Consider the following 71,714-nt stretch of genomic DNA (forward strand, 5'->3'; position numbering starts at 1 on the left):
ATGATAAGGTAATGATTCGTCGGTGGGGTATTATTAGCTTAAGTGCATGTTTAAATTCAACATGGTATATTATTTTGTAAATCCCTGGGCCGAATGTCTCGTACCGCCTTTTTTATTGTAATGGAAATTTTTAAATGCGTAATGGATGACTCTGTGAATAGCAGGACTAACCAAGGCTATGCCAGTCCCCGGCCGAGACCAAGGTTCTTGCGCTGGTGGTCCTCAGGAGCTCTGTCAGCAGGTGGGAATACCCACGTGCTCTCAGTATATCTGCTTCGATTTGATTGATTAGTTTTGTGAGTAACCTTGTGAACTGTGAAGTAATACGTCAGAAGAAGCAGAGTGGTGCAGCGGAAGCGTGGTTGGCCCATAATCCAGGGCTCAATGGATCGAAACCATTCTGTGCTACAAACATCAGTTCTTTTTGGTAGAAGCAAACTACCCCACTTCCAAGTGTTACCATTGCTGTGAAAATTTGTTCTTGAAAATTAGTAATTCGGTAAAACTTCTCTTTTCTCATTTTCTCCTGAGGGATTCCTACTGATCAAAAATCAGATCGGAAATCTGACCTGATCGCATCATTTTCACAAGATCGGAATTTGATAAAAAACGCATTGTTTTTTTGAAATGCCTTGATATTCTCATGAAGGCGGAAGTGATACCGCGAAACATGTCAGGTAAGGCCTAAAATTCATTGTGAAAAAGGAACAGAAAATAGTCAAATAGGAAAATTCATTTTTATTTCATTACATTTAGTCCATTTTTCTTTTTGTCATCTATTTCAAATATTAACAACAAGTGATTAATTGCATTCTATTTTCATACACTTTGAGAGCATGTTCTCAACAAAAAGAAAATGCATTACCAGTTAAAAAAACAACTGAACAAGACAGGTAAAAAAAGTGAAAACAATGGAAAATTACATCTAAATATGAGAAAAGAAATTCCTGTCCTTAGGAATAAAACATTGGCAACAAACTGAGCAAAAAAGTTGCTCTCTTACTGAATGTTTGAAAAGGTCTTTGCGCTGTGTGGGTTTGTTGTGTGATGCTTTAAGTTTTCCTTCCAAATGAATGTTTGACTACAGAGTGGCCAAGAAGAGGAGTTTCAAATTCTATACGAGAGGAAACTTAGAAGCGTACTTGTCATTAAGGTGACTTGATGACTGGGCTGTCTCGCACTGTCTTTGCCAAATATCTGGATAAAACATGATTGTGCTGAATGGAGGTAGGTGTGTACGCGAGCACGGATCCTCCTGTCTAGAATTTGGGGGACGCAGTCCACGCGAGACTTCCAAATATGTCGATAACTGCTGTTTGCTCGATTTTTGAATGTATTTTTTTTCTGAGGAAAAAATAAATAAAAACGAAAAACAAACAAGAAAAAAATAATTCAAAAACATAATGCCAAAAATACATTTTGAAAAACAAAGAAAAACACCCTCAGACAATAAATTAATTTGAAAAATGAAGAAAAAAATACTTCAAAAAAACAACACCACACCAAAGATGAATTAATTTGAAAAACGGCCAGGACTTTATTTTATTTTCAAGGTGAGTGCGATCAGCTTCCGTAAACCTGAACCCCATTAGAAAGAAATTAATTCAACATCACCTTTTATTTTGTCTCATGAAGGTCCCCTAACATAATGAAACAAAACATGAACAGCTCAGTGAAACGAACATGGATGTAATCTTAAACTTCCTTTAGTACACAACAGACAAACTGTTAGGGTTGCTTGGTTTTGTTTTGCTTTTTCCCACCTGGTTTCCTGTCTGAGTGATTGCCCATTGTGTTCAGCTGTCGTGTCTCCGCCCCTGGTGTATCCTTCGTCCCTCTTGTGTTTCCCAGGTGTTCCGAATTGTCTCGTCAACCCATGCCAGTCTATTTAAACCCCACTGACTGCTTTGTCATTGTTGGATCGTCTGCTGATTACCATGCCATGTTTCCACATTTTCCTCGATCCAACATGGCGTGCCTCGCTCCTAGCTTTCCCGTGTCTCCCCTCGTCAGATTTGGTTTTGTTATTCGACGCCAAGTCTTTTGTTAGTCTATTGCCTACAGTTTAAGTTATTAAAGTTTCGATTGAGTACTACTTCCTTCTCCTTGCCTGCTTCCCTGCATTTTGGTCCAAAAGACGTAACACAAACAGAGCATATGACAATACCTATACAGTAGATTATTTCTATTTTGTGAGAACGGTGTCTCACAGCCATTGTAAGTGTCTTTTGGCTTATTTAAAATTCTGCTGCAATGCTGTGAAGAAGGGTAAGAGCAGCTCAAGAAAGCCCTGGATGTAACTCTTGGCATTCCCAGGGAAAGCCAATAATACCATGCATCTCTCCATGCTGGAAGGTAACTGAATGACAAGATGGCAAAACATTTGCTCAGGAATCAAGTCCAGTTTGCTTACATGTCACCTTCAGCTTTTGATGAATGCATCGAGTCGCAAGGCGATCTGCTCCTGCAGTATTCCTTCAAGGTCTGGGATTCAAGAATAGCCTTGAGCATGGGCAAAAATGGACAAATCTTCCTCTTGAAGTCCATGATGGTGTGCAAGGTGGTCAAGAATGCCTAGAGAACGAGTACATTTACAAAAAAAAACTCAATGTGTCATCCTTAACCCACTTTGTACCGATGCAATGTTCTCCATCAAAATGTTCATTATGCCATTTCTTCTATAGATGGCAGACATCAAGCTGACTGAGCACCTTAAAAGAGACCCCCACATGTTTGCTTTTTTAGTGGCCCACCTTTCCTGGAGGTGGAGCAACATTGTTCTGAAGGTTAGTGTCATTGTTAAGAATAAAAGTTTAGCAAGAATTATGGTCAACATTTTCATTAAAAAAGCACTGATTAAAAAGTGCTCGTTTTCCAAATTGTCTTAACGTTTTAAACGTCGTCCTTGTCAATAGGCTTCCACCATTGGGACCAAGTTGTAATGAATCGGCTATATGCCAAAGCTGATCCAGGACCACACCACTGACCTGAGGGGGGCAGTCAAGGAGACAAATACCAAGACGGCCAAGCTCCACAAGACGCCAAGGTAGGAAGCAGGAAAACTTCCTACAATTCAAGAGGCATCTTGATTCAGGACAAGTGACAAAAAGAATTGCTTTTTTTAATGAATAATAATCCAAATATGTGATTGCCATCCTCAGTCACTGTCATTTTCATTTGACTAAGTACCTTTTAAAAAGTCTTTTTCAATGTCATTGTAGTATTTACTGAAATGAACAGTTGAATTATAAAGACTGCATTTGACATGCACCGGATTGGAAGTCATGTGAAAAGTGCAAAAGCAACATTACACAAGCCCATGTCTGTTGGAGTAAAGGAACAAATTGTGTCCGGCAGGTCAGCGAGAACCATTGGGTCCATGTGGCTGTCCATTGTTTCTCAACCATGGTGTCTTCCAACAGTGGATGCTCCAAAATGGAGCATGGTTTAACTTTTTCAGATTGGACACAATAAACATCAAGAGACGGAGAATAAAACAAAGATTGAGTGATGATGGGCTTCCAATCCTTAGCCAACATGTATTCTCATACAAAGAGCCCAAAGACTTTAGCTGAGGGAGGAGATATCATCATGGAAACATGTGGATGAGATGGTGACATGGTGGGATCTGATAAGGTTATCCTTAGGTATTTCCAAATTCACAATAAAAGAGGCATCTGAAGTCACATCTTTGTTTAATTCTTGCAAGAAGAGAATACATCCATCCGCGCTCCCGGTCAGGATAATTCTAACAACTCGAGGTCTTTCTCGCTAATTTATTCATAAGATTTTAACGCCATGCCCCACAGAAGTCTAAACATATTTAGAGTCTCATAACAATTTATCACAGTTCTCAAAGCAACTGTAGGTCTGTCGAATCTTCCCAAGAGCGCTTGTTGTGAACCCTCTTCATGCCCAAGGCCATTCCCAGTCCTCTTGATGTGAACCACAGTCCTTACTTTTGCAAGAGATGCATTAAAATGCCTTTTGTATTAATGTCAATAACTCTTCGTTGCAAGCACATATAATATAATAATATTGATACACATCTATAATAATGATAAACCTAACATTCCCCCCTATTATTATGTGTACGCAATCCCATAATCATTTTTTATTTATGACAAATACAAATACACTTGGGAAGTCCGTAGTCTCGATCTTTACCAGAATTCACCTTACTTGCATATCTGGCCTGAAAAAGGAAGAACAAAATCATTCTCATTCAACTCATTTTCATAATTTGCATCATCCTGGACATCAATGTTATCACCAGTAGGCTGTCTAATAAGCAGATACAATCCTTGTAATTCGGAATTTGTTAGAGCTACTGTATAAACCCTAAGTCGGACTAGCAAAAATGGCGGTGCACACGGATGCAGCGGCTTTTTGCTCTCCAGTTTGGTGTTTTCTTTTCTCAATCCTATCGTTATTTACCAACATCTGCGAGGCAAACTTTTCCTACAGTCGCCACGACTTAATTGCTATCGGGAGGAGATGCGATATATCCGATGTCACAACGAACTACCAACGAACCTACGATATCCCCAAGGGCATCTCGAGACCTCCGGGATCTCCGTGGATAGTCAGCCCACTCAAAGCACGTCGAAGGAGGCGAAGGCGGCGGAGAGAAAATGTTGGAATAATGATTCAAACCTTTTAAATCATTATTAGTAATATTTAATTAAAATAGGAAAACATCTTTCAACATAACTGCTTACAACTTGCAAGGAGGTGCCTTGTGACGTCGTCTCAGTCCACAAGGCATTCTGAATTGCAGTAACTGAATCATTGTATTTAATTGCGACACTCGAAAAACATGTTTATGTAATCAGTACAATAACACCCTAGATGGCGAGAATTGCCGAAGTGAGCATAAAAGTTGAACAAGGCACCCAAACAATGGCGTGAGGAATTGCATAATATTTTCATTATAAGGTAAACAAAGTAGTTTAAGAGTTCTTGTAGATCCTGGAACTTGTATCTGGGGAAAGGGTTGAGGCGTATCTTCCAGTAATAAGTCCTCGGAGCAAGGACTCAGTGAATTGTTAAGTCTCTAGCTGGAGCCAGCTGTCCTGGAGAGTGACCTTGGAGTAAGCGTTTGTCTTCGTTGAAAACACATTAATTCTAACTCTAACATAAAAGCGATCAACAATATATATATATATATATATATATATATATATATATATATATATATATATATATATATATATATATATATATATATATATATATATATATATATATATATATTGATTAATATAGTAAGCATGTATATTATAAGGCTTTATATTCCTAAATAAGCATTGCAAACACATTTATAATAATGATTACTCCAACAGAAAGGAAGCAAAAGCGCGGTTGTCGGGCGGGCCTTGCTGCTAAGCTAAGTCAACAACCACACCGAGCACCGCTTCCGAGTATCTTTTTGACCAATACCAGATCCATCACCCACAAAATGGATGAGTTGGAACTTCGAATTGCTACCAACAGCTTTGATAAGAACTGTAACATTATTCTCATCACGGAAACGTGGCTACACCCGCAAATCCCTGACGCTGCGGTATCGCTAGCTAGCCGAACGCTTTTTCGGAACGATCGTTCAAAGGAACTAACAAGCAAAAGCATAGGAGGAGGACTTTGCTTGTTCATACATAATGAATTTTGTGGTGACAGTAGAATCATTGACACTCACTGTTCCCCGGACTTAGAGCTACTGGCAGTACGATGTAGGCCCTACTATCTACCGAGAGAGCTAACGGTCGTCATAGTAACAGCGATCTCAATTCCTCCTGATGGTAACGTCAACACGGCATTAAACCTCCTGCTAATGGCTGTAAACAAACAACAGCTTGACCACCCCGATGGAGTCTTTATTGTTGCTGGTGACTTCAACAGAGCATGTTTAAAGACTGTTCTACCTAAGTTTATCCAATACGTAAAATGTCACACGAGGGGAGACAAAAATCTTGACCATGTTTATTCTAACATCAAACATGCTTACAAAGCCACTTCCCTCCCTCACCTAGCTGGATCAGATCACCTCTGTCTAGCCCTCACCCCAGCATACACTCCATTCCGGAGGCTAACAAGGCCACAAATAAAGACAATAAAAACTTGGTCCGGGGACGCCCTTTCTCAGCTGCAGGACTGTTTTTTCCGCACCAACTGGGAACTCTTTGAACACAACAACCTCCAGGACTATACGGACGCTGTACTTTCCTATATCAAAAACTGCATGGACGACGTCACTATAAATAAACAATGCCGTAACATCGCTTTCAGATCAGGGGACAAGATGAAATATAGAGCTGCCAGAGCTGAGCTGAAAAGAGGAATTAAAAAGGCCAAGGCAGAATATACTAAGAAAATTGAGGAGCACTTCAAAGAAAATAACCCAAAGAAGATGTGGCAGGGAATACGACATATTACCAACTACAATAACAATAATGTCTGTTAACGCAGATGCCTCACTAGCGGAGAAATTGAACCGTTTCTTTGCCCGCTTTGAGACTGATAAATCAGACCCAGTCTCAACACCCCCACCACCACCCTGCAGCAATACACTGACGTTCCGGGAACAGGAAGTGAGACTGGAAATACGGTCTGTGAATACCAGGAAGGCTGCTGGCCCTGATGGAGTACCTGGGAAGGTGCTCAAAGCCTGTGCTGACCAGCTGGCTGGAGTCTTCACAAAAATCTTCAATTGTTCCCTGCAACAATCCATCATTCCATCCTGCCTGAAATCTGCCACCATTATCCCTGTCCCCAAAAAGCCAACCATTGACAGGATGAATGATTATAGGCCTGTTGCTCTCACGCCTGTGATCATGAAGTGCATTGAAAAGTTGATAGCCCGCCATATCAGGAATACAATCTCTCCCTCAGTTGACCCTCACCAGTTTGCAGGTCCACTGAGGATGCTATCACCATTGCTCTACATACAGCATTGAGCCACCTGGAACACCATGGGAATTACGTGAGGACGCTTTTCATTGACTATAGCTCAGCCTTCAACACCATGAAACCGGACATTCCGACTGACAAACTCTCCCACCTTGGACTATCCTCCTCCATCTGCTGTTGGATAAAGAACTTCCTAACCAACCGACCACAAACTGTTAAACTTGGTCCCCACCTTTCTTCCTCCATTACACTGAGCACTGGCTCCCCTCAAGGCTGTGTACCGAGTCCTCTTCTGTACTCCCTGTACACTTATGACTGTACACCAACCCACCAGTCTATCTACATCATCAAATTTGCTGATGACACCACTGTGGTCGGACTCATCTCAGAAGGGAATGAGGCAGCCTATAGAGACGAGGTCAACAAACTGTCTTCGTGGTGCTCGATAAACAACCTCACACTGAACAACCCAAAAACTAAAGAAATAATCCTGGACTTCCGCAAACAGAGCACAGATCTGGCCCCACTCCTCATAAATGGAGTTCGTGTAGACAGGGTCCAGTCCTTTAAATTCCTGGGGGTCCACGTCACGGACAAGCTCTCCTGGTCCACAAACACCACAGCAGTAGTGAAGAAGGCCCAGAAACGACTCCATTTCCTGAGGGTAATCAGGAGGAACAACTTGGACACTAAGCTTCTGGTAACTTTCTATAAAGCCACTGTGGAGAGCATCCTGGCATACGGCATCACAGTGTGTTACGCTGGAAGCACGGCAGCAGACAAAAAGGTCATGCAGAGTGATTAACACTGCCCAGAGGATCGTCAGCTGCTCTCTGCCCTCACTGGAAGATATTGCCAGCCCTCGTTACCTCAGCAGAGCCGGGAACATTGTTGGGGACTTGGACCACCCTGGTCACAACCTGTTCCAGCCCTCGTTACCTCAGCAGAGCCGGCAACATTGTTGGGGACCCGGACCACCCTGGTCACAACCTGTTCCAGCTGCTTCCCTCTGGCTACCGGTCTCACAAAGCACGGACAAAGAGGCTTAAGGACAGCTTCTTTCCCACAGCCATCAGGACTCTGAATTTGCAGTAGCACGACACACAATCCCCTCTGTGTAACAACTTCGGGGTGAGGAAACATGAAGGACGTTGGGCGGTGATCTGCCTCCTGCTGGCTGACTGAAGGTAAGTAAGCAGACAGTGGGAGGTAAGTGATCCATTTTATTCTTTGTTGGCATCGGTGAGGCAAACCTTTTCGCAGTCGCAGGGAGTTGGTTGCGCTTGGGAGGTGATGCGATGTATCCATCACGGCAGAGTGCCAGCAAGTCTGAAACTATCACTTGGTTGGGCTCTTGCCTGGGAAAAGCGCACTTTATGGAGAAGCACTTTCAATTTCGTCATACGCAGCTGGGTATGATGACAATTAGGCTTTTGTCTAGTCAATGATGATGATAAGCCTAAGTCTGATTTTATTTTTATTTATTTTAGCTTCCTTTCATTGCTTTTCCCCCTGGTTGCACTGCTTCCAGATGTGTGTTTTCATATTGAAGCATTTAACCAATCCCATTTCAGCCATTATTTGTTGCCAGATCAGACCTGCCTCAAAGCCTTCACAATCAGTTCTTGCGGGCTCTGCTGCATTAAACTAGACTGTTGCTTTTAACCAATCAGATTTCGAGTTGGCAACCCCACAATGATTTTTCATAGGCGTTAGCATTTTGCTGGCTGGAATACTTCATTGGTTTCACCAACTATGATTGGCTAGTAGGCGGGCCAAAGCAGTACCCGAGGCAGCTGAGATCGCAAACTCCACCCACAATGGCCGAGAGAAGCAAAAACAAATGGATTCTGTTTGCTCACAAAGCTATTTTCCAGACGGACTTTTCCAGAAAAAAAATGGACATCATTAAGAAAGGGCGGTCAACTCCGAAGCTAGCAAGCCTGTTACAGCCGGGAAAATGGTGTGTGCGGCACTTTCAGCGCGCTAACTTAGCTCCACAAGCAACTAGTATATTATTGTGTTGATTTAAAGCTATTTTCAAAACGGACTATGCCGGAAATATGACAGGACAGGCTCGACTTTCATCATTAGCTTTGATGGCGATAGGAAAGAAGGAAGAAAGGAGGATGGATATTGTGTAAAAAGGTTTTTTGGTGAGTAAAATATGGCTATATTCCTAAATAATATTTCAATTGTGGGACAAGTTCTGATATTTGACTATTGTATTTCCTGTTATTCTTTCTAAGGAAAGAAGCTCCCGCGATCGTTCTTTAAAGACTATTTCTCGTTGGCAAGTGGTCTTGCGTTATCCTATTGTGAGGACATTTGTGTGCATCATTTTGGGAATATTTTGAAGGCAATACAACAGCAAACAGTCCATCGATAGCGAACGTGAGGGTGGAGGCGTGGCAAACCGCCAACCCGGAAAACGAAGGTAACAAAAGATTACAACAAAATTAGAATTCAGTTTTGTGTAAAGTTACATTAAACGTATGTTTGAGTGTCTGTATATATTAATCCAAGTTCATTTAAATTTGTTTGTTCCGTTTACGAGTGCGTTGTCGTGGAAAAAAACGGGAAAAAAAATCACCCCCTCGCCCGGTTTCATGTGTGAAAAGCTCCAGTATTTGTATTTAATCATGAAATGCTGCTAGGAAGTGGATTTTACCCCATTTTTGTGCATTAATTTATTGATTTTTTTTTATGTGTCGCAGCTGTAGCTGCAGTAGAGGTTTTATAGCCATAAAAGTTTTTGAGGGTTGGATTGATACGTTGAAGGCGCTACCAGAAAATGCACCGCCCGCCACTGGTGTACACACACGATCCAGTTTCGGCGAAACCTCCGTTCGGCCAAACATCCATTCGGCGAAACGTCTTTCGGCGAATCGTCCGGTTACGCTTTTCTAATGTAAATAAGCCAAGTAAAGCAAAAATAAAAATGTAGTTACTTTTCTACCAATTATCCCCTTCAACATCAAAAAGATAAAAACAATTAACCGCTAATTTCAGACATGAAGTTACTGTATTTTCACCCCTGTAGAAAGAAAACTATTAATTTGTCAAATTGTTCAAATTAATGTATTCATTTTCCTTAATTTTTAAATCTTAGCACATAACACTTCTCTTTTTTGTCACCTTTGAATTTGGAAGGCTGATTTTGTCAACAAAAAGACCCAAAAAGTATTTTTCGCCAAAAAGAGAGCTTTATTGGAACTACCAAAAAGATGACACGATAAATCGGTTTAAAAACGTGATTCATCTTATAATATGACAAAAGTATAAGGATATTGTACAACTTATTTATTTTTAGCAAATCCATTGTCTTTCACACCATATATCTACTAATGTTACTAATGTATCATTTAGATCACATTATTGATTATTCACTTTGTAATTTCCTAATTTAGGCTCTACTATTTCGGATAGAATTTGGAAGTAAATAAAATCTTCAACGACACTCAATTGTCTTATACAGTAGTACCTTGACATACAAGTGTTCCAACATACAAGACAAATTTGCAATATGAGCATACCAGATGTTCTCAATTGTGATTCGGTAGTAAATTAGAACAAATGTTTGTGTTTTTTTAGGATGGAAACTGATTACCGTATTTTCACGACTATAAGGCGCACTTAAAAGTCTTAAATTTTCTCCAAAATAGACAGGGCGCTTTATAATCCAGTGTGCTTTATATGGGAAAAAAATTAAAATGTGTCAATCATTGAGGGTGCGCCTTATAATGCGGTGAACCTTATAGTCGTGAAAATAAGGTCATTTGTATTTTGTTCATTTCTATGGGAATAATTGACTTGAGATACGAGTAAATTGACATACTAGCTCGATCCCACTGTAAGCTTGTATCTTAAGGTATTACTGTATTTGAATAGTGTGGATCGATATTACACGTTAAAAAGTGTAAACAAGATTTTCAGAATGCAAAATACAATTATACTGCGATTACAATGATCCCTCATACAGAAATTGAAAAAGCAAGCAAAGCCGTCATTGGCCACTGCTTATCACAACACATTTGCGTCTTTTAAGTCTATCCTTACGACTAAATCTCATAAACAGCCTGTGAATTATTCGCAGTTGTTGGATTTGAACCCATGCCTCCTGAGACTGAAGCTTAAATCCAGCACATTGGACCGCTTGGCCACACTACACTCAGTACTCATTTAATCCATCGGCTGCCATTGATGGCGGTAGACGTCCGATTCATGTTGACTGTGAGGTGCAGATGAACCTTCATTCTCTCAAATTCTAAGTGAGAGAACTTGCAATACAGCAAGGTGTTGAAATACTTTATCTGGTCATTTTTATCAAACAAATAAAAGTCTTAGTATACTTTTAGCCCGCGACGACGCCAGACAGCTCGCCGAACAGACACATCGAGACTATTAGTATATTATTTGTAATTTCTTGTAAACGGTGTGTGTTTGTATATGTGACATGCTAAAGTGTTTAATTGTCAATGCAATGACAAACTCTCCCTCTCTCATGTTTATAACTTTGAGAGCGAGCGAATCCATCGACGAAATGTCTGTTCGACAAACTGTCCGTCGAAGAAACATCCGGTTGATGCTCCAAAATGGAGAATGGTTTGATTTATTCAGATTGGGCACAATAAACATCAAGAGATGGAGAATAAAACGAAGATTGAGTTATGGTAGGCTTTCAATCCTTAGCCAACATGTATTCTCAGAATGGTTTTTCACCAGTGTGGGTTCTTGTGTGCGTTTTTAATTGTTGCTTTTGAGAAAAGGCTTTACTGCAAACTGAACACGAAAATGGTTTTTCACCAGTGTGGGTTCTTGTGTGTTTTTGTAAATCTTGCCTTTGAGAAAAGGCTTTACCGCAAACTGAACACGAAAATGGCTTTTCACCCGTGTGGGTTCTTGTGTGTACTTTTAAACCTCCATTCTCTGTAAATCTTTTACCACAAACTGAGCACGAAAATGGTTTTTCACCTCTGTGGGTTCTTGTGTGTATTTTTAAGCTTCTGTTCTCTGTAAAACTTTTACCACAAACTGAGCACGAAAATGGTTTTTCGCCAGTGTGGGTTCTTGTGTGAAGATTTAAGCTTCCGTTCCCTGTGAATCTTTTACCACAAATTGAGCATGCAAATGGTTTTTCACCAGTGTGTGTTCTTGTGTGTATTTTTAACTGTCCCTTCTCTGTAAATCTTTTACCACAAACTGAGCACGAAAATGGTTTTTCGCCAGTGTGGGTTCTTGCATGACTAATTAAGCAGTGCTTCCATGTGAATGTTTGACCACAAACTGAGCACGAAAATGATTTTTCACCAGTGTGGGTTCTTGTGTGCATTTTTAAGGTTGCCTTCCGTGTAAATGTTTTACCACAAACTGAACACGGAAATGGTTTTTCACCTGTGTGGATTCTTGTGTGTTTTTGTAATTCTTGCTTTTGAGAAAAGGCTTTACCGCAAACTGAACACGAAAATGGTTTTTCACCAGTGTGGGTTCTTGTGTGTATTTTTAAGCTTCCGTTCTCTGTAAATCTTTTACCACAAACTGAGCATGCAAATGGTTTTTCACCAGTGTGGGTTCTTGTGTGTATTTTTAAGCTTCTGTTCTCTGTAAATCTTTTACCACAAACTGAGCATGCAAATGGTTTTTCACCAGTGTGGGTTCTTGTGTGTCTTTTTAAGTTTCTCTTCTCTGTAAATCTTTTACCACAAACTGAGCACGCAAATGGTTTTTCACCAGTGTGGGTTCTTGTGTGAAGATTTAAGTGTTCCTTCCGTGTAAATGTTTTACCACAAACTGAACATGAAAATGGTTTTTCACCAGTGTGGGTTCTTATGTGTATTTTTAAGATTCCGTTCTCTGTAAATCTTTTACCACAAACTGAGCACGCAAATGGTTTTTCACCAGTGTGGGTTCTTGTGTGAAGATTTAAGTGGTCCTTCCGTGTAAATGTTTTACCACAAACTGAACACGAAAATGGTTTTTCACCAGTGTGGGTTCTTGTGTGAAGATTTAAGTGTTCCTTCCGTGTAAATGTTTGACCACAAACTGAGCATAAAAATGATTTGTCACCCGTGTGGGTTCTTGTGTGTATTTTTAATTTTCCCTTGTGTGTAAATGTTTTACCACAAACTGTACATGATAAGGGTTTCTCCCCAGTGTGGCTCCTCATATGTGTTTTCAAAGAAGACTTTTTCCCAAAAGTTTTCCCACACTGAAAGCATTTGCAGAGTTTGTCGCCACTGCGATTTTTCTTAACATCTTCAACATCATCATCGTCAAAAAGCAAGTCGTTGCCATCTAATAAAGGAGCAATTAAATTTTCTGCTCGCCATCCTTCTGTTGAGCTGCCGCTCAGAAGCTCCGCCCCTATGTTGGCCACGCCCAGATCATCTTCACTCTTGAAAGGCTCATCAGTTGACCATTTGACACATTCCTCGTTTTTGATTGGAGGTTGCTCTTCTCTTTTGCACTGTTGAGGGAACTCTGGCTCCTCCTCTTTAATTAGGGGCCATGTTCCTGTGTTTGCAGATTCCGCCCCTCCACTGGCCACGCCCAGAACATCTTCCCTCTTCACGAACTCACCAAGTGACCAGGTGAAATCATCTTCCTCCCTTTTGATTGGAAGTTGCTCGTCACCCATTTGTTGTTGAGGGAACTCTGGCTCCTCCTCTTTGATTTCGGGGAGCTCAACTTCCCGTTCAAGGTCAACAGACTCCTGCCCATCAGAACCAAGATCATTTCTGAAACCTGCAAAGATACAAAGATAATTGATTAACCATTTTCTAATTATAAAATGACTGAATTTATTGTTAACAGAAATGAAACCAAACGGAATAGGGCGCCATACATTCATTTCGTCACAATGCAGTACAGACACTCCTCAACTTACGAACGCAATTGGTTCCGAGCGATTGTTCATAAGTTGAATTTGTTTGTAAGTTGATTTAGTGCTATATTTTGTATTATAATTTATGTTTAAGGCCTATATAAGTATATTGAAGGTTTATATAAGTGCATTTGTATGTTTAAGGCTTGTATAAGTAACACGCATTGGTTTGTACTGAAAAAAAAACATTTAATAAAATGGAGAGAATATGTACAGTACTGTAGAGAGCGAGAGAGATTTATGTATTAGAAACTGGCCAAAAGAAGCGACCTAATGACGATTGCACAGTTTTCTTCTTTTTTTCATCATAAATGATGCAGTAGCACTGTATGGCATCATTCAATTGATTTGCAAACTTTGTGCAACGTTCAATATTTGGGTCCTGCTGCTCGATCTTTCTGTTTATAAATGGTACTGAATGTGCAACGCTCACCACTTTCTGACGCGCATCAAGCTTCGTTATTATTGCCACTCGTTTCAAATGAAATGGCTTGCCTCTTGCTTGCAACTCCCTCAATAGAAGCCTTTAGCTTTTTACCAACCATATTCAATATTGGATGCATGAGATATTTAATGATACAAATGAAAAAGGTTATTTGCACACTGGAGATACATTCACGCACTTCCGCATTGCAACGAAGAAGGTAGATGCTGGGTGAGCTGAGCTCTCACAGCGCCAGGCGTCGGTATTAGCGGCGGAAAGAAGTACTACTCCGAAAAAGACGCGAAATACAAAATTGGACTTGCGAACATTTTTGGACTTAAACGCAATTTGCAGACATGTTCGTATGTACCGTTGTTCGTAAGTTGAATGTTCGTAAGTAGGGGAGCGTCTGTACTTACTACTGTAGTACTCTCGTCAACAGCAACATGAGTTGAAAACTGTTTATAGGGGCATTTTTCAAAGTATGGCACTATTGGTCAGAAAAGTTTCTTCACTGGTGATGTAGCTCCTTAAAATTAGTGAAATCTTTTTTGGAGCATTTTCATTGTAAACATTGTCTTTTATGTTTTAGATTTTAATTATGTTAAAATGCTATCGCCAAAGGGGAGGCATTAAAAAAAGCATTATCTTTTTTTCAGTAGCAGGTTTATTATTATTTGGGGGATTAATGAAAGGCTCACCAGTTGACCATTTGACACATTCCTCGTTTTGGATTGGAGGTTGCTCTTCTCTTTTGCACTGTTGAGAGAACTCTGGCTCCTCCTCTTTAATTTGGGGCCATGCTGAGGCGTTTTCAGGCTCCGCCCCTCCGCTGGCCACGCCCAGATCATCTTCACTCTTGAAAGGCTCACCAGTTGACCATTTGACACATTCCTCGTTTTGGATTGGAGGTTGCTCTTCTCTTTTGCACTGTTGAGAGAACTCTGGCTCCTCCTCTTTAATTTGGGTCCATGTTGTGGTGTTTGCAGGCTCCGCCCCTCCGCTGGCCACGCCCAGAACATCTTCCCTCTTCATGAACTCACTAAGTGACCAGGTGAAATGATCTTCCTCCGTTTTGATCGGAAGTTGCTCGTCTCCCATTTGTTGTTGAGGGAACTCTTGCTCCTCCTCTTTGATTTGTGGGAGCTCAACTTCCCCTTCAAGGTCAACAGACTCCTGCCCATCAGCACCAAGATCATTTCTGAAACCTGCAAAGACACAAAGATAAATGATCAACCATTTTCCAATTATAAAATGACTGAATTTCTTGTTCACAGAAATAAAACCAAACGGAAGAGGGCGCCATACATTCATTTCGTCACAAAACAATCAATCACAGTGGGAATGTTGACAAGTTCAATGAACATTATGATAAATCATTGAAGAAGTAACTTTTAGGACATAACCTCGGTTTCAACACTACATCACCGTTAGACAACGACATGCGACTTTTGTCCTCCGCTGCCATTGAAGGGCTGCAAAAGAATCCTCGGCCCCAAACGGCTCCCCCGGATCCAACAAAGATATCAAGATGGTGGCGCGCACGGGTGCAGCGGCTCTATGCTCTCCTGTTTGGTGTTTTGTTTTCTCAATCTTATCGTTATTTACTAACATCTGCGAGGCAAACTTTTTCTAAAGTCTCCAGGATTTAATTACTTTCGGGAGCAGATGCGATATATACATCACAACAGATTACCAACGGACCTACAATATTCCCGAGGAAATCTTGAGACCACCGGGATGTCCGTGGATAGTCAGCCCACTCAGAGTACGACGGCGGCGGCGAAGGGAAAGAAAGCAAAAGCGCGGATGCCGGGCAGGCCTAGCTGCTAAGCTAAGGTAGCAACCACACCGAGCAACGCTTCCGAGTATCTTCTTGACCAACGCCAGATCCATCACCCACAAAATGGACGATTTGGAACTTCAGCTTGCTACCAACAGCTTTGTCAGGAACTGCAACATTATTTTCATCACGGAAACGTGGCTACACCTGGAAATCCCTGACACCGCGGTATCGCTAGCTAGCCGGGCGCTGTTTCGAAATGATCTTTCGAAAGAATTATCAGGGAAAAGCAAAGGGGGGTGGGGGGGGGGGTTCTCCTTTACATGTACATACACAATGAATGGTGCTGCAATAATAAGATCATTAACACTCACTGCTCCCCGGATTTAGAGCTCTTGGCAGTACGGTGCAGAACATTCTATCTACCTAGAGAGCTAACGATTGTCATTGTAATGGCTGTTTACATCCCACTGGAAGCTAATGTTAGCATGGCACTTAGCATCCTGCTAGCGGCCGTAAACAAACAGCAGCTTGACCACCCCAATGGAGTCTTTATTGTCGCCGGTGACTTCAACAAAGCATGTTTAAAGGCTGTTCTGCCTAAGTTTATCCAGTACGTGAAGTGTCACACCAGAGGAGATAAAACTCTAGACCACGTGTCAAACCGATTCCGCCGAGGGCCGCATTGGGTCCTGTTTTTTGTTCCAACCGATCCAGTGCCGACATTTTAACCAATCAGGTGTCTTCTAAAATAAGTAGCACCTGACTTTAATTTACTGATTACACTTGCAAAAGTTATCCTCTTGTTGAGTTGGAATGAAAACCTGCACCCCTGCTCTAGACCATGTTTATTCTAATATCAAACATGCTTATAGAGCCACACCCCTCCTTCACCTAGCTAGATCAGACCATCTCTGCCTGTACCTCACCCCCTCATTCACCCCACTCCGGAGGCTAACAAGGCCACAAATAAAGATAATAAAAACATGTCCCGAGGACGTCCTTTCTCAGCTGCAGGACTGTTTTTCCCGCACCACTTTGAGAACTTTTTGAACAACACAACCTCCAGGACTACACGGACACTGTACTTTCCTACATCAACAACTGCACGGACAACGTCACTGTTTATAAACGGATATGTTTTTTTCCTAACCAAAAACCCTGGATGACCAAGGAGACACAGACACTCATCAAATGCCGTAACACTGCCTTCAGGTCAGGGGACAAGGTACAATACAGCGCTGCCAGAGCAGAGCTGAAGAGAGGCATTAAAAAGGCCAAGGCAGCAAATACAAAGAAAATTGAGGAGCACTTCACAGGAAATAACTCATAGATGTGGCAGGGAATACGACATACAGACGCTCCCCTACTTACGAACATTCAACTTACGAACAACGGTACATACGAACATGTCTGCAAATTGCGTTTAAGTCGAAAAATGTTCGTGAGTCCAATTTTGTATGTTTTTTCCGAGAAGTGCCTCTTTCCGCCGCTAATACGCTTGGCGCTGTGAGGGCTCAGCTCACCCAGCATCTACCTTCTTCGTTGCAATGCGGAAGTGCGTGACGTATCTCCAGTGCGCAAAGAACCTTTTTCATCTGTATCATTAAATATCTCGTGCATCCATTATTGAATATGGTTGGTAAAAAGTGAAAGGCTTCTATTGAGGGAGTTGCAAGGAAGAGGCAAGCCATTTCATTTGAAACGAGTGGCAATAATAACGAAGCTTGATGCGCGTGAGAGTGGTAAGCGTTGCACATATAACAACTTGAATCGTTCGACCGTCAGTACCATTTATAAACAGAAAGATCGAGCAGCAGGACCCAAATATTGAACGTTGCACAAAGTTTGCAAATCAATTGAATGATGCCATACAGTGCTACAGCATCATTTATGATGAAAAAAAGAAGAAAACTGTGCAATCGTCGTTAGATCGCTTCTTTCGGCCAGTTTCTAATACATAAATCTCTCTCTCTCTATACAGTACTGTACATATTCTCTCCATTTTATTAAATGTTTTTTTCAGTACAAACCAATGCGTGTTACTTATACAAGCCTTAAACATACAAATGCACTTATATAAACCTTCAATATACTTATATAGGCCTTAAACATAAATTATAATACAAAATATAGCACTGAATCAACTTACAAACAAATTCAACTTAGGAACAATCGCTCGGAACCTAACTCGTTCGTAAGTAGGGGAGCGTCTGTATTACCAATTACAATGACAATAATGTGGCTGTTAACGCAGATGCCTCACTAGCAGAGGAATTGAACCGTTTCTTTGCCCGCTTTGAGACTGACAAATCAGACCCAGTCTCAACTTATCCACCACCAACCTGCAGCAGTACATTGGAGCTTCAGGAACATGAAGTGAGACAGGTACTGCGGACTGTGAACACCAGGAAGGCTGCTGGTCCTGACGGAGTACCTGGGAAGGTGCTCAAAGCCTGTGCTGACCAGCTGACTGGTGTTTTCCCAAAGATCTTCAATTGTTCCCTGCAACAATCCATCATTCCATCCTGCCTGAAATCTGCCACCATTATCCGTCCCCAAAAAGCCAACCATTGACAGGATGAATGATTATAGGCCTGTTGCTCTCACGCCTGTGATCATGAAGTGCTTTGAAAAGTTGATAGCCCGCCATATCAGGAATACAATCCCTCCCTCAGTTGACCCTCACCAGTTTGATTATAGAGCTAACAGGTCCACTGAGGATGCTAACGCCATTGCTCTACACACAGAACTGAGCCACCTGGAGCACCATGGGAACTACGTGAGGAAGCTTTTCATTGATTATAGCTCAGCCTTCGGCAGAGTGCCAGCAAGTCTGAAACTATCACTTGGTTGGGCTCTTGCCTGGGAAAAGCGCACTTTGTGGGAAGCACTTTCAATTTCGTCATACGCAGCTGGGTATGATGACAATTAGGCTTTTGTCTAGTCAATGATGATGACAAGCCTAAGTCTGATTTTATTTTATTTTATTTATTCAACACTATATTACCGGACACTCTGGCTGACAAACTCTCCCACCTTGGACTATCCTCTCCCATCTGGTGCTGGATAAAGAACTTCTTAACCAGACGACCACAAACTTTTAGACTTGGTCCCCACCTCTCTTCCTCCATTACACTGAGCACTGGCTCCCCTCAAGGCTGTGTACTGAGTCCTCTTCTGTACTCCCTGTACACATACGACTGTACACCAACCCACCACTCTAACTCCATCATCAAATTTGCCGAAGACACCACTGTGGTCAGACTCATCTCAGGAGAGGATGAGTCAGCCTACAGAGATGAGGTCAACAAACTGTCTTTGTGGTGCTCTGTGAACAATCTCACACTGAACACCACAAAAACTAAAGAAATAATCCTGGACTTTCGCAAACACAGCACAGATCTGGCCCCACTCCTCAGAAATTGAGTATGTGTAGACAGGGTCCAGTCCTTTAACTTCCTGGGGGTCCAGGTGACGGATAAGCTCTCCTGGTCTACATACACCACGGCAGTAGTGAAGAAGGCCCAGAAACGACTCCATTTCCTCAGGGTACTCAGGATGAACAACTTGGAAACTAAGCTTCTGGTGATCTTCTATAGAGCCACTGTGTAGAGCATCCTGGCATACTGGATTACAGTGTAGTACGCTGGAAGCACGGCAACAGACAAAAAGGCCATGCAGAGTGATTAACACTGCCCAGAGGATCGTCGGTTGCTCTCTGCCCTCACTGGAAGACATTGCCAGCCCTCGTTACCTCAGCTGAGCCGGGAACCCATACCATCCTGGTCACAACCTGTTCCAGCTGCTGACCTCTGGCAGACGCTACAGGTCTCACAAATACGGACAAATAGGCTTAAGGACAGTTTTTTTCCAACAGCCATCAGGACTCTGAACTTACAGTAGCACAACACACAATCCCTTCTGTGTAATAACTTCGGTGTGAGGTAACATGAAGGACGTTGGGCGGTGATCTGCCTCCTACTGACTGACTGAAGGTAAGTGAGGAGACAGTGGGAGGTAAGTGATCCGTTTTTTTTTCTTTGTTGGCATCTGCGAGGCAAACTTTTTCTGCAGTTGGCGGGATTTGGTTGCGCTCGAGGGATGATGCAATATATCCATCACGGCAGAATGCCAACGAGTCTGAAATTATCACTTATTTGGGCCTTTTGCCGGGAAAGCGCACCTTGTGGAGAAGCACTACCAATTTCGTCATAGGCAGCTGGGTATGATGACAATTAGGCTTTTGTCGAGTCAATGATGATGACAAAGCCTATGTCCGATTATTATTATTATTATGATACAATTAGAAAGAAGACAGACGTTTCTTTTTTAAAATTGAAGTGTGTATTTGAGAAATTTGTAAATTGGGGTTCGGCTGGGTGGATGGGGGTTTATTTTGTTTCATGAATTTTTGGACCAATAGACGCAGTCAACGTCTTCACACATGCAAAATATTGTAATCCACGGGTAGTATTCCCAACTGCAGGCTTTTAAAAATGGAATTGGGAGATAATAAAATGTACACACCCAAATAATCTCACATACATTGCAACATCAATAGAATAACATTTGGACACGGAAATTATAAATCACGCTGTGTACTGTAAACAAATGCTCATCAAAAGTGAACCCACCTTCTAGTCTGTGAAGAATAACTTTTGCTTGCATTAATTTGCATTCAATGGGGTGGCGGTGCCGTGTAAGGTCCTCTTTTACGTCAAAAAGTTCCCCCTGGAACTTTGTTGTTGTTTTATGGCAGCCATTTCGCACAATTGAATTCAGCTTTTTTACGACGTGTTGATGGAGACGCTTGTTTTTTTTATAGCAGCTAGCTAGCGAAGCTAAGCTAAATAAAGTTGCACAGTTTTAAGATGGATGACTGATGTTGAATCCGTATAGTGAATAATGCTAGAAACATCGTCAATACTTCAGTTTAGTTAAGTGACTGAAATTAAAAGACAAATTAGACGGGCAAAAAGTCAAATATTAGCAGACTAAGCGCTCCCTATTCGGCCATCTTTATTTTTTTTGCCCTTGCATTTCTTGTCAGGGGTGCATGATGGGAAAGACAGTTTCCCGTAATGCCAACCTTCCGTTCAAAATAAGATGTTTCATGTATGTATATTATTCAATCTATATTTGAAAATTGGGGGGGGGATCAATAATGTGAGACATTTTTTTTGGAATCGCTGCTTTTTGACGATATGTTGTGTTCTTTTTTTAACGGAAATAAAAAAAGTGTGTTATTATCATTCCTAAGGTTTATTCAAACTTTCTATTTGTAAATTGATCTATGATGTATGTTGCAGTCCACGAGTATCAAACCCCTGTTAATATATATTGTTTGGCTTCAAGTATTTTTCTTATAAATATGAAAACATGTTTTAATATTAATAGGATAATAGTAAGTATAACTAAGTGGCATATTCATTAATCCCGATTCTCGTATCATCAATTTGCTTTTTGTATATTTAAATTTTAATACTGTTAAACCTGGCAAAAACTTTGACTTGTGTCTCTAAATATTTTAACAATTTATACCTGAATGGCATTTATAAATTAAATGATTTCGTTATTATCTTTGTTGTATTGATTGTATGAGTTTTTAAAACGAGATGACTAAAAAAGATCAGTTGGTTATCATTTTTCCATTGGAGAAAAGGTTTATAATTCACACATTTCCACAATATGTTTCGTATTTCTATTCTTTTTTTTATGTTTTTCCCGTCTGAAGGCAAAATCTTCGCCGCTTGTATATGACGTCATCGCCACTGGCTGTTACAGATTATAGTACTGTACAGTGGTACCTCGTCACACGACCGCTCGTCATACAATATTCTCGTCTTACGACGGAAATTTCGATCGAATAATTCGCCCGTCATGCGATCGAAATTTTGTGATGCGACCAAGCCAGGTGGCCATGGCACTGTCTTTTTTGCATATCTTTCGTGTATAACAATATTTACGAGCACCGAATGAGTTATTCAGACCAGGAAACGCACAACGCGCATGCGCGGGTAAGAGAGGGCTTTCTGGGTAATGAAGTATACTCGTGCACACAACGCCGACAGGCAATGTCACTCAGAATAAAACTTTACCCACAATCAATACGTGGGTAAGCTCAGCTGCTGCATTTCCTGTTATTTTTATCTAATACGAGGAGTATTATATTACTTCTCGTTCGCTGGCTCGCAACTCCCCGCAATAGCATCCCGGTAGCAACTCTATCATAGGCGCCGTTCGAGGGGATGCGAACACAGATGCTACAAGCTAAAAGGGAGCTGCTAGCCAGCGCCCCCGAAGCTCCCATGAGCAGCGGAGCGATCGCTGATAAAAGACTGCTGCTCGTTGGCAAGTGGTTGGCGTTATCCGATTGTGAGGACATTTGTGTGCATCATTTTCGGAATATTTTGAAGGGAATAGTACAACAGCAAACAGCCCATCGACAGCGAACGTGAGGGTGGAGTGTTTGTTCCGTTTACGAGTGCGTTGCGTGGAAAAAAAAAACGAAGCCCCCCGCCCCTTTTGTGCCCCTCTCCCCTCGGCGAAATCCGCCCAATTTTAGTAAGATTAAACACATTTCATTTTTTTAAACCACTAGTTATGTGTTACTTTGTTAATAGATGGGGAATTAGAAGAAATAAAACATTTTTTCCAAACCAATATCGTGTTTTGGTGTTTTTTTCAGAGGGCTGGAACGAATTATAATTTGTTCCATTCATTTCAATGGGAAACGTCCGCTCGAGTTACGAGAACCTCGTCATACGATCTCAGTCTCGGAACGGATTATGATCGTATGTCGAGGTACCACTGTATAGTGATCAGTTAGCGACATCTAATGGTTCATCATTGTAGCACGTTCTCAGTTCTAGCCATAATGCTATGCGCTGTCATGCTTCGATTCATTCAATAAAGTCACGATCAGAAACAACAATGCCACCCCGTTAAATATTTCATTATGAAATATTAATTGTGTAACGTAAAGTATATATCAGTCTATCATGCACTTATGATCATCAAAAGTGAACGTACCTTCGAGTTTGTGAAGAACAACTTTGGCTTGCATCATTTTGCAAACAAAAAAATGTTGATTACATGAGAGATCCTCTTTCACGCCATAAAGTTCCTTCTGAAACTTTGCCGCAACCGGCGTCGTTCTCCCAGACATTTTTCACACTTTTTTGTGTTCGCTTGACGACGTACTGATGCAGACGACGTGTTCCTTTGTTAGCTGCCAGCTAGGCTAGGCTAAAGTACGAGTCCCAAAACGGATTGAAGACAAACGGACTGACGTTCGAGTCCACAAACTATTTAATGTTGAGCATGTTGTCGAGGTTTCGTTTCATTTAAGTTAAATTAAATTGAGGAGAAACAAGAGGCACACAAACAAAAAGTTAAAACCCTAGCCATGCAGAAATGAACGCCCGAATCCCTTCTTCTTCTTCTTTTTCTTCCGCTGGGGGTTTTACGGTTGTCGGCAGCCAACGTACTGTAGCATTATCGCCCTCTACTGTCTCAATACCTCAAAATACCAAGTTCTCAATTCAGATTTTAGACAGAGGGGGCGATAATGTTAAATTTGGTCTCTTAATGCCACAGCGTGAAGAGAGCAGCTCGAAGTCCAGTTCTTGTCTAGCTAGCCGTGACACTAAATCGAAAAGCTACATTTTCAGAAAAAGTTAGACAATTTTAAGGACATTTGCTTTAAATGTTACATTGTGTTTGATCTTATTGCAAGTAACAAATAACACATTTTAATATTTAAATATAAGGGTTTATAAGGTTATTTCACAATTTAGAACTACACAATCCCTCATTCAGCCTCATTCAAGGTAGTGTGGACACGCGGTCCACGCCGCTGGATATAAGTTTCAGTCTCTCAGGAGGCATGGGTTCAAAACCCACCACTGCCAATAATACATGGGCTATTTATGGTTCTTTTGTTGGAGTGCTTATGGCTCTTCACTAACCTGTAAGATACAATGTGAAACCACTGGTGAGAGAGCTGAGTCCCGAACACACTAATAGGAGTGTCACGTTTGCACACCACTGTGTCACTGACGCTACCTCTAGCTTCGCTTTAATCATAATGATTTTTTTTACGAGACTCCTTTTTACATATCAACGGCGTAACAATGTTATTAAAGAACAGAGAATTTTTGTATTTTAAAAGTGTAGGAATGTTAAAGTAAATGCAGACATTTTCAGGTATGCGGCCCAGTGGGGCGAGTGATTAGCGTCGCGGCCTCAAAGCTCTGGGGTCGTGGGTTAAATTTTTTAACTTAAAATCCAGCGTGGGTTTGAGTGTGCATGGTTGTCCGTCTCCTTGTGCCCTGCGATTGGCTGGCCCCCGATTCAGGGTGTCCCCCGCCTCTGGCCCCGGAGACAGCTGGGATTGGCTCCAGCACCCCCCGCAACCCTAATGAGAATAAAGCGGTTCAGAAAATGAGATGAGATGAGTTTCCCTCTTATCACACTAAACGTGTATCGCATACCTGTCAACTTATACGTTTTTCCCGTATTTTATACGTTTTTTGATCATTTCAAATTGTGTACGCCGTATAACAACTTTTGTACGGGATTTTTTTTAACTACGTTTTTTGTAAAACGGATGTCGTTTTACGCATTTCGGCTCTAATCCGGATCGTCTCGGTCACTGGTAGCAGACGAAAACGTCATCGTCAACTGCTAATATTGTCATGCTTTAAGCATGATATGCGCACACGCATTCCCCTTTCACACGAAACAGGAAATGATTAAATCATTTCCTGTTTCGTTATTTAAGCAGCTATGAGTCATAGCGCCTGGGTCCGAATACATTCACGGTCGCGTCACGACAACGCGGCGCGACCATAACACTTTTACGTGCACCCTATGTGAGTAAATATGTGCCGCGTTGCATTTGTACGGTTTTCTATTGCTTAATACGGGGAATTCCAATCATCAATACGGGGAGGAATTGGCCCAGGTTGACAGGTATGGTATCGTTGTAGTTTGATGTATATGTAAATGTATGTTACTATTGACCATATACTAAATTGTATTTTAGAATTAGGGGATGGAATAGGACCTTGCTCCTTCCACTCTATGCATCAATCTGTTATTGCAGTATCTCCAAGAAAGGTGCACCACTCGCTCTTTATCAAAATACATTTACTACTTACTCTTGGAATTCCTAACTTAATGATTGAAATGACAGAAGCAAACCTGAAATTTAATAGATTAATCATGCGGATGAGGGGAGATTTAAATTAACAAATTAAAGCCTTTCTTTTGTAACAATATCCAAGTAAAACATGACTGTATAAACATTCACATCTTATATAATAATATATAGGTTTGACAATTATCATTTTTGCCAGTACAGCTAGTTTAAATGCCTGCTCAGCATCGAGGTGCCACTCTTTTTGGTGTAATATGAAAGCAAAGGGCCACATTGACTACATTCAGCGAAACCAACGCAATTTTCTGTAGCATATTCAACAATCAATTTGAAGCTTTTCCACATACTGTTTCTCTTCTAATCTCATTAATCTTTTGCCTTTCACTAAAGACTTTCGTGGAGAGGAACAATAAGAGTTTTAATCAAATTTTGGATGCTCTGCACTAACAGAGCTTCCCCTCTCTGTCGATGGTAAATATGAACTTTCTACTTATCTGAAACTTAAAGTTAATTCAGGCAATATTCCCCCTTGAATTCTTATAGACTATTTATGTCCTTAAGCATCTCACCTTGTTCAATCAAATATTTGATGTTCTGTGCTACCAGAGCTGTCCCTCTCTGTCAAAATTAAATATGGAATTGCTATTGATATGGCGCAATGGTATTTCACAATTTCAATGCTTGGATTTATACATACTGTTTACATCCTCAAACATTTGACTTTGTTAATTGAAGTAGTGATAAAGTAAAATGTATTATGTCAATTGATTAATCAACTAACACTCATTGCTGACAAACCCACTGCTTAATTCATGAATGTTTTAACTTATATTACTGTGAAGAGGCGGTTTTTATGTAGAAAGCTTCAGATGTTCGTTTCCCTTTTTTAACTTTGGATTTTTTTAAAAAAATACTTACTATTTGGTATTTAATTCTTCGAAGCATCATTTTGTTAGAGATTATAAAAATGTTATTTGTAGAGAAGGGCTATTTTGTTCGACTTGTATTTTAATTTGTGCCTTTGTTCACTTTTTTTGTGCGCGTGCATGCGCGGGTGTGTTTTATTACGGTGTAGTAAACGGGCACGTGACTGAAGATGGCGAGCACGTGAAAGAAGAGGGTGCTGCAGCCGGGGACAACTCATACTTACCTGGCCGGGGAGATACCATGATCAAGAAGGTGGTTAACCCAGGGTGAGGCCCAGCCATTGCACTTTTGGTTGTGCTGACCTCTGTGAATTCTCCAAATATGGGAATCTCGACTGGATAGTTTCTGATAGTGGGGGACTGCGTTTGTGCTCTGCCCTGATTTGTTGTCAAGAAATAACATTCAAGCAACTGACCAAACTTTTAAATAATTCAATATGGTTAAATCCCAGAGATTCAGCAACCTCGTCGTATCAAACTCACCGTGCTCCAGAGGCTACGTCGGAGCTGCAGGTAAATGCAATTGAAAAGCGTCCGATAAAATAGGTGAAAAAGTCATTTGAAAAAGGAAACAAAAACCCTGATTTAAAAAAAAACACAGATACACTAGTCACCAAAATGGCAGACACAATTTAACGAGTGTCCATCAAGAGAATGTGGACAAAAGCATGAATCGGCACGGGATTACCATTCTTGTAGTATTACTCCCACTATTTTAAACTTAACATTTTAAACAAAGGCAAAACCAAAATATTTCATTGCATTTCATCCTGATTTCGTTCTAATGGTCAAGATGCTTATGTGAAACAAAATCAGCATATTCATTGGCCCAGCATGACTCTACGATTTTTTAATTATGCTTTTTAATAAGAACTAGTGCTAAGAAAGGCAGTACATGTCTCTTAAGATCATTCGTCCCCCGATTCCATGACAAAAACGTCTCACTGTAGACCCCCTCCAGCGAAATAAAGTTGATTAGGCGGACACGGGGTTAAAATTGGGGCGGGATCTAAGACGCGAAGGGGCTCGGCGTTGCCTTACCCATCATGCAATGCATGTATAAGAAAGACTAGCCAACGTGGAACGGTTTTTCGTCTTTATCCATTCACTTAGTTACGATACGTTATCAAAGAGGAGGAGCCAGAGTTCCCTCAACAACAAATGGGAGACGAGCAACGTCCAATCAAAAGGGAGGAAGATCATTTCTCCTGGTCACTTGGTGAGTTCGTGAAGAGGGAAGATGTTCTGGGCGTGGCCAGTGGTGGGGCGGAACCTGCAAACACAGGAACATGGCCCCTAATTAAAGAGGAGGAGCCAGAGTTCCCTCAACAGTGCAAAAGAGAAGAGCAACCTCCAATCAAAAACGAGGAATGTGTCAAATGGTCAACTGGTGAGCCTTTCAAGAGTGAAGATGATCTGGGCGCGGCCAACATAGGGGCGGAGCTTCTGAGCGGCAGCTCAACAGAAGGATGGCGAGCAGAAAATTTAATTGCTCCTTTATCAGATGGCAACGACTTGCTTTTTGACGATGATGATGTTGAAGATGTTAAGAAAAATCCCAGTGGTGACAAACTTTGCAAATGCTTTCAGTGTGGGAAAACTTTTGGGAAAAAGTCTTCTTTGAAAACACATATGAGGAGCCACACTGGGGAGATACCCTTATCATGTACAGTTTGTGGTAAAACATTTACACAGAAGGGACACTTAATTAGTCATGCAAGAACACACACAGGCGAAAAACCATTTTCGTGTTCAGTTTGCGGTAAAAGATTCACACGGAAGGGACACTTAATTAGTCATGCAAGAACCCACACTGGTGAAAAACAATTTTCGTGTTCAGTTTGCGGTAAAACCTTTTCTCAAAAGCAACACTTAAAAACGCACACAAGAACCCACACTGGTGAAAAACCATTTTCGTGTTCGGTTTGTGGTCAAAGATTCACACGGAAGGGACACTTAATTAGTCATGCAAGAACCCACACTGGTGAAAAACCATTTTCGTGTTCGGTTTGTGGTCAATGATTCACACGGAAGGGACACTTAATTAGTCATGCAAGAACCCACACTGGTGAAAAACCATTTTCGTGTTCAGTTTGTGGTAAAACATTTAAACGGAAGGGAAGTGTAACAATACACACAAGAACCCACACGGGTGAAAAGCCATTTTCGTGTTCAGTTTGTGGTCAAAGATTCACACGGAAGGGAATCTTAATTAGTCATGCAAGAACCCACACTGGTAAAAAAACATTTTCGTGTTCAGTTTGCGGTAAAGCCTTTTCTCAAAATGAATCCTTAAAAATCCACATAAGAACCCACACTGGTGAAAAACCATTTTCGTGTTCAGTTTGTGGTCAAAGATTCACACGGAAGGGAGACTTAATTAGTCATGCAAGAACCCACACGGGTGAAAAACCATTTTCGTGTTCAGTTTGTGGTAAAACATTTAAACGGAAGGGAAGTGTAACAATACACACAAGAACCCACACGGGTGAAAAGCCATTTTCGTGTTCAGTTTGTGGTCAAAGATTCACACGGAAAGGAGACTTAATTAGTCATGCAAGAACCCACACGGGTGAAAAAACATTTTCGTGTTCAGTTTGTGGTAAAACATTTAAACGGAAGGGAAGTGTAACAATACACACAAGAACCCACACTGGTGAAAAACCATTTTCATGTTCAGTTTGTGGTAAAACATTTACAGAGAAGAAAAATTTAAAAATCCACATAAGAACCCACACTGGTGAAAAACCATTTTCGTGTTCAGTTTGCGGTAAAGCCTTTTCTCAAAATGAATCCTTAAAAATCCACATAAGAACCCACACTGGCAAAAAAACATTTTCCTGCTCGGTTTGTGGTGAAGCCTATTCTCGAAAGCAATATTTAAAAAAACACTTATTAACCCACACTGGAGAACAATGTTTTCCTGCTCAGTCGGTGGCCACAGATTCGCTACAACCGCCCAATTAAAAAGCTACACAATTGAAAAACCTGAAAAGAAGACTTAACAACCCGCAGAGGAGAAAAGCCCTTTTTTTGCTCGATTTGTGGCAGGAATATCTTAAAAACACAATTACCCACACGTCAGAAACCTTTTTCCTCCTCAGCTTCTTGCCAGAGATTTTGTCGTAAGGATAGACTTAAAAGACGCAAATGTGTTGTAATAAGCAGTGGCCAATCACGGCTTTGCTTGCTTTTTCAAATTCTGTATGAAAGATCATTGTAATCGAAGTATAATTGTATTTTGCATTCTGAAATTCTTGTTTACACTTTTTAATCTGTAATTTAACGTGTCATCTTTTTGGTAGTTTCAATAAAGCTCTCTTTTTGGTGAAAAATACTTTTTGGGTCTTTTTTTGACAAAATCAACCCTCCAAATTTTATAGGTAACAAAAAAGTGAAGCGTTATTTGCTCAGATTTAATGAATACATTAATTGGAACAATTTGACAAATTATTATATAAAAGATTGTTTTCTTTCTACAGGTGTGAAAATACGGTAACTTCATGTCTGTAATTAACGGTAAATTGTTTTTATCTTTTTGATGTTGAAGGGGATTATTGGTAGATTTTTATTTTATGTGTAACTATTGGAAAAACATTGAGTAAGAAAGTTTTATAGGAGATGATAGACAAACTACAAAGGGAATGTAATGTTAAATGTTTGCAAAAGACTACTAGATTGGGGTATTTTTCACATTATTGAATTAATTTGGAGTTCTTGATTAGCATGCATTTTATATGGCTTAATTGCTGTAAAGGGTACAGGCTTAATATATTAATCGTTGCCAACAGGGGAAGATGGTGGTTCAATTCTATTTAAAAATATACATTTATTTATTTGTTTCTGAATGTGAATGTAACTATTGCAGGGAACGAGTGCCCTTTTTTGTGTGCCAGGCTGGAGAGGTGGTTTTTAAACTCCTGTGAAGAATCCAGCTTGGTTTTCCTTTTGTATTTTTTTCCTTTTTTTTTTAGGTTACACAGTCTTTCTATTGTTTTGGAATCAAGTCGACCTTATGTTGGCTTCTGAGAAGTAAGTAAAGTTTGTATATGGAGGAAGCCAGTCTAGCTATTTATTACAGTACAGTAATACCTCGACATACGAGTGCCCCGACATACGAGCAATTTGAGATACGAGTAAATTTTCAAGCAAATATATATCTTGAGATATGAGACAAATGTTGATATACGAGCATACAGCGGACCCGAGAGGCTGCTCATAAGAACTTCATGCGTACTGTCTTTCCCGTCGCAAGGCCCTCGTGTAATGTCTCCACGAGCACTGGGCGAAGCGTTGCATTTTTTCAGTGTTTTTTTTCCCGTTAGCCAATGCGAATGGCGGAGGAGCTTGTTCGATAATACGAGAGGAATATAGTACTTCTCGTTGGCAAATGGTCCTGTGTTATCCTATTGTGAGGACATTTGTGTGCATCATTTTGGGAATATTTTGAAGGGAAGACAAAATCAAACAACTGTCAATATTGACTGGCAAATAGAGCCAACACGGGACAAGAAAGGTATCAAATGTCAAAAAAATTAGAATTAAGTTTAGTGTTAGGTTCGATTAAACTTATTTTTGAGTGTGTCTGCATCGTAATCCAAGTTTATTTAAATTAGTTTGTTATGTTACGAGCGTGTTGCCGTGCAAAAAGTATCTCTGTCTAATTTTACTACTATTAAACACATTTTAGTACTATTAAACCACTAGTTATTTGTTACTTTGTTAATAGATGGTGAATTAGAACAAATAAAAATGTTTCTCCAATCCAATATCCTGTTTTTGGTGTTTTTTTTAGAGGCTTGGAATAAATTAATTTGTTTTTAGTTCATTTCAATGGGAAACGTTCGTTCGAGTTACGAAAATATCGACATGCGAGCTCAGTCCCGGAACAAATTATGCTCGTTTGGAGTATCCTACTTGACGATGGAGCCCATCCCCCACACAGTTCCTGTTGTTTTGTTTAGTCGGATATGCACTTTGCTACTAACATCTAGTGTTGTGCAGAACATTAATGGAGTCATTAAAAAATTGCATGAATCTGCTAATTGGGGTTAGTCATAATTTTAAATCGTGTGATAATTTTTTTTTCTTAGTGTTAGAATTATTATGGAATATTCTATATGTGTTGTAAGCATTTTTAATAAGTGTTAGAATTATTATGGAATATTCTATATGTGTTGTAAGCATTTTTAATAAGTAATAAGGCATTTTAATTACTTTTGTATAAGACTGGGACAAACTCGAGGTCACCCTGCTGGCTCCAGCTTGTTGACATAACACCTCACCCTCCAAGGACTGTTTACTGGGAGATCTACGAAGGACTCATAAATTGTTTTGTCTGGGACACCGGCAGTTTACCTTATAAAGAAATTATTATGCTTATACTGCAAATTCTTACGCAGGTGTTTTTCTTTCAATGGCAATTGTTTAAATCAGATTACCTTTGAATGTTTTGGTTATGTGCCGCTAAATGAACCGAAGAGTGTGCCGCTCGTCAGAATGCACTGGGGACTAAGACGGCGTCACATTGCATCTCCTTGCAAGTTGTAAGCAGAGTTTGTTGAAAGATGTTTTTCCTTTTTTAATTAAATATTACTAATAATGATTTAAAAGGTTTGAATCATTATTCCAACATTTGGTCCTTCGAGTAGCCGGGGTCAACAAACCGATAGGGAATCCAGACGCTGCGGTTTAATATCTGGAGTGACCGTGAATCCCTTTTCCAGGCCGGACTATTTCTCAGCAGCGCCTGTTTTCTAATCGGTTGACGACTATCCTCTTGGTAAGCATCTTTCGACATTTCTGCCGAGTCCGCGTGTGATGGCTGCATATTGTTGACGGGTTCCGAGTGCGTGAAGGGCATCACACGCGAAGGCCTTATTTTGAGAAGTAAGGCTCGCGTCCTGGGGATTAGCGATTTTAAAAAACCCTGTGGATACTAGTCACTAGCAGGTAGACACGGTGTGGTCTATAAACATCTGCCGTGTACAAAAAAAAAAAGGTACTACGGGGGCACACAAATCCACTCCAAAAATGGGTAGTGGAGACAGTAAAGCGGCTATTGACGATCCAAAGATGCGTCTGCCGTGTAAGGATTGGAAATTTGTTGAGAATCAGAGCGCTTTGAGAATTAAACATCTAAACTTATGGATAAATAAATATGGATTTGCTGGCCAGCTTAATATGCATAAGATTTTGATACTGCAGGATAAAATACGTGCTAAACATGGGGGAAATCTTAACAAAATGGAGCAGGAGGGATATAATGATACCTATTATTGGTTTATGATACATGGGTTAAATCAGTTAACGGTGGGACTGGAAACACAGAGGCTGTGTTATTCCACAGAAAAGAGGACGGGGAGACTGGCCCGGTGGGGAAGAAATGTGTTGTTGTTGTTGTTAAAAAGGAGGGCCCCCTCCGACAAATATGACCAGGTCGGGAGGGCCCGTGGGGGACATGGGGAGAAAACACTATCTCCCCAGGCCGGGGCGCCGCCAATGAGTGATGTGTTATTGAACAATATCCCATGATCGAAGTTGCTGATACTAATGTGGGCAAGGAGCAGGCTCCTACTAAATTTGGATGTTCGAATCCAAAAGCTGATGGTGGCCCGTTGTGTCATGACGGGCGTAATTTGAATTTAAGAGTGCATGAACTGATTGATCGGGTTACGGGGAAGTTTAAAACAAAAGTTAATTATACCGTGATCAGCAGAGCTAAGCAGAGGGATGGTGAGCCTTTTGCAGAATATCAAATCAGGATGACGGCTTGTTTTAAGGCCAACAGCGGCCTCGCTGAAGACCACGCGGTGGGCAGCATTTATCAGGAGCAGCTAAAAAAATGTGTTGCATGCTCATTCAAATGTGTTGCATGCTCATTCAAATTATACTTATATATATTACATATATCGCGTGATTGCCTGGACAAAAATGTCTCTAAAAACAAGGCAGGCCTGCTCAAAATGATTTGAATGAGGATTTTGAACATGAGGATGTTGAGCAAATTTTAAACCAGATATCACATTCTTTGGGATTGAATTCAATTGGATTTTTTTTGTGTGATGCTGAAAGTTGTAAAATGGCAATTAAAATGGTTATTTCAAAGAATGAAATGGCTTATTGTGGCTTATCCTGGTTTCGTTCCCGTCTGCTAGCGGGAATATTTTGGTTAACAGAAATACAAAACAGCAAATTAAATGTTTAGCGGGGTTGCCAAAACTGCGTTTTGGTCAGACTCTAAACTTGCCGAATAATGCTTTGATTGCGGGGGGAGCGCTCTGTTTTGATGCGGCTGAATATTACAATAATTGGCCTTGGGGGTGCTGAAGCAAACTTGAGGGCAGAAATGGGTTTTGCTATGATATAGTTGTGCTTGCAGCATATTGTGATTATGGGGTCTTGGCAAACTATGGTGATATAGTTGGATATCGGGAGAGTAATTAATTTAGTTTATTAATTTAGTCTTCTCTAAAAAATAATTGCTCACAGGAGGCACAGGAGGGGAAGCATTGGGCACAAAGAAAAGAGAGCACTTTGGAATTTGTAAACAAAAGATAAGGATGCTGCTTCTGCAGCGAGCATGAAGGTCAATGTCTTTCGAGGTGATAGAAAATCTGTTTGGCAAAGATTGATTTGGGGAAAGCTTTGGAATTGGGAATAATACTATTATTATTATTTTATTTTCTTTTTTGTGAAGTTCAAAGGGCTCTTAATTGAAGAGAGCTAGTTTTGGAGGATAAAACGATATTATTACTGTTTTTGAATGGTTGGCTGGTTAAAGAAAAATGAATGGATTTTTTACAATATTATGGCATATTGGTTACAATTTGTGGGTCCTTTATTAAGCATTGAAAATTGTAATTAGGAAATGCCTAGTAAAAGGTGGATTTCACTAATTTAATTATTGTAGATTTTTCTTGTGGTAACAGGGAGCTATAAGAAATGGCTCTTATCTTAAGTAAACATAGTATGGGGTGATTTGCAATTTATGTCTTAGGTATTAAGGGTTATTTGGTTGTTAAAGAAATCAGACATGAAATTAACAATGCGGAAATGAGAAATTTCATGGCATTCGTCCAAATTGTTAGGTAAATTGAACCTGGCTGGGGTAGATAAGATAATTGGTTAAGGATAGGCATAGTTTCCCTAGAAGAAACATGGAGCGTCTTTAGGTGCACAAAAGACTTTCCTTGTTTGACCTGAAGGGGGCGTATGCTTTGCTATAGGTCATATTGATGACTATTGGGACGTTATTACTGTCTATTGCTTTAGAGGCATACACATTCAGAGTTTAGCCAAAACTTACTGCATTGCAATTATGGGGTTAATACAACTGAATGTTACGGTGATAACGATGGGCAATAACAAGCTTAGATAAAGGGGACTATCTACAACAAAGTCTGGTAGGGCCTTCCATGGTGTGAAACAAGTGAAATAATGTCTATGTTTTAAAAATAACAGCTCCAAATTATAAAATATCAACCTTGGAGAAATGCTTTAAGTAGATGGGTTGACTAGAATGGGCAAAATTCGATAACATTGAAAGGGGGTGTAACATAATCCAGAACATGGAGATAAAGTTTTTACAAACGGTTAAAATACAAAAAGGGGGTGTGTGTGTGTTTCAATGTGTCACAACTTTTCCGTTATTGAACAAATTTCTATTTTTAGATATGTGGCATGTGAATCTAATACATTAATTATCTAGTTTCTTCAGGCATCAATCTTGATGATTGGGGGAGCACTCTAAATTTCTTGATTATGAGTGCCAGCGTGGATGAGTGTCTGTCTTTTGTGTTTCAATTGGCTAGCCACCAAGATATATCAATATTCTAATATCAAGGTGGAATATTTCTGAAATCGCTGATAAGCCTTTCAAGGACGGCGGTGGCAGAGTAGGACAGAAACAAAAAGAAAAGAATTTCGCCAAATGAAATTTTTTGATTTCTGCAATGGGAAATTTTGGGAACCTGGGGGACTAAACAAAAACAAAAGACTTATCTGGGAGGGCTGCCATTTTGAGTCATGGTAAATTTCATGCCTCAAAAAAGGGGGAGGTTATATATTCAATCTATATGCAGATATATGGCAAAAACACGGGCGATTCCCCCTTATGTCAAGCTACAAAAGCTACATATCCATTTCAAAGGATACACATGGATTTTATAGAATATGTGTGGTACATAACAGTCCTAAAACAGATTGGGGAAACCTTGTTGCAGAAACTGGTCTAGATTGGCAAGCTTGGGTGACACACGCGTGCGAAAAAAACCCATCAGGCCTTCGATAAAATTAACCCATACGGTGGGGGCATTACAAATCATAATTCAGACTGACAAATTAACTTGTGGATCTTTGTCTGACGTTTTTCCTAAGTCCATGGGTAAGAAGGTCGTCAGAGATGGAAACACCCGGATCCTCCATAGTAAAATTAAAATCTGAGATGACCAGAGAATTCATTTCTGCAACGGGGAGTTCCCAAACGGGAGGCGGTAAGAAATAATTGGTTATTGTTGATGGAAAATGCAGCTATTATAAATCAAACCTGTATCAAACCTGTATAACATGTATGGGGGGCCGACCTCTCTTAAGAGTAGTACCCGCGCAAATTACCCCTGATTGTGTAAAGGAGATAATGACAAAAGATGTAAGCCCAAAATGTATGAAATGGAATAATGTCTACCCAGTTACAACGGCAGCAAAGGACAAGCCTAACTTTTCAACACATGTCGCGTTTAATCATTTTACCTGCTTAGTCCTCACAGGGCACGGTCCGGCACTGGGAGCGATAAATGTGACGTGGTGTGCCCACGTCCTAAAACAGACTGCACCCCTGATTCCACGTTCTGACCTATGGTGGTGGTGGGGTCAAAACAAATTATACGACTCCTGCCAAAATGACAGCAGGACTTTGTGCCTTGGTCTCACTGCTATTACCAGTGTCTGTTTTTCCATCTACAGTAGAGGAGATACAATTGGCTGCACAGAAATCCGGTATGATGGCGGGCCCCTCGCGACGGCGTCGCATGGAGAGAGGGTGATCCGACATACATTGATGATGAGTATAAGTTGGCTAATCAGATCGCAGCAGGTTGGGAGTATATTTTTCTTTTAATTACTCCAAACAAAAATGTTGATTGGATAAATTACCTGCATTACAATGTCCAAAAACTTGGAAATTATACTGAACAGGGATTTGTGGCGATAAAGGAACAACTGGCAGCCACTAGTCTGACGGCGTTCCAGGATCGTGCAGCGGTTGAAATGCTTCTTGAAGGAGCAGGGGGCGTATGCAACGTTTGGAAATGTTGCACTCAACAACACGCCCCCCACTGGGTCCCACACCAGGGCCAACGATGGCCTGCAGACCCTAAACCGCAAGATGAAAAAGCATCCTGGAGTAGAATAATGTCCGCTGACAGATTTGTGGCCTCACTAATAATGATTTGGCCTAATTTGTGGTAGCCCTTTTTGCTACGATTTTGACATTATGTGGGTGTTGTATTATTCCCTGCTTAAGATCTTTGATGAGCCGACTTATAACCACTGCGATTGCCCCTACAAATTCCAAATTGCATGAATTATATCTCCTACTGAAGAAACGTGCTGACACTAACAGTGAATTCCAGGAGCATGGTAATTACGAGGATGGATTGGACGAAAATGATCTTGTGTTCTGCTTTTCAGACCTGCCGAACGAGTAGAGCCTAAGCGGGTAAAATTAAAACAGCCAACGGTGATATCCCTCTCATTTTGAATTTGTCATAAAATGAATAACAAACATATAGTAAAAGGAGGGAATGTTAGAATTATTATGGAATATTCTATATGTGTTGTAAGCATTTTTAATAAGTGTTAGAATTATTATGGAATATTCTATATGTGTTGTAAGCATTTTTAATAAGTAATAAGGCATTTTAATTACTTTTGTATAAGACTGGGACAAACTCGAGGTCACCCTGCTGGCTCCAGCTTGTTGACATAACACCTCACCCTCCAAGGACTGTTTACTGGGAGATCTACGAAGGACTCATAAATTGTTTTGTCTGGGACACCGGCAGTTTACCTTATAAAGAAATTATTATGCTTATACTGCAAATTCTTACGCAGGTGTTTTTCTTTCAATGGCAATTGTTTAAATCAGATTACCTTTGAATGTTTTGGTTATGTGCCGCTAAATGAACCGAAGAGTATGCCGCTCGTCAGAATGCACTGGGGACTAAGACGGCGTCACATTGCATCTCCTTGCAAGTTGTAAGCAGAGTTTGTTGAAAGATGTTTTTCCTTTTTTAATTAAATATTACTAATAATGATTTAAAAGGTTTGAATCATTATTCCAACACTTAGTTTGTCAAGATAATGATTTTAAACAAAAAAAGTCTGAACAAAGGCACGAATCAAAATACAACTAGAACAAAATAGCACTTCTCTACAAATCACATTTTTATAATGTCTAACAAAATTATGCTTCGAAAATTGAAAACCAAATACTAGACGGTATTTTTTTTAAATACAAAGTTCAAAAGGGAAACGGACACCTGAAAACCGCCTCGTCAGAATAATATAGATTAAAACACTCAGGAATTAACATCAACATACATATTACTTTTACTTCATTGAACAAAGTCAGATGCTTGAGGACGTAAACACTGCAAAAATGCAAGCAGTGAAATTGCGTGAAAAAACCATTAACCCAGATTAATATTAAATACTACATATTTAGTTGAGACAGAAACAGGAAGCTTTGCTAGCACAGAGCATCAAAGATTTGATTGAAAATCTTATTGTTCCTCTCCACATAAATCTTTAGTAAAAGGCGAAAGATTTGTGCGATTTGAAGAGAAGCAAGAGTGTATTGATGAAGAATTGACAGAACGAACTACGTCTATATCCGCAATAGTAGTTTAATACAGGCTAAAGCACTAAAAACTAGTGTGTGGTTCCAATCCATTGAGCAGCCAATCACATTGCAGAAGCTGTATTATGCAGCCAATCACGTTTCAGCACCTGTATGAGGCAGCCAGGGGATTGGAGAGCATTGTGATATAATATGATCCAGGGCATACGTGCATCCTTTGGGTGCAAATGGGTTGGACTTAATGGTGCAATGAAATTAGTAATTAAACCAAATGATCCAAAATGGAGGTGTGATCGTGAGCCCGAGCCCGTCTCTCTCACTGACTTTTTATTTTTTTAAATAGATGTTTATAACAATGTATAATGAAACTATGTGTTCACTAAACTATGTTACACCCTGCATTCGATCTTGACACACAGGGGGAAATAATCAGAACAGTGAGATGTTGTTGTTACTTCAATCCAACTTTTACTGTAATCAATTAACACAAAAACCCATAACATACAATTAAACCCATATATATACATTATCAACACGTTAGAACCCAAAACATAATGTACAATTACACCTATATATATATAAATATATATATTAGCAACACTTTAGAACCCAAAACACAATGCACACACACACTCGTTCAACACACGGTCATAACTTGTTATATCTTTTCCTTTTACAACTTCTAGTAGTCCTACTATTATTCAACAGGGTAAACAATGCAATATCAATAATATAAAATCCTATCTATGACCGTTATAGACACTGTCAACGATAATGGTGGCCGAAGGTAGCGTGCTAAATGCTATTCCATGTGCGTGACCCGAGACTCTCACATTCACGCCCGTAATTCAAAAGTAAATAAACATTAATAACCATTATCTCTTTTCTCACACGCTTAACAGTGTATATTACAAACCCCAAACTCAAACAGCCTTTACAACAAACAGCATACCTTGACACACAGGGGGAAATAATCAGAACAGTGAGATGTTGTTGTTACTTCAATCCAACTTTTACTGTAATGATTCAACACACCTCCCGTGCCTCAAGCTATTTGCTAAGACATCAATAATCGAATACCGATCTTCTTTAACATGCCCCACACTTGCCATGTGGATCCAAGGATCAACAATCGAACACCGATACACACATTCAATCCAAACTCGTTGTGCATTCTCAACATTCAATCATTAATAAATCAAACACTAGTATGTCACACTAATAGATCAAACACTCTAGTATGTCACACTCTCCCCCACAAAAACAAATGTCGTCCCGACATCAGTATATTCCAAATATCTTCCCCTTGTTGGTTGTAATGCTGAACAGTCTAGCGAACTTGTCATTTCACATCCTCTTCTGTAAGCTGATACTCATGAAAACTCCATTCGGCAAGGGCCACAGTTCAAACATAATCCACAACTCGTACGGTCCACGTTCACTGGATGGAAACTGTAATCACAGTCCGTAACAGTCCATGTTCGCATAATACATGTCACCCTTGTAGGCTCAAGCCTGTTGCAGTCCATACATAAAGGGTGGTTGAATGTAATATGGCTGCAGGTGTACTAACCAAGGAACCACTCCTGGTGCACGGTAAGCAGGTAGCAGCTGATGTGGTGACTGAGTACTATAACAGGAGGGGACACCAAGCTGATCATAGGTCGTTCGTCGTGGTGGATGTCTCTCCCTTCTTGGCCGTTCATAAGTCAACGCCTCAGGTTCATTCACAGCGGTTGGTGGAGAGGTCTCTGATAAATGATCATCACGAGGATCTTTAACAGCCAGATTTGTTCCCTCACCAGGCAGGTCCTCCAGCTGATAGTAATCTTCTCGTTGTACTGGTCCGGAAGCAGGGCCCTTCACTTCGAGTCTCTGATTCGCTGGCAGTGGCCTGTGCTTAGACTCCATCCCTTGGGCATCTCTCTCATTTAGCACCTGGAGGGGCTCATAGTGAAAGTCATCTTCGTAACCACTGTCTTGGTCTGTCTCTTGAAGATGAGATACTGGCTGCTGTTTATTTCTCTCCATATTCTTGTCAATTTTTCCTCCTTCTGGTGTCAGGTTTTTTATCAGGATGCGCTCTCCTGGTTGTAGCACGGAGCTCCTCACTTTGGTGTCATAGTGCTTTTTACCTCGTTCTGCAGCTTTTCGTACACTCACGGTGGCAATGGTGTACGCCTCCTCCATCCCTTGTCTCCCTTTCTTTACTTTGGCCTTGTATAACTCCAGCTTGTCAGCTTTGATTGCGCGTTCTCTCAGCGCATCCAGTTCATCGCGATAGGCGCGGGCTGCACGGGCGTCTACGAGCAGCTTCAAATTCTCCTGCTGGAGCCTCTTTATTTCTTCCTCCATGTTTTCCTGCTGGTGTCTGTTGTCCAGCAGTTGTTCATTCCTCTCTTCTAGCTCTTGTCTAAGTCGTCTGATCTTTGCCTTTGAATCGGCAGGTTCCACCATCAGGTGTTGCTGAGTTCCCACCTGCTGCTGTTGCATGCTGGGAGGATTGACGATGGCCTGTGGACTGGGTGTGCCACAAAGCACACGAACCACACCTTCCCTTTCCTGAGTTAGCTCTGCTATAGTCTCTTCTTTTAGTGGTCTGCCTCCTTGGATTTTACATCCAGCATGGAAATGTCCTCCACTCCCACACCGATAACAATGTGTGCACTTCACATCTCGCCCTCCCTGCTGACAAGCAAAACACCTTCTTGGGACATAAGCAGGGCGGCTAGTGTTCCAGGGGGGTGCTGGGGGCTTGCTGTAGTAATTTTGTTTTTCAAAAGGTGGCTGGGGCTCCCTAACTGGTCTTCTAACTGAAGGTGGGAGGTAGGACTGAGGCTGAAACATAGCCTGCTGTAGTGTCTCTCTAATCTGAGCTATCTCTGCACTGAGATCTTTAAGAGAAGCAACACTTGCCTTAAGTTCAGTCAACTCCGCTCGTACCTCACGGGACACTTTTGGTTTTTCTTCTCCAGGGCAATTGGTAGGTCGTAGTTCTTCTGAGTGCACCTTGCTAATATGTGTCGCTGCCTGTGGGGTACTAAACTTCTTTTTATTTCTCCTTTCTGTTTCATTAGCACAGGCTACATTTAACCGCTCTAGCAAAAGCTCATCTGAAGTCTTACAGTTCAGCAAGAGAGGCTGCATATCTACTCTAACACTGTCACTCTGGAGACCAGTGAGTATCGTGTGCAAGCACATACGCTGGACTAAACTTGGGTCATACTGGAGTCCTGATTCTGATTCTCGAGATGCAAACAGTACCTTCTGTCTAAGAACTAAGACTCGCATTAAGAAACTTTGAGGAGTCTCTTTGATATGCTGCACTTCTGAAGCTAACTGCACATAGAGGTCGGTAGCACTCCTTTCCTGAAAATGAGCGCGTAGGATGCGTTTGAGTGTGGGAAGAGTGAGGTTAGGTTTCTCTTCCAAATAATTACGTAGCTGCAAACTGGGGGAGATAGCTCTGATAACTGCATCAATAATTTCCACATCTCGGTAACCCCTATTCAGTCCATTTTCAATTAGATGAACAAGGCTGGAGAATGTCAGCTTGTCCCTCTGGCCTGGTTCACCTATTTGGCCGGCAATTTTGAAGTCCTTGCGCCAGTATGAGCTTGGCTGGGGCTGGGGAGACACACCCCCTTGAGGGTCTGCAGCATCTGGTAGCTGGGGCAAAGTTATTGGAGTCTCTTCCAATCTTGATCCTTGCTTTTCATTTTCATCTATTTTGACCTCATGCTTCATATCTGATATTTTATCCTTCAGTTTCAACAATTCAGACATGCCTTCATCCTCTACTTCCTCTAGTTCTTCTCTTTCTAGGTACTTTACAATGTGAGCCACTAATGATAGACGTGATTTCCGTTTAACACTTCTTAATATGTTAAGAAAATCACATATTTCCAGTAGGTTATTTTCCGTCAGGTTGTTCAATGTTCCTACCACCTCTTCGAGTAACTGTTCCATTTTATTGACGATCTAGGAGCTCTGTTGACTGTACAGGAGTGAACTCTGAACTGGCACGTCTTTACTGTCCATCTGATGATCTCGTAGGCCTCAGATGACAAGTACTCAACCGCCAACTTCCAGTTCTTATTAAACAGCAACACCTCCTCTCACTGCCATCGGCCTGGTTTTGTGGGGGGATTTAGCTGGCTCAGAATTCAGTGAGCAGATCTTGGACACTGGACATCTGAACAGCAATCCCAGCGGTGCCTCCAAAATGTTACACCCTGCATTTGATCTTGACACACAGGGGGAAATAATCAGAACAGTGAGATGTTGTTGTTACTTCAATCCAACTTTTACTGTAATCAATTAACACAAAAACCCATAACATACAATTAAACCCATATATATATATATACATTATCAACACGTTAGAACCCAAAACATAATGTACAATTACACCTATATATATATAAATATATATATTAGCAACACTTTAGAACCCAAAACACAATGCACACACACACTCGTTCAACACACGGTCATAACTTGTTATATCTTTTCCTTTTACAACTTCTAGTAGTCCTACTATTATTCAACAGGGCAAACAATGCAATATCAATAATATAAAATCCTTTCTATGACCGTTATAGACACTGTCAACGATAATGGTGGCCGAAGGTAGCGTGCTAGATGCTATTCCATGTGCGTGACCCGAGACTCTCACATTCACGCCCGTAATTCAAAAGTAAATAAACATTAATAACCATTATCTCTTTTCTCACACGCTAAACAGTGTATATTACAAACCCCAAACTCAACCAGCCTTTACAACAAACAGCATACCTTGACACACGGGGAAATAATCAGAACAGTGAGATGTTGTTGTTACTTCAATCCAACTTTTACTGTAATGATTCAACACACCTCCCGTGCCTCAAACTACCGTAATTACTCGAATATAACGCGCACTCGAAAATAACACGCAGGTATAACTTTGGGCCAAAAAAATCTGGAAAAACGCAGTACTCGAATATAGTGCGCACCTAAAATTTCCCGCTGACGAAAATCAGAAATCTTACCTTTTTTTCTTCGTTTCACGATTGTTTTGTTCAAACAAATTTATTCATTAGAATCCTTCAAATGAAAAGTTCCTCTCTCTCTCTTTGTCTGTCCTCTCATACATCTCTTCGTTGAGAATCCTATCAACGTCCACGCTTCCTTCATCCACTTCCTCTTCCTCCCACAACACATCATCCGATTGGCTTTACGAGATGACGTAAAATCCGTGCGTCAAAGTGAGTTTGACAATGCTTTTTTCGATCGAAAATTTGTAATTTATTTTAGTTATTGATTATAACACTGAACTGAGAGAGGGTGAACTGAGAGAGGGTGAACTGAGACGGGTACGAGGCTAGAGGGGGGCAGTGGTGGTCTCGGCTTTACGAGATGACGTAAAATCCGTGCGTCGGCTTCACGAGATGACGTAAAATCCGTGCGTCGGCTCTACGAGATGACGTAAAATCCGTGCGTCAAAGTGAGTTTGACAATGCTTTTTTCGATCGAAAATTTGTAATTTATTTTATTCAATTCAATTTCAATTCAATTTATTTGGCAAGAAAAAGCACCAGGCTAAGGGCCATGTAACAAGACACAAAAAAAAAAATAAAAAAAAAAAATAAATAAATATTAGTTTTTGATTATAACACGCACCCCCAACTATTGGAATTAATTATTTTGCAAAAACCTGCGTGTTATATTCGAGTAATTACGGTATTTGCTAAGACATCAATAATCGAATACCGATCTTCTTTAACATGCCCCACACTTGCCATGTGGACCCAAGGATCAACAATCGACCACCGATACACCCATTCAATCCAAACTCGTTATACCTGCAATCGTTAATAAATCAAACACTCTAGCATGTCACACTAATAAATCAAACACTCTAGTATGTCACATATATATATATATATATATATATATATATATATATATATATATATTCAAATTATTGATTTAGAAAAATAAATCGATAAAACTGAATGTTGGCTCTTTTTCCATTTTTTTTATGTCAACAAAAAAAGAATAGCTGTCATTTTTCCTTTTTAATTAAAAATGATTGAAATTTATATTTGATGCTTCCAAATAAATTAAAATCTCAAAAATACAAGAGAATATCTGCAAAGAAGAGGCTCAAAAAAGATTTGGAAAAACTTCAAGGGCCTGTGAGGTTACTTTACTGACCAATAGTCCTTTTTTTAGTGAAATACACTTTAAAAAACGTTTAAACCCCTTTGGCTATTGATGAGAATACTACAGTAGTGCTATGTTGACAACATCACGAATGTATGGCATCCTCTTCTGTTTAGCTTCGTTACTGTAGCGACCAGCATATTAGTCCTTTCTTTCCAGCCTAACCACTGCAAATATAAGTATAAGACTAAATTACCAGTCTAACATAAAGAACCTCTAGATAGAATAATACAGTTTATAAAATATATAATTTATCTTGGGGTCTTTGCAGGTTTCAGAAAATATCTTGGTCCTGATTGGAAGGTGTCAGAGTTTTCTGGTGCCAAAGAGGATGTTGAGCCCCCTCAAATCGAAGAGGAGGAGCCAGAGTTCCCACAAGACAGAGAGAGAGAAGAGCAAATAAAAATAAAAAAAGGAGGAAGAAGATGACACCTGGTCAACTGGTGCGTCCTTGAAGAGAGAAGATGATCTTGGCGTGGCCAGCGGAGGGGCAGAGCCTGCAAACACTTTACCATGGCCCCAAATTAAAGAGCAAAAGAGAGAAGAGCAACTTTCAATCAAAACGGAGGAGCAGCAAGATGTCACTTGGTCAACTGCTGAGCCTTTCAACAGTGAAGTTGATCTAGGCGTGGCCGGCAGAGGGGCGGAGCCTCTGCACGGCAGCGACTCAACAAAAGGATGGCAAGAAGAAGCTTTTATTGCTCCTCCATCAGACTTGCTGCCTGCGCTGCCTGCCACTTTTCGTGAAGCTGTGTTCGCCAGCGATCATCCACTGCTCCCACGCCGCTCGTAACTTTGATTTGAAAGCCCGGTTGATGCCGATGTCCAGCGGCTGTAATTCTTTGGTCATGCCTCCGGGAATGACAGCAAGCTCTGAGTATACGTCACGTAACGAGTCTCGGCGGCGCTCGTGACGTATATGACGGCTCGCCGTCTGTTTTGATTTGCGACTCCATACCCGGCTGGCGAGCACAGCTTCACGAAAAGTGGTGGGCATCCCCGGGCTTCTTACGCTACGATTTGTCAATGGATCGTTGCCGCCTGGGCGAACGTGTCTGCTTGCACGGTTGTTTGAGCTTTTGCCAAAGCCTGCATAATTTCTAAGGAGCCACATGGAAATTACGGTGACTCTGAAAATGAAGAGAGGGGGGGACCCGGCTATTTGGAAGGCTCGTTCGGGCAATTGTTTAATTCTGACACAGAAGATGAGGAGTTTGAGGGATTTGAAGGTGATGATGACTTGAGTAAATTGTAAAATGTCCAAATAAAGGACTACCGAACTCAGTTTTGCTTCCGTTGCCTTTTTAAAGCGTGTTTTTAGCATGTGGGTGTAGCGAGGAAGAACTATATTTCCCAGCATTCACTGTGCACCGGAACCCGGAAATAAGCTGCTTCCGGTAGCCAGCGCTATTGCGTTTCAATCTTAATCCATATGAAATATAGAATATATATGCGTCAAATGAAATGGTGCGTGCTTTGTGTGTCTAAAATACAGAAAATGTTGGGTTCATTCTGGGATGTTACTATATGTTCATTTGGACTTAATAGGTAATGAAGCTATAATTTAAATTGTGCCATACGGTTTGGACCAAGTGCACTTTCCCCCAGTCTTCCTGTCGGGGCCAGTCAATTGTTTTCATAACTATGGACTGAACAGGACAACAAGTTCCAGGCCAGACAGATGATCTACAAGGACTCTTAAACTGCTTTGTCTCGGAATCCTGCAGATGGCGATAAATCGAATCAAACTTCCGAGAATACTCACATTATTGTTCAAATATACTGTTGCTCTGTTTACCTTATAAAGAAATTATTATGCTTACTGGTGCAAATTCTAATGCCGTTGTTTTGATTTATGATCCGCTCGGGTCTCTTTTTATGCTTATCGTGCAAATTCTTCCGCAGGTGTTCCGATAAAAACAGATTGTTGTGACAGTTGTTTTTATAACCTTCATGATGTTATTCGGTTAAGCTTATACAATTGTTCAAAACAGTTGAGACAGTTGTTTTTGCTTATCCAATTGTTTAAATCAGATTACCTTTGAATGTTTTGGTTATGTGCCGCTAAATGGACCGAAAAGTATGCCGCCCGTCAGAATACTCTTGCGAACGAAGCCGCGTTGGGAGTGATTTTCCTTGCAAGTTTGTAAGCAGTTATGTTGAAAGATGTTTTCCAATTTTAATTAAATATTACTAATAATGATTTAAAAGGTTTTAATCATTATTCCAACAGAAATAGCACTCGTTACTGACACTGCGGCGTAAGAAACGATGCGCCAAATATGCGTGAAAATACGGTAAGTACTCAATATTGCAGAAATGTATACCAAAACATGACTTTGAGTCACATATTAAGGCCCATTTTGGAAATTGTTTAAAAAGTCTCCTGGGTTATAGACGCTGGAGCAATTTTTCTTTTTCCAGTATGATTTATTTAGTTCAAATTTGCATTTTCAGTACTCATGATTGACAGTGACACATTGCAGTTGTTTTTCCCAATTGTTAAAACAGAAAATCTGAATACATAACAGGTACGCTAGCGGATAGCAAAACATAGGTACGCTAGCAGCTAGCATAACATACGCTAGTGGCTAGCATAACATACGCTAGCGGCTAGCTTAACATACGCTAGCGGCTAGCTTAACAGGTACGCTAGCGGCTAGCAAAACATAGGTACGCTAGAGGCTAGCATAACATAGGTACTCTAGCGAATAGCATAACATAGACACGCTAGCGGATAGCATAACATAGGTACGCTAACGGATAGCATAACATATGCTAGCGGCTACCATAACATACGCGAGCCTAGTGTCATGCTAGTGCTTTATCGGATGAGGCGTCCAATGTATTGACAAAAAACTGAAAATATACCCTCAAACGAGACTGCACCCTATCACAAGGTGCATTTTATAGTTGTGAAAATACAGTATTTGGGATTTATTCATCAACACTGCTTTGTCTACAAACCTCCTGGGACTTCTTCCATGAAGATCTTGATGAAAGAGTCCTCGCTGAGGGAGCACATATACTGGACGATGTTCCAGTGCTTCAGTTGCTTGTGCAGGCAGATTTCCTCGTGGAGCGGCTGGGAATAACTGTCCACGGAGTGTTTGTTAGTGGCTGTCAAGTGGAGGGACAAACAATCCACTCACGTGCTGTCCTTTTCTGGAAACTTAATGATGGCTGCTAACGTCCCTGCCAGCATACACCACCCCGTCCGTACGTGCCTTTCCCGAGTACCACTTTGTCGCTGTTTTCGTTGATCTAATACATGTACTGGGAAGGGAAATGCGATAAATTATTCTGAATGGCAATTTAAGATTTAATTGTCTCTTCATGGTTATAGAACTATACTTCCATTTGTAAAAGTTAGATTCAAATGTGAAAAAAAAGTGTTGTCATTTAGCGTCTTGGGCAAGTAATTACTCTCCCAAGAAGGGTTCTATGTCACTTGTGGTTAGCTTAGCTTTTAGCGTAAAGTTAAAAAGATATCCATGAAAGAGTGAAAAATGTGATCACAATCCTCAACTATAAATATTTTGTGATGTAATGTTATATTCTAATATTGATAGACATACGCCAACTGTGTCTAATCTCGTATTTGTGCATGCTAGAAATTAGCATGAAAAGCTAAGGTTCAGAACGTTAGCCCACTAGCATTAGCAAGGTAGCCCAGTCAACTTACCAGACGGATAGACAACTCTGTTACAGCATTTTGTTGATTCTATTTTAAGAGTTTTTACATCTTTATTTGGAGATTTTTGCAATTGTGATGACTATTAAGAGTAATTCTATAATCATTTTCTAAAGGCTTCCTCATTGGAGGCTAAGCAAAGTTGAGAAACACTGTTCTGCTCGCTTGAGTATGAAGACAAATTTAATTTCACAACCATTTGGGAAGGAAAGAAATGTGGTGGGAACAAACCTCAAGTATTCCCTCACTAAGATGATTCACATCCTGTGTGGCGTCTTCTGCCTTGTGGAGCAGAGAAGTGACCAGATCACAGAAAATGAGGAAACATCAAGACAAGACGTTATGTTATGGCAAAAGAAGTTGTATTAGGCAATTTCAACCACCACGGAGAGGTCATGGCCCATGTGGGGGTTGAACCCACGACCTTGGCGTTATTAGCACCACACTCTGCCCAACTGAGCTAACAGGCCATGTGCTGAACAACCCAGATTTTTGCGTGATGACCCAAATGCAACACGTCAACTAGCTCAACAGTTATGTTACAGCAAAAGAAGTTGTATTAGGCAATTTAAACTACTACGAAGAGGTCACCACCTGTGCAAGGGTTGAACCCACGACCTTGACCTTGTAAGCACCACACTCTGACCAACTGAGCTAGCCGGCCATTTGCAAATTGGCCATGATTTTTGTGTGATGCTCGTAAATGCAACAAGTCAGCTCGCTAACTGTTGTGTTACGGCAAAAAAAATTGTACTAGGCAATTTCAAATCACTACGGAGAGATCATGGCCTGTACGAGGGTGAAACCCCGACACTGGCGATATTAGCACCACGCTCTGACCAACTGAGCTAACCAGCCATGTGCAAAGTGGCCATGATTTTTGTGTGATGCCCGCAAATGCAAATGTCAGCTAGCTAAACTGTTATGTTACGGCAAAATAAATCATTTTAGGCAATCTTAACTTACTCTAGAGCAAAGGTGTCAAACCCGGGTTGATTCGCGGGCCACATTAACATCAACGCCCTTTCATGTGGGCCGGACCATTTTAGATCTACTATCTAGATTTTTTTATTTTTCTAAATTGGATTAAAATAACTGGATCAAAAGCCCAAATAGTCCGTTTTTATAGATCTAAAGCAATTTTTATTTGAGCTTTTTTTTCTTAGTATGGAAAAATGTCTTTTAATCATGTTCTTTTATTTCAAGTGGAAACGAAATATTTTTTTGAATTGGAAAACGGAAAATATTTGTATATTTAAACTAAAAACACAAAAGAAAAAAATTGGATTAAAAAATTGCAATGATTGATTTTTAAAAGGGGAAAATCAGGAGATGTAATGTACATCTATAATCATTTCCTAAAACAGAAAGTCGGCACTCATGATTTACTTTCCCGGGCCGCACAAAATGATGCAGCGGGCCAGATTTGGCCCCCGGGCCACCTCTTTGACACCCATGCTCTAGAGAGGTTGTGCCCATTCAGTGGTCGAACCCATGACTTTGATGTTTTCAGCACCACACTCTGACTAACTGAGCTAAACAGCAATGTGCTGGCTTTGGCTCGGGTGCGACTGGCGGGTGAGTCGGCACGGAGATGCGGGGAGCTTGGACGGGCGAGGTCGAGGGGGGAGCTTGGACGGGCGAGGTCGAGTGGGGAGCTTGGACGGGCGAAGTCAAGTGGGAGCGGGGAGCTTGGACGGAGGGGTCGAGCGGGGAGCTCGGATGGGCGAGGTCGAGCGGGGAGCTCGGACGGGTGAGGTCGAGCGGGGAGCTTGGACGGGCGAGGTCGAGCGGGGAGCGGCGAGTTGGAATTGAAAGTGCTTCTAATAGGGGACCGAAACGTTTAGGTCTCCCGGGCTGCACTGGCATCTGCCCCCACATCGGAGCCAACTCACCACCAGGTTGTGATCGGTTGACAGCTCCGTCCCTTTCTTTACCCGAGTATCCAAGACATGCGGCTGTCCTGATGCCAAGTGCACATATGGACACCCTTATGCTTGAACATGGTGTTCATTATTGCCAATCCACTACGAGCGCAGAAATCCAACAATAGAACACCACTCGGGTTTCGATCAGGGGGGCCGTTCTTCCCAATCATTCCCTCGAGGTCTCACATAAGCATTGAAGTCCCCCAGCAGAACAAGGGAGTCCCCATAAGGAGCACTCTCCAGCACCCCCTCCAAGGACTCCAAAAGGGGTAGGTACTCTGAACTGCTGTTTGGTGCATGGACACAAATCAGGTGCCGTCCCCCCACCTGAAGATGGAGGGATGCTGGACGTGTCTAACCCCCCTTGAGAGGAGTGGTACCGGAACCCAAGCTGTGTAGTGCTGAGCCAAACTATGTCGAGCCGGAATTTCTCAACATCACGTTCAGGCTCTTTCCCAACCAGGGAGGTGACATTCCACGCCCCAAGAGATAGTTTCTGCAGCCGGGGATCGCCTTCTTTGCCCCCTCTCACAGGTGGTGAGCCCATGTGAGGGGGAACCCACGTCGCCTCTCCGGGCTGTGCCCGGCCGGCCGGGCCCCATGGGTCTAGGCCCGGCTACCAGGCGCTCGCCATCGCTCCCCTCCTCCGGGCCTGGCTCCAGAGTGGGGCCCCGGTGACCCGCGTCCGGGTGAAGGAAGATGTAGTCCAATAATGTTGCTCATCATAAGAGGTCTTCTGAGCCATTCTTCGTCTGATCCCTCGCATCAGACCAGTTTGCCATGGATAACCCTACCCCGGGGTTCAAGGCTCCGGACAACATAGCTCCAAGGGTCACTGGGACTGACAAACCCCACCACCATGATAAGGTAATGATTCGTCGGTGGGGTATTATTAGCTTAAGTGCAAGTTTAAATTCAACATGGTATCTTGATTTGTAAATCCCGGGGCCGAATGTCTCGTACCGCCTTTTTTATTGTAATGGAAATTTTTAAATGCGTAATGGATGACTCTGTGAATAGCAGGACTAACCAAGGCTATGCCAGTCCCCGGCCGAGACCAAAGTTCTTGCGCTGGTGGTCCTCAGGAGCTCTGTCAGCAGGTGGGAATACCCACGTGCTCTCAGTATATCTGCTTCAATGTGATTGATTAGTCTTGTGAGTTACCTTGTAAAGTGTGAAGTGATATTTCAGAAGAAGCAGAGTGGCGCAGCGGAAGCGTGCTGGGCCCATAACCCAGAGGTCAATGGATCGAAACCATTCTCTGCTACAAACATCAGTTCTTTTTGGTAGAAGCAAACTACCCCACTTCCAAGTGTTACCATTGCTGTGAAAATTTGTTCTTGAAAATTATTAATTCGGTAAAACTTCTCCTTTCTCATTTTCTTCTGAGGGATTCCTACTGATCAAAAATCAGCTCGGAAATCTGGCCTGATCGCATCATTTTCACAAGATCGGAATTTGATAAAAAACGCATTGTTTTTTTGAAATGCCTTGATATTCTCATGAAGGCGGAAGTGATACCGCGAAACATGTCAGGTAAGGCCTAAAATTCATTGTGAAAAAGGAACAGAAAATAGTCAAATAGGAAAATTCATTTTTATTTCATTACATTTAGTCCATTTTTCTTTTTGTCATCTATTTCAAATATTAACAACAACAAGTTTTTAATTGCATTCTAGTTTCATACACTTTGAGAGCATGTTCTGGTTCTGGTCTCGGTTTAAAATCATGATTCATCTCATAATATGACAAAAGTATAAGGACATTGTACGACTTATTTATTTATTTTGAGCAAATTCATTATCTTTCACACCATATTTCTTATAATGTTTCTTAGATCCTAGATTCAATATATCAATCATTTTCATTCAAATGTATCATGTTTGAATAACACTCAATATTCTTATTGGATTTGCTTGCAAATTCAATAGACAAAAACTGCAAAATTTCAAATTTCTTAGGCATGTCTTTAACTGTGACGATATTTTCCATATTATTTAGATAGTAAATTAAATAAAATCTTCAACGAAACTCAATTTTCTTATACAGTAATACCTTGACTTACAAGTGTTCCAACATACGAGACAAATTTGAGATTTGAGCATACCAGATGGTTCCCAATTGTGAGTCGGTAGTAAATTAGAACAAATTTTGGTGTTTTTTTTAGGATGGAAACAGATTAATTTGTATTTTGTTCATTTCTATGGGAATAATTGACTTGAGATACGAGTAAATTGACATACTAGCTCAATCCCGCAATAAGATCGTATCTTAAGGTATTACTGTATTTGAATAGTGTGGATCGATATTACACATTAAAAAGTGTAAACAAGATTTTCAGAATGCAAAATACAATTATACTGCGATTACAATGATCTTTCATACAGAAATTGATAAAGCAAGCAAAGCCGTCATTGCCCAATGCTTATCACAACACATTTGTGTCTTTTAAGTCTATCCTTACGACTAAATCTCTGGCAAGAAGCTGAGCAGAAAAAGGGTTTCTGACGGATGTGGGTAATTGTGTTTTTAAGATATTCCTACCACAAATTGAGCAAAAGAGGGCTTTTCTCCTGTGCGGGTTGTTAAGTCTTTTTTTCAGGTTTTTCAATTGTGTAGCTTTTTAATTGGGCGGTTGTAGCGAATCTGTGGCCACAGACTGAGCAGGAAGACATTGTTCTCCGGTGTGGGTTAATAAGTGTTCTTTTAAGCTTTCCTTTGGGAAAATGTTCGACCACAAACAGGAAAATATTTTTTTGCCAGTGTGTCTTTGTAAATCTTTCTTTTGAGAAAAGGCTTTACCGCAAACTGAACATGAAAATGGATTTTCACCTGTGTGTGTTCTTGCATGACTATTTAAGTTTCTCTTCTGTGTGAATCTTTGACCACAAACTGAGCACGAAAATGGTTTTTCACCAATCTGTGTTCTTGTGTGTACAGTGGTACCTCGAGATACGAGCTTAATCCGTTCCGGGACTGAGCTCGTATGACAAGTTACTCGTAACTCGAGGTAAAGTTTCCCATTGAAATGAATGGGAAACAATTTAATTTGTTCCAACTCTCTGAAAAAAACACCAGAAACAGGATATTGGATTGAAAAAAAATGTTTTATTTCTTATAATTCGCCATATATTGACAAAGTAATAAATAACGAGTGGTTTAATAGAAATAAAGTGTTTAATCTAACTAAAATTGGCCGGATTTCGCCGAGGGGAGAGGGGCTTCGTTTTTTTTTTCCCTCCACACAACGCACTCGTAAACAGAACAAACACTCCACCCTCACGTTCGCTATCGATGGGCTGTTTGCTGTCGTACTATTCCCTTCAAAATATTCCGAAAATGATGCACACAAATGTCCTCACAATCGGAGAACGCACGACCACTTGCCAACGAGCAGCAAGCAGTCTTATCAGCGATCGCCCCGCTGCTCATCTTCTTCTTCTTCTTCTTCTTCTTTTTCACCTCAGGCGCCTGAGGATTACCCTCAGCAGCGCTAGGGCTGCCACTGGAACACGGATAAGTTCATCCAGGGAGTTGCCCAAGCCGCGATGGTAGCGTTCGGTCATTAAGGCCGGACAGCGGAGCCATAAGTGTTCAGACGACTCTGTTTCCTCGTCGCACAGGCGGCAGCGATCCGAGTCGGATTTCTCATGGGAGCTACAGGGGCGCTGGCTAGCGGCTCCTTTTAGCTTGTAGCATCTGTGTTCGCGTCCCATCGAACGGCGCCTATGATAGAGTTGCTGCCGGGGATACTTTTGCGAGCACGAGTATACTTCATTACCCAGAAAGCCCTCTTTTCACCGCGCATGCGCGTTGTGCGTTTCCTGGTCTGAATAGCTCATCCGGTGCTCGTAAATATTGTTATACACGAAAGATATGCCAAAAAAAATGCCATGGCAACCTGGCTTGGTCGCATGACGAAACTTTGACCGCATCACGGGCGAATTATTCGATCGAAATTTCCCCCGTAAGACGAGCATTCCGTATGACGAACGGTTGTATGACGAGGTACCACTGTATTTCTAAATTTCCCTTCTCTGTAAATCTTTTACCACAAACTGAGCACGCAAATGGTTTTTCACCCGTGTGTTCTTGCATGATTAATTAAGTTTCCCTTCCGTGTGAATTTTTGACCACAAACTGAGCAGGAAAATGTTTTTTCGCCAGTGTGGGTTCTTGTGTGGTCTTCTAAGTTGTGCTTTAGGGGAAAGGCTTTACCGCAAACTGAGCACACAAATGGTTTTTCACCTGTGTGGGTTCTTGTGTGCATTTTAAATGTTCCCTTGTGTGTAAATGTTTTACCACAAACTGAACATGAAAATGTTTTTTCATCAGTGTGGCTTCTTGCATGACTAATTAAGTGTCCCTTCTGTGTGAATGTTTGACCACAAACTGAGCATGAAAATGGTTTGTCACCCGTGTGGGTTCTTGTGTGTCTTTTAAAATTTCCCTTCCGTGTGAATCTTTGACCACAAACTGAACACGAAAATTGTTTTTCACCAGTGTGGGTTTTTGTGTGATTAATTAAGCTTCCCTTCTGTGTGAATGTTTGACCACAAACTGAACACGAAAATGGCTTTTCACCTGTGTGTGTTCTTGCATGACTAATTAAGATTCCCTTCCGTGTGAATCTTTGACCACAAACTGAACACGGAAATTGTTTTTCACCAGTGTGGGTTCTTGAGTGACTAATTAAGCTTCCCTTCTGTGTGAATGTTTGACCACAAACTGAACACGAAAATGGCTTTTCACCTGTGTGTGTTATTGCATGACTAATTAAGATTCCCTTCCGTGTGAAACTTTGACCACAAACGGAACACGAAAATGGTTTTTCACCAGTGTGGGTTCTTGTGTGTCTTTTAAATGTTCCCTTGTGTGTAAATGTTTTACCACAAACTGTACATGATAAGGGTTTCTCCCCAGTGTGGCTCCTCATATGTGTTTTCAAAGAAGATTTTTTCCCAAAAGTTTTCCCACACTGAAAGCATTTGCAGAATTTGTCGCCACTGGGATTTTTCTTAACATCTTCAACATCATCATCGTCAAAAAGCAAGTCGTTGTCATCTGATAAAGGAGCAATTAAATTTTCTGCTCGCCATCCTTCTGTTGAGCTGCCACTTAGAAGCTCCGCCCCTCTGTTGGCCACGCCCAGATCATCTTCACTCTTGAAAGGCTCACCAGTTGACCATTTGACACATTCCTCGTTTTTGGTTGGAGGTTGCTCTTCTCTTTTGCACTGTTGAGGGAACTCTGGCTCCTCCTCTTTAATTTGGGGCCATCCTGAGGCGTTTACAGGCTCCGCACCTTCGCCGGCCATGCCCAGAACATCTTCCCTCTTCACGAACTCACCAAGTGACCAGGTGAAATGATCTTCCTCCCTTTTGATTGGAAGTTGCTCGTCTCCCATTTGTTGTTGAGGGAACTCTGGCTCCTCCTCTTTGATTTGGGGGAGCTCTTTAAGGCCAACAAAGTCTTGCCCATCAGGACCAAGATATTCTCTGAAACCTGCAAAACACAAAGATAATACGTGTCGCTACATGCAGTCAAAAATGGGGAAACTTTTTTTTCTTACTTTTACACGTTTATTATCACAGCATGGTAGATTATTTTGGAAAGATATATGCCAGAAAAGTCACCTTTCAGGTTCAATCCAATCATCCACTACACAATTTAAAGCCAAAATAGTGGTGAATTCAGATTTTAAATATTTTATCTTTTTATTTTATTTTATGGTCATGTTCTTGAAATGGGTTAAGTACATCCAACTTTTTCTTTTATTTTTTAATGGACATGCGTGAGGTTAATTTACATTGTTTCTTTTTGTGAGGCTGAAAATAATCTGCTTGCAAATGTTGATGTCTTCAGTTGATTATTTTATTTATTTCATATTACAGCAACTTTTGGTTTGAAGGTAAATTTTGAGAAATAATGACGCCTGCAGGTTTTATTCTTTACTTTTCGTAGTGTAAGAAACGAGTTGTTTCATCTTTATTACAGAACTTTTAAAATCATCAAACTGCTGTCAAAGAATGAGTTGGTAAAGAAAACTATAGCTCTATAATTAATACTTTATATATTTGAAGGAATAGTCTTTAAGAAACGTTTAATTGGGAGAGCGATTAAACACAAAGAGTGGCTAAAATAGAATACGAATAAAAAAGAAAAGCACCTTTTGCAAACAGTCGAGACTTGATGGCGTCATGTTCTCCGTGGGGGTGTCTTTTTGGGGGTCCCCTGCTCGAATTGTGTATTTTGCGTACATTTTGCAACATAGTAGGAACTGATGAAAAAATGGGATTTGTCACAAATTCTCACCAAAAACAGGAAAAGTTAATTCACCTGACATTTTCGGGCTTGATATTTGCTTGCTAGACGAAGCGTTAATTTCAAGAGTCGTGTTTCCTCTCTTTGCTAGCAGCTAAACTCGGCTAGGCTAAGCTAAGAACGCCAAAAATGTCACCGTTCATCCAAAAGATTCGAGATTAAAGGATTTTTTGTGTGGTCTCGTATGGATTTCGCACACTTTTATTTGATTAGTCATACGGCTAAGAAGTGATTAAAAAAAGAAGCAAATCGCTTTCCAAAAGTATAGCAAGCGCCGTTTGACAGCAAATGGACGAGACCGCGAGTGGCGATGACGTCATATACAAGCGGCGAAGATTTTGCCTTCAGACGGGAAAAACATAAAAAATAGAAAGGAAAAAAAGAATAGAAATACAAAACATTTTGTGGAAATTTGTGTGAATTATAAACCTTATCTCCAATGGCAAAATTATAACCAACTGATCTTTTTAGTCATTTCGTTTTACAAACTCATACAATCAATACAACCAAGATAATAACGAAATCATTTAATTTATAAATGCCATTCGGGTATAAACTCTGTCAAAATATATAAAGACACAAGCCAAAGTTTTTGCCAGGTTTAACAGTATTAAAATTTAAATATACAAAAAGCTAATTGATGATACGAGTATCGGGATTAATGAATATGCCACTTAGTTATACATACTATTATCCTATTAATATTACAACATGTTTTCATATTTATAAGAAAAATACATGATGCCAATTAATATATATTAACAGGGGTTTGATACTCGTGGACTGCAACATACATAATAGATCAATTTACAAATTGAAAGTTTGAATAAACCTTATGAATGATAATAACACACTTATTTCCGTTAAAAAAGAACACAACGTATTGACAAAAAGCAGCGATTCCGACACTATGTGTCTTTCAAATATAGATTGAATATTACACATACGTGAAACATCTTATTTTGAACGGAAGGTTGGCATTACGGGAAACTGTCTTTCCCATCATGCACCCCTGACCGGAAATTGGATTGGATTGGATAACTTTATTCATTCCGTATTTGGGAAATTTTGTTGTCACAGTAGCAAGAGGGTGAGGATGCAGGACTAGGAAAGGCACTTTAGCCATAAGTAGATAGGTAATAAGTAAGTTAATAAATAAATACATGAATAAATAAATAAGTGTGTTGCTTAGCACATATATACATACATACACATAAATATACATGCATGCATACGGTAGGTCTTAACACTCAGCCATTTTTTTGTTAAAGAGCCTAACAGCTGATGGGAGGAAGGATCTGCGGAAGCGCTCCTTCCTGCAATGAGGGTGCCGCAGTCTATTGCTAAAGGAGCTTTGGAGGTACTCCACAGACTCATGCAGGGGGTGGGAGGTGCTGTCCATGATGGACATCATCCTGGTCAGCATTCTCCGCTCTCCCACTTCCTCCACAGAGTCCAGAGGACAGCCCAGAACAGAGCTGGCCCTCCTAACCAGCTTATTCAGCCTGTTCCTGTCCCTCGCCGTGCTCCCGCATCCCCAACAGAGCACTGCATAAAACACTGTAGATGCCACCACAGTGTCGTAGAAAGTCCTCAGCAGTGTCCTGCACACTTCAAAGGACCGTAGACTCCTCAGTAGGTAGAGGCGGCTCTGGCCCCTTTTGTACAGGGCATCTATGTTTGTGGACCAGTCTAGTTTGTTGTTGAGGTGAACACCCAGGTACTTAAAATTCTCCACGATTTCAATGTCTGTACCCTGGATGTTCACCTGAGTGGTCTGTTGAGGATTCCTCCGAAAATCGATGACCATTTCCTTTGTCTTACTGGTGTTGATGTAGAGGTGGTTTTGCCTACACCAGTCAACAAAGGCTGTGATGACTCCCCTGTACTCCAGGTCGTTCTCGTACGTCACTCGTCCAATATTAGCGGTGTCGCCAGAGAACTTCTGGAGGTGTCAGGTGTCTGTATTATGTTTGAAATCCGATGTGTAGAGGGAAAAGAGGAGTGGGGAGAGCACTGTGCCTTGTGGGGCCCCCGTGCTGCAAGCTACCACATCAGACATACAGTCCTGGAGTCTCACATATTGTGGTCTGTCAGTGAGGAAGTCGATGATCCATGCGGCTAGGTGGTTCCTTACTCCAGCCTCTTCCAGTTTCCCTCTCAGTAGGACCGGCTGAATGGTGTTGAACGCACTGGAGAGGTCAAAAAACATCATTCTCAGCATGCTTCCCGTGTTCTCCAGGTGTCAAAGAGACCTGTGCATCAGGTAGGTGGTAGCATCTTCCACACCAATGCCTGGACGATAGGCAAACTGCAGAGGGTCCAGCTCTGCATTCATCAGGGGGCTGAGGTGATTGAGGATGATTCTCTCCAATGTCTTGATCAGGTGAGAGGTTAATGCTACTGGCCTGAAGTGGTTTGGCTCCCTGGGGTACGCAGTCTTAGGAACTGGGACCACACAGGAAGTTTTCCACAAGGTGGGGACCTTCTGCAGACTGAGGCTGAGGTTGAAAATATGCAGAATCACTTTACCAAGCTGATCCGCACACTCTCTCAGTAGTCTGGAGCTGAGGCCGTCTGGACCGGTAGCCTTCCTTGCCTCGATCTTCTTGAGCTGTTTTATCACCTGATCGACAGTAATGCAGAGACCGGTGGAAGAGGGGGAGGAAGAGGAGGAGGAGGAGGAGAACGAGGGGGGAGTGTTGCTTCTGGTCTGGGGGGTCAGGGGAGTGGGGGCAGGACTGAATCTGTTAAAGAACTGATTCAGTTCATTGGCCCACTCCCTACCGCCGGACTCCGGGTCTATCTCGCTGTTGCCTCCATGGCCCGAAATGGTCCTCAAGCTCCTCCAGACCTCTTTGGTGTTGCCTCTCTGGAGTTGGTTCTCCAGCTTCCTCCTGTAGATGGTCTTTCCCTTCCTTATCTCTCTCTTCAGCTCCTTCTGGACCATTTTCAGACTCTTTCTCCCCAGACCTAAAAGCCCTCTACTTCTTGTTCAGGAGGGCCCTTAGATCCCTGGTGACCCACGGCTTATTGTTGGAGAAACAACGGACCTTCTTGGAGGGTACAATGTTCTCAACACAGAAGTTAATATAATCTGTGATGCAGTGGGTCAAGCTGTCAATGTCATTACCATGTGAATTGCACAGCACCTCCCAGTCAGTGGTCTCAAAACAGTCCCTCAGTACCATGCTGGTCTCCTCGGTCCATCTTTGTATGATCCTCGTGGTAGGTTTTATTTTCTTCACCATAGGGATGTAGGTGGGGATCAGGTGGACCAGGTTAGGGTCTGAGCGGCCTAGTGGTGGGAGGGGGACTGAGCTGTATGCCTCCTTTGTGTTCGCATAGAGCAGGTCCAGAGTTTTTTGTTCCCTGGTGTGGTACTTCACATACTGAGTGAAGGTGGGGAGAGTAGAAGCCAAGGGAGCATGGTTAAAATCACCAGAGATAAGAAGGAGAGACTGGGGGTGTGACGTTTGCAGCTGGGACACAGTGGCGTGAAGCAGCTTGCGGGCGACTGCCGCATCGGCCGAGGGACGTATATACGCAGTTATTACGATAACGTGTGAGAACTCCCGGGGGATGTAAAACGGCCTGATGCTAACAGCTACTAGCTCGATATCTCGAGTACAGAGTTGCTCCTTCACAGTAATATGCCCGGGGCTGCACCATCTACTATTAATAAAAACAGCTAGTCCCCCCTTTCTTCCTACCGCTCTCCTCAGCATCTCTGCCCACCCTCACCTACTGAAAACCATCTAAGGAGACGAGAGAGTCCGGAATTAGTTCATTCAGCCAGGTCTCCGTGAAGCACATAATGCAGATTTTCTGATATTGTCATTGTTGTTCGGTAAGCGCCGTTAGCTCTTCCATCTTATTGGGGAGAGATCTTACGTTCCCCATAATAATAGATGGAATGCTGGGTCTGAAGCATCGCTTTCTCTCCTGACATTTTTGTCCAGCTCTGCATCCTCTTCTCTTCCTCTTTAACTCCGCGGGGAGGTCCAGGTCCAGGGGAATCCAGGTGTTGCGTAGCGCTAACAGCTGATCCTTTGTGTAAAACAGCGGAGGCATGGCTGAGTGGGTCTAAATATAATGTCCAGAATTCGCAAAGATAAACTAAACTAATAGCTCAAAGACTGCCTCTCGCACAACTTGAGTCTTGGAGTAGAGTCTTGAAAGTAAAGTTTTAAAACATTAAAGTTTGGAATATAATATATAAAGCAAAGTAACAAGTAAAATCCTAAGAGACAATAAAACGTAAAAATAAAGGATAAAAAGCTCTAAAAAGCCCTAAAAACACAGAATACGAGTGAGGGTTTAGGGAGCCACTGTCAATACTTTGTATTGATTTGTAATAATCATAATAGAACTTAATCCTTGTTACACATTAGAAACTAAAACCAAATTTCTCAGCTTCACTAAAATTGTGTTTTGAAGTATATGATGTAAATGGAAGGAATTAAAAGGCAAGTGAAATTGGTCAGGATTTTCATCCAAGAAAACCAAAACAACACACCCATTCATGTCAGACCCATCTTTGTTACGTCAGATTTTGGTTCGTTCCTGACTACAGTTATAGCTAGGAACCACATAGGATGATGGTTTTCAATTTCTCTGGCATCAAGTTTGCGAGGCTCCCCCATCTGTCGAGATAGTGTCCAGGCGTCTGTAAATCAGCGTAGAACCTGACAGACTTGTGCACCTTATCCACTTCTGTATGAATGTCCACCAGCTCCTCTCACAGCAGAACATGTTGACTGGCAGCAGGCGTTGTTGCCGCCGCAGCTGTTTTCATGCTTCTGCTTCCTCTTCCAAAACATAGAGAAGCTTTTTCTTGACGACGAGCCCTCTTTACGTTTGTGTTGGAGTAATCATTATTATAAATGTGTTTGAAGTTTTATTAGGGGGATCATGTGCAAATTTATAATATAGGGGGGAATGTTGGAGTAATCATTATCATAAATGTGTTTGCAATGCTTATTTAGGAATATAAAGCCTTATAATATACATGCTTACTATATTAATCAATATATTTGCTTATTAGGAATAGTAATGCTCATCCTAAATGTGTAACTATATTAAACAATATATATACATATGTGTTAATCGCTTTTATGTTAGAGTTAGAATTAATATGTGCTTTCAACGAAGACAAACGCTTACTCCAAGGTCACTCTCCAGGACAGCTGGCTCCAGCTAGAGACTTAACAATTCACTGAGTCCTTGCTCCGAGGACTGATTACTGGAAGATATGCCTCAACCCTTTCCCCAGCTACAAGTTCACAATGAAGATCTGTGAAGGACGCTTAAATTGTTGTTGATTCAGCGGATGGCTATCAATCAACCTCCGGGATTACTCGCATATTGTTTTAATTTGTGACGCTAGGTTTGACGCTAGGTTTGCTTGATTATGGAATTGTTTTGTTTCTTGCTTACGCAATTGGATCGAATCGATAACCTTGTAATTGTTTTGATTTGAGGCCTTAAATGGGCAGGACATAATGCCGCTCGACAGAATAATCTTGACCGGACGAGCGGGTGGATGTATTCTCTTCTTGCAAGAATTAAATGGAGATGTGACTACAGATGCCTTTTTTATTGAAAGCTGAATTTGGAAATACCTAAGGATAAACCTAACAGTTTGTCTGTGGGAGGACCGGTCAATTGACAGTTCTTATGTACTGACCATTGTTGAAAGAAGGTTGGTGAGTGTTCCTGTTGGTTTTCTCCAATGAACTTCCTGTTTCAATTTCCTGCATTGATTCCTGTCCATTTACTTCTCTCTAGCCTATGCTTACTCCAAATTCAGCGTCTGGATCGATTTAAACTATTCCATTCTGATCACAAAAAAAAAAAAATAATAATTTACTTTCGTCTCATTTTTATATTTTGTCTGGCCAAAAGCCATATGTATTCAGAATTATGAAAATATTTTTGAGAGATAATTGATCACTTGCTGCTCTTAATAATTGTATTTTTGAGTCAAACTCATTACACAATACAAACATTCACAATAAAAATAATCATTCCATCGTTAAAACCACATCACATAACATTCAGAAAAATAAAAGCTCACTGCATAATTAATTGTCCCCATGTTTATCAAAATAAGCATGCCTAAATCAACATATTTCTTTTCGCACATTTGTTCACATTTATAAAAATGCACAATGACAATGAAACGATTCCATATAAGTTTTCTTCGAATTACAGTTTATCAAATCAATAGATCAATCAATTTAGCTGTCTGAATGGAACAATATAAATTGAACTTGTTAAGAGTATATAATTTGGAAGTTTTGTCCATTATTGTTACAGCAAAAAATGAGTTAACTTTGAAATCAATCTTGTATTCAAGTTTAGGCACCGCAACACAGTTCGATATAATCCATCTTTAACAACAATAAGAAACTGTTACATAGATAAAAATGTTTCCATCCATCATGTTTTTATAATTTATGGATAGATTGTATTGATTTTCAACAAAACCGAGCAGAAAAAAAAATTTCATAGTCGACTTATTTTAACTAGTACTATGTCCACTCTCGTACCTGCAAATCATCTTGGACGAATTAAAATTTATAACAATCACATGCAAAGGAAACAAGCCTTTTCTGTAAATGTGTGAAAAAACAAAGAAATATGGAGATGGAAATAGCTTATTCATTTTAAACAAAAAATGAAACCAGAAGTTTTGTGATAAAAATGTCATGGAGTCATACGAAAAAAATGCAACTACAAATTTAGAAATTTGGATCAACATCAATACATAAAAGTAAACTCTCAAAAGTCCATAACAATACAGTAAAATTTAGCTTGAGGATACAATTCGTAAACATTTGTAATACACAACATAGTAACACGTCAAGGCAACAATACACTTGATAAGCCAGTAGTACTACAAATGGCACTTAACCACAGAGGTTTTACAACATAATATTCCCACAATTATTCCAATAGGCACAATGCCAAGATTTGTTTATGTTCACAGAAGGCTTGAATTCCTCCTTGTCAACTCAACTTAAACATTTCCCAATTTTGTGATTCGTGAATTGAATTTTGCTTTCCCGCGTTTTACCATAGTGAACAGTAATTACGCACAACTAAAGTTGACATTATTTGTCTTTTTTTCTGATTTGAGAGAGGACAAAATAACCTCTCGTTTTGGGTCACAGTGTTGGCTATTGCAGTCAACATGTGATCCAAAAATTACGCTTCTGTCACATCATCACACTATTGATCAATTGTTTGTAGATTAATTTAGTAATCCATTTCAATTTTCATGTTGTACGCCAACTCACCGGTCATTTTGGGGTTTAATGATTGTTTATTATAGGCGATGTGTTGATGCCAAGTGCCTTGTTTCTTCTCTTTATTAGCGGCAAATTTGGGCTAGGCTAAGCTAAACAAGCCGCAAAGTTTCAACGTCCTCCCAAATGACAGTTTCTCGGCATGACCTAAAATTTGTGCCACATTTCACTGCCCAAGGGGACATTAAAAGTAGATCTTCTTAAAACCGAGGAGAGAAAAGCATAGGATAAAGGCTGTCCTTCCCCGATTGGGACCGCTGTCGGATTGTGACCAATCGCTACTACGCATGCGCGAACAACGTTATTTCCTCTTTCGGTATGAGAGATAGACAGAGAGTAGAACATGATTTGAGTTAAAATACAAATAAGATACTACATGATCAGTGTGGGTCAAGTCAAAAGGGTTATAGACGAGTGGAAGTATAAATTCGAATACGGAACACAGTCCTGGGGATTTAATTGTTCATTTGGTTTGCAGGGCTGTGTCGACACGCCTCTGCTCCATTTGCTCGAATTTATTCGAGCAGGAAAGCTCGAGCATAACACTTCTTCAAGTCGTCTATGAACGGGGAAAGGAACAAGTCGTCAAGTCATCTCATCTCAAAACTCGTTTATGCTTTGTGACCTACTTTAGCTTAGCCTAGCCAGCATCTGGGTAAGGAACAAGTCTTCAAGTCGTCGAAGAACTCGTTTGAGGTTTAGCGACCTACTTTAGCTAAATCTAGCTAGCAGCTATCAAAGGCACCTCCATCAGAACTCAAGTGTGGAAATGCCCGCTAGAACAAAACCGACAGAGTTCCAAGAGGAACACTCGACAGTTTGCAATGTAACGCACGAGAAAGTAGTTATTCACATACCAGAAGGTGGGTTCACTTTTTATATCTACAAATTCCCTTAATGGTAGTTGTAGAAATGCTATTTTTGTGCACAGCAATTGCAAATTATTTAATTCTCTCAAGTTGACCCAAGAAGGGACAAGCTTGATTTCAAGGCAATATAACAATACAAACAAAACCATGCAGAATAAAACATGAGAAAAAAAGTACAAATTAAAACATTTAACTATTTTCCATTTTTAGATTGTAATGCAAATAAAAACTATGATTTGTGCCTTTTTTTAAATCAAAAAAGCGAAAGATCCTAATCACAAGAAGGAAATATTTTACGTTTCCTTTGTTTTAGGAAAAAGTTCAAATCCAAAAGCAGTTTTGAAACCGCGTTTTTCCTCCCGCTTATTTCAATCCAAAAATATTAATTTTGGAAAAAAAATAAAACTGAATGGTGACTCTTCACAATTTTTTTCAGTCAATAAAAAAGACTAGCTGTGAGTTTTCCTTTTAAGTTAAAAATGATTCAAATAAAAATGTGATTCCCCTTTTTTATAAAAGGATTCTAAATAAATTAAAATCTCAAAAATACAAGAGAATATTTGCACTTGGGTGGCTCAACACGGATTTGGGAAAATTTTAAGGGCCTGTGAGGATACTTCACTAACCAACAGTCCTTTTCTTAGTAAAATACACTAAAAAAACAGTTCACTGTTAACTGTGATCGATTGTGCTACGTGGGTAACCTCACGAATGTATGGTGTCCTCTTCAGTTTAATTTCATTACTGTGGCAACCAGCAGATTAGTAAATTCTTCCACTGCCAATATAACACTTTAGAGTCCCAGTCTAACCTAAAGGATTTCTAGTTGGATTGACAGTTTATAAAATACAGTCATACCTCTACTTACGAATGCCTCTAGGTATGAAATGTTCAGGTTATGAAATTATTATATGCAAATGAGTGACTCGAGATATACGAAGAAGATCCAGGTTACGAAATCCCCCAAAATGGATTTCCTTATGTTCATTTATATTATATATATTGTCGTGGATGCATTGATTCTCACTTTAGAACATTGCTACCCTCTACTAGGCTTTCATTTCATCGCTCTCATTCTATCTTCTATAATCACAAACGCATTCAATTCAATTGGTTGTCTCACACTACCACTATCCATGTTTCAAGATTCTCTCTTACATACCTGTCCACCTCAACCAAATGCTCTTATTAATGATTGCAATTCCCTTTATTAAGCGATTAAATACCATACAAATGCAACACGGCACATATATTCACATACACGTACAGGGAACAGGTAAAAGGGTAAAATGTAGCTTTCAGCCCTGGTAGGAAATGCTCTTGCCGCCATCTGGCAGACGAACACGGGTATTACGTCTCCCATAATAACGGCCGCGGAGGGAACTAATTCAGCGGTGCAGGGCACATTTTCACGTTTTTTTTTTTATTTTAAGACATTAATAAATCATTTCCTCATTTTCTCTCTGCTTGTTTGCTCACATCTTTAATACAAAATTGGGACGCTATTATCAATTTTAAAGGGTTTAGCTGGTAGTTGTGTGAGGACCGTGGAACAAATTAGAGAATTTACATATAGTACACCTCTACTTACGAAATTTTCAAGTTACGAAAAAAGTTCTGCAGCCAATTAATTTTGTTAGAAGTATGACTGTATATCATTTATCTTTGTGTCATTGCAGGTTTCAGAAATCAGCCCCCCCAATTCGAAGGGGAGGAGCCCGAGTTTCCTCAAGACCAAAAGAGAGAAGAGCAACTTGAAATAAAAATGGAGGAAGAAGATGTCCCCTGGTCAACTGGTGAGGAGTCTTTTAAGATAGAAGAGGATCTGGGCAGGGCCAGTGGAGGGGCGGAGCCTGCAAACACCTCTGCATGGCCCCAAATTAAAGAGGAAGCAGACCTGCCTCAACAGCAAAAGAGGGAAGATCAACCTCCCATCGAAAAGGAGGAAGATGTCACCTGGTCATCTGGTGAGCTTTTCAAGAGTGAAGATGATCTCGTAATGGATTTGGTTGCAGATTTACTGTCAAAGCCATTTTCAAGACGGACTTTTCAAGAAAAGCTGGACATCATTAAGAAAGGGCGGTCAACTCCAAAGCTAGCAAGCCTGTCACAACCGGGAAAAGGGTGTGTCCGCCGCTTTCAGTTCGCTAACTACGAGCGCTACCCCTGGCTTACGGGCTCCGAGGAACACTGCAAATTGTATTGCTGGGAGTGCTTGTTATTTGCCACCAATGGACATGGTGTTTGGAGCAACACTGGATTTGCACATTTGTCTTGTTTAACCAAAGCAGCAACGAGACACCAAAGCTCTGCCGGACACTTGCAAGCAACGGTGCTCTCCAAAACTTTTGGGGAAACCCGAGTGGAGTTACAGTTTAACGAGCAAGTGCGCAGGGAAACGGAGTGCCACAACGAAAAGGTTAAGAAAAATAGGGAAATCTTAAAAAGACTGATAGACTGTGTCATTTTTTTGGGTAAGCAGGAACTTTCATTTCAGGGACACGATGCAAGCGCTGCATCCCCAAACAAAGGAAATTATGTAGAGCTTCTTTCTTTCATTGCTGAGAAAAACACAGATTTACATTACCACCTGTCCACTAATAATATGTTTAGTGGGACGTCGGGCAAATTACAAAATGACCTGATCACTGCCATTGCTGAAGTGATGAGGGAAGAGATCAAAAGGGAAGTTGATAAAGCACCGTTTGTCACTGTTATGGTGGATGACTCGACAGACACGAGTAATGCAGCGCAGCTCGCACTGGTTCTGCGTTATGTCACGGGCAGAGGTGTCAAGGAGCGGTTCGTCAGATTTGAAAATGTTACCAGTGGGAATCAAGCCAACAACATTGCAGGTCTTATCATCCAATTTTTGGTGGAAAATGAATGTCTGGGTAAAGTTGTGGCACAGTGTTATGACGGTGCAGCAGTCATGTCTTCTGGATTTAATGGGGTGCAGGCTAAAGTTAAGGAGAGAGCACCGTTAGCTTTATTCATACACTGCTATGCACATCAGCTTAATTTAGTACTGACTCAGGGGGCCTCAAAGCTTAAAGAAAGCAAAATATTTTTCGCTCACCTTAATGGCTTTGCTGCATTTTTTTTTAGATCGCCTCGATGCACACAGCTGCTGGACGAAATCTGCCAGCGGTGTCTCCCTCGTGTGGCACCAACACGGTGGCAGTACACATCCAGAGTGGTCAATACAGTTTTTGAGAAGAGAGATGCTCTAAAGGAACTGTTTCATCACATCCTTGAGCATCATGACGAGTACGACGAGGAGTCTGTGGGGTGTGCTGATGATTTTAAAGCATGTCTGGATGATTTTGAATTTTGTTTTTTGCTTCACACATTTAACGGCATTTTTGAGCATTCATTCGTGCTTTTTTCAATACTACAGAACAACAAACTGGATGTACAGTTTTGTCTTGCAAGAGTAAAGGAGTTTTGTGACACAGTTGAACGCGAGAGGAGCCGATACGGGGAAATCTACGAGGCTACTGAACGCAGTGCGGGCGCTCCGAGCGCGCGAAGAGGTCAAGTGCAAGATCCTTCGGCGCACTACCACCAACTCTACGACAGGGTTCTGGACAATATTATTTGCCAGACGCAGACCAGATTTCAGGACCACGAAAGACTGGTGTTTGTCTCCCTCCTTGACCCGCAGAAGTTTCGGGAATTCCAGTTAACTTTCCCACATGCAGCCTTCTCCAGCTTAACACAGAGCCACGGAGCACTTTTCGATCTGCCTCGGCTAAGAACAGAACTGACTGTAATGTATGCCATGGATGATTTTGCAGGAAAATCTTCCACTGATCTCCTTGACTTCCTTCAGCAGAAAAATCTGAGTGAGAGCATGGGGCAGCTTTACACATTAGTGTGTTTGGCAGTGACCATCCCCGTATCCACTGCTTCTTTCGAACGGACATTTTCAGTCCTAAATCGAATAAAAACTTATGCCAGAAATACGACAGGACAGGCTCGACTTTCAGCATTAGCTCTGATGGCGATAGAGAAGAACTTCTTGACTGATATGAAACGCACAAATAATCTGTATGACAGAGTAATTGAAATCTTCTCGAGGAAAGAAAGGAGGATGGATTTTGTGTACAAATAAAAATGATTTTTGGTGAGGAAAATGTGGCTAAATTCGTAAATATTTCAATTTTATGAAGTTATTATTGATGCATTTTTATGTGTCACAGCTGTAGCGACAGTAAAGGTTTTTCTAGTCATGAAATAGTTATTGAGGGTTGGATTGATTCAGACATAGCACTACTGAAGGCCTAGGTGCGAAATGCACGGCCTGCCACTTTATTTAATAAATACAGATTTAAAGATCAAATATTTATATTTATAATGGGAGTTATTGAAGAAATTAGGTGCTAACACAATACAATTTTTTTTGAATTATTAATTTACTCATGTTATTTGCACCTACAGTGGTACCTCGAGATACGAGCTTAATGCGTTCCGTGACTGAGCTTGTATGTCAATTTACTCGTAACTCAAATGAAAGTTTCCCATAGAAATGAACTATAAACAAATTAATTCGTTCCAACCCTCTTAAAAAACACCAAAAACAGGATATTGGATTAGAAAAACATTTTTATTTGTTCTAATTCGCCATCTATTAGCAAAGTAACAAATAACTAGTGGTTTATTAGTACTAAAATGTGTTTAATTGTACTAAAATTAGACGGATTTTGCGGAGGGGAGAGAGAGGGACAGAGAGAGAGGAGGTGGAGAGAGAGACTTATTCAAATGACTAATGTTTTTTATTTTTTTTATTTTGATTAGTTAAAACTTTATTCATGAAACAAAAAAAAAACAATAAACAAATAAAACATAAATAAAATAAATAAAATAATAATAAAAAATAAATGAAACATGACACATATCACATAACTTCACACCTTCTTCACACAGTCGAGGACACTGTATGCGTTGACGCGGCACACTGCTAGAGAGATGCGCTGTAACAGCCATTGACACTCGCGTGGCTCATTTGAAACAGCCACGAGCCGGGAACCTACCTCTAGCAGAAACTTCAAAGTGGAGTCCCCACATACACCTGAAGTTTCGTAGGCTATGGGCTGGAACAAGTATCTGTCAACAAGCGGTGCATATTTGACAGACTTCATTGACTCTGCCTTGTTCGCAGCTGAGCAGGCTTTTATTGCAGATGAAGCAATTGAGGATTGAGAAAAGGTGTCAACAACTGTCACATCCCATGTCAAACACTTTCCCATCTTCCATGGAAAGATTGACAAGCCGTCAGGCCTTCGCTCATCTGCACGCACTAGACCACTTGGTTCGAGAATTGAAGGAACTCCAGCTTGACACAGTGCACGTTTAACGATGTCGTTGATGTTGGAGTGACGGGGGAAACGACCAGGTTGGACACGGCAGGATAAGGGGTGGAGAGCTCGGCTATCTATCGAATGACCACATTTGCACAGAATCGGGTCACAAACTTTAGCACCAAGACGATGAGCAATCGAGATGCGAAGCTCATCGGGGGAGAGCTTATTGCCCAAAGTCGCACTTGGCAAAGCATTCAACCAAGCTCCGGAGGGAAACGTCGACGCTGATAATATTCGACTGCGGTCCCACTGATTCGAGGAATCGATCAAATTGCCTTTCATCCTCAGGCAATTGATTTCATCCCACTCTTTCTGAACTCCGAGATGTGTTGGAGTTGATGAATGACATTCATTCCAGGCATTTAGTGCGCCATCAATGTCAATTGATTTATGAGGATCAATTTGAGATGAAGACAAAACAGGTCGCACTAACTCAACTGTAGAATAGAATGATGACAGAAAAGAGGGGAGGGACAAGTCAACAAGGGAACGGATACCAATGCCACCGTGACGAATTGGGAGTTTCGACTGATTCCATGCGGACTGAAAAGTCAACATTCAACAACGAGGATAAACAATCTTTTATGACATGGTCGAAACTCTGTAGACAATTCATGTTACGATATGTCGGGGAGCTTCTCATCACGTATTGAAGTTTGGGAATGAAGAGACAATTTCGTAGGATGAACATGGCCTGATGATTTATTTACACATACTAAACTAAAAAGCAGTTATTCATTGGATGACTGGTGTTGAATCCGTAAAGTGAATAATGCTAGAAACGTTGTCAAGACTTCAGTTCAGTTAAGTGACTGAAATTAAAAGACAAATTAGACGGGCAAAAAGACAAATATTCGCAGACTAAGCGCTCCCTATTCGGCCATCTTTATTATTTTTTTGCCCTCGCATTTCCGGTCAGGGGTGCATGATGGGAAAGACAGTTTCCCGTAATGGCAACCTTCCGTTCAAAATAAGATGTTTCACGTATGTATAATATTCAATTTATATTTGAAAATTTGTTGGGGAAAATCAATAATGGGAGACACATTGTGTCGGAATCACTGCTTTTTATCGATATGTTGTGTTCTTTTTTAACGGAAATAAAAAGTGTGTTATTAATATTCATAAGGTTTATTCAAACTTTCTATTTGTTAATTGATCTATGATGTATGTCCACGAGTATCAAACCCCTGTTAATATATATTGTTTGGCTTCACATATTTTTCTTATAAATATGAAAAAAATGTTTTAATATTAATAGGATAATACGTAGAACTAAGTGGCATATTCATTAATCCCGATACTCGTATCATTTGTATATTTACATTTTAATACTGTTAAACCTGGCAAAAACTTTGACTTGTGTCGCTATATATTTTAACAGAGTTTATACCCGAATGACATTTATAAATTAAATGATTTCGTTATTATCTTGGTTGTATTGATTGCAGTGGCGGGCCGTCAGGGCCTTCAAGGCCTTCTCTGCTGGCCTAAGAAATATCTGAATCATATTATATTTTGTCCATCAATACGTACTTATTATTCCAAATGGTCTGTTAGCTTTCTTTCATTGCTTTTTCCCCTGGTTGCACTGCTTCCAGATGTGTGTTTTCATATTGAAGCATTTAACCAATCACATTTCAGCCTATATTTGTTGCCAGATCAGATCTGCCTCAAAGCCTGCACAATCAGTTCTTGCGGGCTCTGCTGCATTAAACTAGACTGTTGCTTTTAACCAATCAGATTTCGAGTTGGCAACCCCACAATGATTTTTCATAGGCGTTAGCATTTTGCTGGCTGGGACATGTCATTGCTTTCACAAACTATGATTGGCTAGTAGGCGGGCCAAAGCAGTACCGAGGCAGCCGAGATCGCAAACTCCACCCACTATGGCCGACATAAGCAAAAACAAATAGATTCTGTTTACTCACAAAGCTATTTTCTAGACGGACTTTTTCAGGAAAAAAATGGACATCATTAAGAAAGGGCGGTCAACTCCGAAGCTAGCAAGCCTGTTACCGCCGGGAAAATGGTGAGTGGGGCACTTTCAGCGCGCTAA

General features: G+C 40.8%; 3 protein-coding genes, 1 long non-coding RNA gene and 4 other non-coding genes across 19 annotated transcripts; 4 read left to right on the top strand and 4 right to left on the bottom strand.

Annotated features, from left to right (window-relative positions):
• Nucleotides 1-10,191: 10,191 nt before the first annotated feature.
• Nucleotides 10,192-18,573, bottom strand: LOC144066127 (uncharacterized). Its single transcript, XM_077589474.1, has 4 exons — nt 18,345-18,573; nt 14,918-15,424; nt 13,489-13,653; nt 10,192-13,401 (listed from the first exon to the last, which is right to left on the bottom strand). The coding sequence occupies exons 1-4, from the start codon at nt 18,571-18,573 to the stop codon at nt 11,615-11,617; spliced, it is 2,688 nt and encodes an 895-aa protein (XP_077445600.1). The 3' UTR covers nt 10,192-11,614.
• Nucleotides 18,574-25,508: 6,935 nt separating this feature from the next.
• Nucleotides 25,509-25,619, top strand: LOC144066460 (U5 spliceosomal RNA). The gene has a single exon (XR_013297625.1). It is a non-coding gene; the product is annotated as a U5 spliceosomal RNA (small nuclear RNA).
• A 688-nt stretch (nt 25,620-26,307) lies between these two features.
• On the top strand, nt 26,308-26,472 carry LOC144066351 (U1 spliceosomal RNA). The gene has a single exon (XR_013297526.1). It is a non-coding gene; the product is annotated as a U1 spliceosomal RNA (small nuclear RNA).
• A 56-nt stretch (nt 26,473-26,528) lies between these two features.
• Nucleotides 26,529-29,428, top strand: LOC144066128 (uncharacterized). The gene is made up of 2 exons (XM_077589475.1): nt 26,529-26,604; nt 28,184-29,428. The coding sequence occupies exons 1-2, from the start codon at nt 26,529-26,531 to the stop codon at nt 29,056-29,058; spliced, it is 951 nt and encodes a 316-aa protein (XP_077445601.1). The 3' UTR covers nt 29,059-29,428.
• Nucleotides 29,429-37,833: 8,405 nt separating this feature from the next.
• LOC144066438 (U5 spliceosomal RNA) lies at nt 37,834-37,945 on the bottom strand. Its single transcript, XR_013297603.1, has one exon. It is a non-coding gene; the product is annotated as a U5 spliceosomal RNA (small nuclear RNA).
• Nucleotides 37,946-48,251: 10,306 nt separating this feature from the next.
• Nucleotides 48,252-48,325, bottom strand: trnai-aau (transfer RNA isoleucine (anticodon AAU)). Its single transcript has one exon. It is a non-coding gene; the product is annotated as a tRNA-Ile (tRNA).
• Nucleotides 48,326-51,360: 3,035 nt separating this feature from the next.
• Nucleotides 51,361-56,409, bottom strand: LOC144065655 (uncharacterized). 2 transcript variants are annotated; one of them, XR_013297234.1, is made up of 3 exons: nt 56,123-56,409; nt 55,953-56,063; nt 51,361-55,288 (listed from the first exon to the last, which is right to left on the bottom strand). It is a non-coding gene; the product is annotated as an uncharacterized LOC144065655 (long non-coding RNA). The 2 variants fall into 2 exon arrangements; XR_013297233.1 differs by having other exon boundaries at nt 55,953-56,409.
• A 7,288-nt stretch (nt 56,410-63,697) lies between these two features.
• On the top strand, nt 63,698-68,445 carry LOC144065562 (zinc finger MYM-type protein 1-like). Of its 11 annotated transcripts, none has more exons than XR_013297203.1 (4): nt 63,700-64,283; nt 65,969-66,708; nt 67,398-67,559; nt 67,690-68,445. XR_013297203.1 is itself a non-coding variant. In XM_077588529.1 (4 exons), the coding sequence occupies exons 1-3, from the start codon at nt 64,190-64,192 to the stop codon at nt 67,520-67,522; spliced, it is 1,014 nt and encodes a 337-aa protein (XP_077444655.1). In that variant the 5' UTR covers nt 63,701-64,189; the 3' UTR covers nt 67,523-67,559; nt 67,690-68,445. The 11 variants fall into 11 exon arrangements, 8 of the variants coding, with proteins under 8 accessions (XP_077444659.1, XP_077444655.1, XP_077444656.1 ...); XR_013297202.1 differs by having other exon boundaries at nt 63,701-64,283; nt 67,398-67,580; XM_077588529.1 differs by having other exon boundaries at nt 63,701-64,283; nt 65,969-66,763.
• The last annotated feature ends 3,269 nt before the right edge of the window (nt 68,446-71,714 follow it).

Source organism: Stigmatopora argus, chromosome 20, assembly GCF_051989625.1.
Source record: "Stigmatopora argus isolate UIUO_Sarg chromosome 20, RoL_Sarg_1.0, whole genome shotgun sequence".
Classification (NCBI taxonomy): Eukaryota; Metazoa; Chordata; class Actinopteri; order Syngnathiformes; family Syngnathidae; genus Stigmatopora; species Stigmatopora argus.

Coding starts and splice junctions, on each gene's coding strand:
- LOC144066128 (XM_077589475.1), top strand. CDS start 26,529: ATGGTTAAATCCCAGAGATTCAGCAACCTCGTCGTATCAAACTCACCG. Junction 26,605..28,183: donor AGGCTACGTCGGAGCTGCAG/GTAAATGCAATT, acceptor TTTCGTGTTCAG/TTTGTGGTAAAACATTTAAA.
- LOC144066127 (XM_077589474.1), bottom strand. CDS start 18,573: ATGGTTGGCTTTTTGGGGACGGATAATGGTGGCAGATTTCAGGCAGGA. Junction 13,654..14,917: donor ATGTGTCAAATGGTCAACTG/GTGAGCCTTTCA, acceptor GTATCTTTGCAG/GTTTCAGAAATGATCTTGGT. Junction 13,402..13,488: donor TGATTTCACCTGGTCACTTG/GTGAGTTCGTGA, acceptor CCCTAATTAAAG/AGGAGGAGCCAGAGTTCCCT.
- LOC144065562 (XM_077588525.1), top strand. CDS start 64,190: ATGCCCGCTAGAACAAAACCGACAGAGTTCCAAGAGGAACACTCGACA. Junction 64,284..65,968: donor AGTTATTCACATACCAGAAG/GTGGGTTCACTT, acceptor GTGTCATTGCAG/GTTTCAGAAATCAGCCCCCC. Junction 67,581..67,689: donor TACGACGAGGAGTCTGTGGG/GTGTGCTGATGA, acceptor TCAATACTACAG/AACAACAAACTGGATGTACA.